This window comes from Camellia sinensis, chromosome 4, assembly GCF_055761805.1.
Source record: "Camellia sinensis isolate YWXY chromosome 4, ASM5576180v1, whole genome shotgun sequence".
Lineage (NCBI taxonomy): Eukaryota > Viridiplantae > Streptophyta > Magnoliopsida > Ericales > Theaceae > Camellia > Camellia sinensis.
In genome coordinates, this window is record NC_138964.1 from 165,790,610 (window position 1) to 165,862,698 (window position 72,089).

Consider the following 72,089-nt stretch of genomic DNA (forward strand, 5'->3'; position numbering starts at 1 on the left):
TTTCCACGTCATCACTGGGTGATTGAGAGGGAAGCATTCATGATTGCTCCGCAAGATGATAAAGAGCCTAGGATAATGCCTAAGGCTCTAGTCCCCTATTTTAAAAAAGTGGATCAATGTTGCGCAGTTTAAGACAAAGTCTTTGAGGATTAACCATTTTTTATAATTTGGTTGACTTTCCATTATGACGCAAAACTGTTATAAAGTTATGCGTAATTTGGATAGTCATTGTTGAGGCATAAGGCTCGCTAGATACCGAAAAGTCGCACCATTGAGGAAAGTGTAGACCATGAGAAGACTTCCTCCTGGGGAGTGAGGTTATTTTGACTTAGGCTATAATTGACATAAGTTCGGAACATTGATTTGTGGACATTGTGACCCGATTTCTCATTAGAGAATTGGATAAGTAGATCCGTAGGGATTTACCTTCTGCTTTTATGGTGAAAAGTTAGGAGCGCAAAAAGGTTGCTAGTTCCAATAAATATTTTACAGCCTAAAGCAGTTATCCAAACAGTGGTTCTTAGATTTCGTCAAGCCATGATAGGGCAACGATGATCGATGAAGACCACTGAGGCATGATCAATGGTCCAAAAGAAGTTTTTCCTTACTTAGTCATTATGAGCCAGGAATTTATAAGGTTGTCGCCACCTAGGGTGGGCAGTCCTCTATTTTAGATATGATGGGCATGGGTGATGTAATTTATATGCTCGGATGTACGATCCTTAGGGATTGTTTTAGGAAAATTCTCGGTTTGTCTTCGATGACTTACATAGAGAATATCCTAGAATGATTCTAGATGCAAAATTGCAAATCCATTGACTTACCTATCGGTAAGAGCCAGAGCCTTAGCTATTGAGTGAATCCTCGGATTGTCTTTGGGAGGACCTATATTCCTTGATTTTCTTTGTTGTGGGAGCCTAAAGTACGCTATGTGTGCATATTCGGCATGATAAGTGTTATCTTTGGTAAATGGTCAACTGAGTTGTTTAGACATTGACCTTGCTCATTAGACTGTGGATAAAATGCTTTATTAGAAGCATATTAATTTGCTCCTTGTAAAATTCAATGCGCTAGTTGGGCGCATTAAGAATGAACGCAAATTAGTCACCAAAAATATCTTTAGAGAGGTTATTGCGCAAGAGGTAGTGATCTTAAATCATTTCATGTGAGGCGCACATGGTGGATTCTGTTGTATATACTTATCGCAAGAGATGCTGATAAGGCTTATGTTTGGAATCTATAATTGCGTAAGCTGTGGTCATTTTTTAAAAATCGATCACTTATTTTGAGATGATGGGATGTTTGACACTATTATGGTTTGTGTCATAATGATTAGCAAATGATGATGTCAGCAGGCAAGATTGGCTCACTCACACGAGCAATCGCCATTGGCGCTTAGGAGCTAGCAAGGTTGAGACTAGTGGCTTATTTTTATTTGGAGCCAAGAGAGGCTTAAATAATCCACTATGCATGTCGCCTTGGTTACAACCAAGATGAGGTCGTTTTAAGGACCAAACATGGATGATAGTACCCACTTTCCATGTTGTGCCTGTTATGATTAGCCAGATGCGAGATCTCATTCGGCGCCTAGAAGGCGAGTAAATAGAGAATTCGGGTTAGGCGCTAGAAAGCGACTAGACTAATATCTGTACGGTGTATCGAGTATGACATCACTCTTTATGGAAGAGTTACTCCACCGTAGCATGTATTCATACTATATGAGCTTGGCGACCGAGTAATGAGGTGAGAGAATGGATCTCTGCTTCCTCATCGTGTGAGTCTTACGTGTCATTATTGATATGACTTTCATTTATGTACCCTTTTGTGACTTTTGACTATGTCATAAGGTAAGGGGTTGATGTTCTGCTACTTTGGTATGTTGCCTGCGGTCATGCATGATTCGGCCTTTAGGGACATCACTGGGAAAGCGGTCAATCCTAAACTAAATGGCATGAGTGCAAAGGGAAGATCATCTAGTATTACACCACTGTTGTATATTCACTGCCGGCAACTCATATCGCTCTGTATGAGAGGCGAATTGAGTGTGAATATATTGCAAGAATTGAGAGAGTCAAACATGCTCTTTTTTTTGAGGGATTAGAGATGTTTTTTGGACCGGTGTAATTAGATGGGTCTGGGGTATATGAGACACTATTTCTTTTCTTTTTGGGTTGATGTCTCTATGCTGGCTCATTTTGAGTTTCTAGTATAGAGCTCTCACATGCAGGTGTTCTCAGCAGTCGCACGGTGCAGTGGCTAGTATGAGATTGTTTATTTTTTGGGGAGATTGAGATTGAGACGTGGCAGTGTCATGCCAACTCATGTCTGAGTGGAAGATGTTAGAAATTGGGCGCTCATGTGGCATGACCCTTAGAACCTTTTGAACCTCATCCAAATGGGTTTTGAATTTGAATTCAAACCTATTTGGATAGCCACTCAAGATATATATCTATCATATCATGATATGGATAGATGATATAGATATCAAATATTATCTCATTTAACAAATGGATAAATGAGATAAATAGATTATATATCTGATATATGGGATATGGGTGATTAAGTGGAAAAACAACGTATGTTTGTTTTTTTTTTCAAGATACTGACTCTCTCCCAAAATAACGATCAAAGCCATTTGCACTGTGGTTTGTGTGGGTGATATTCAATATTGTAATATCACTTCACTGCTGGGTTGATTGACTAGATTCAGGGAGCACGTGATTTATCCAAGAGGTTTTAGATCAAAAAAGGTACGATCAAAACATTTTATTCCGCTGCATGTTTTATACTTTGATTTACAAATGTAATGTAATCAAGTAAACTATTTCAATTCATGTTATATATACACACACAGCCAAGGTGGTTCAAAATAAGACACCTCACGATCCCATTCGGGCTTTTAACAAGGTAAAACTATCTAAAAGATACACAGGTTCTTCAGCACAAAAATAGCCGAAAGCTTCAACCTCATTTCCATCGTTTAGCATTCTTCAACCCTTTTGATTTTGCTTTTGCATTTTGAAATGCCTGCATCTTTTGTTTCTTCCGAGCATCCCTCTCAGCCTGTTAGTAATTAAATAAATGTACAAGTCTTTGATCAGATCCACCAAATTAATGGATTACACATAAGTTTGCCAATTCCTTTTTCAGTTGTTGGTGTAATAACTACTGCAAGGGTAACATTACCTTCGACATTTTTGATTTGGCTTTTGCTTTAGGGGACTTCTCGTCAACATCTGCCTCACGTTCAAGCTCTCTCTCCCTTGCTTCAATGTTCTTCTCTAGATAATACTGTAATTTTGATTTGTCTTGTCAGATTATCAGAAACCACTATTGACTATTGTACTCAGAAAACTTAGCAATTCTATCTCATAAGCATTTGGGTTGAAATTCAAGTTTGAACAACCCTTCTGAATGCAGTTCATGCATACACCATACCAGGGATACAAGAGGTATGCTCAAATTCTTACAGTTTAACCGGCAACTCAATGCATGAACCTAAGGGGTAAGCTCACAAAAAGTTATATATATATATATATATATCTACATAAATTACATGTATCATCTTGTAATAAGTACACCAAAAATTTTGTAGACAGTTTGAAGATGAAAAGATGTATATGCATATAAAGATGCCTTGTTGTTATAGATTGCCATATGGTAATCTCACCAAGTAATGGAGATTATGAAAGAGAATTGCCATCCAGCAGTAACAACTTGGACAACAAAAACAACAGTAAAGGACGTGAATTGCCATAGAACGACTGGATTCAGTATGTCAAACTCAATCATTTGAATGGCATTAGCAATCGGCGGAGCATGGTTAAATCTGGTGTTGCTTGACAAAACATGTGGCATGTGCCTGGTTACAACACTTTGGAAACCACAGTCTATCTCTGAGCCAGTCTTAAAAAATAAATAAATAAATAAATCTGACATGAAATTTGTAATAAAATAGAAGCAAATACAAAATAAGCAAGTTAGATTTGCAAGAAATTCCAAGTCCAACTAATAACTATGATACAAACTTACATTGTAATCACCAGCATAATCTTGTAAACTTCCATCCTTGACTTCCAATACCCGATTAACTATTTGTTTTATAAAGTATCGATCATGAGAAACAGTAATGACAGTGCCCTTGTACTCTGTTATTGCCTCCTAATAAGAACAATAGAGTCAAAGAAACAGCAAGGGTTATGATACATGTGATATATAAAAATATTTAAGCGAAAAAAAAAAAAAAAAAGGGAACATAAAACAAACCTCAAGCATCTCTTTCGAAGGTATATCCAAGTGATTGGTCGGTTCATCCAAAACTAGCAAAGTTGATGGTTTTACCATGAACTTGCAAAAGGCAAGACGTGCCTAAATTAAACAGGTAAATATAAGATCAATAGTTCATCCCTCATAACAAGGGAAAGACCAAAATAGCAAACACCATCTGTAAGACCTCCTGAAGCTAACAGAACATATTTAAGTCATTAAAAGTAACTATTAGTTGTTCAAAACTCTTGTCAAATAAACCATGTTGAAAAACCCTATTTGAAGCAGGAAGCACACATGTTATTACAACGTTTAATAGTGCGCGTTGCACCTTCTACATTTTACTACATGCTGATTATTATGATCATCACATTAGACTAATGTATAGTTCACTTGACTGGCAAATGTCCTTTTTCTTTTTCTTCTTCTTATTCTTTTTTATTTTTTTATTTTTTTTTAAACACAAAATATGATAAGATTAACTTTCCAAGAATGAGTATGGTTCAAAAACAAAAGGCAAACCAAATGGCTATGCTGATCAAAGAAGAGATCAGAGAAATAAAAAACTAAGCCAATGAGACTAATGAATTCCTGCCATGCCAACAAAGGAATAAAATTTCATCACAGGGCATAATAAACATTCAATTATGGGACTTAAGGCTTGTTTCGGTTCGGTTCAGTTCAGTTTGGTTTGGTTTGGCATAATAAACATTCAATCAATTAAATCACTTGCATATCCATAAACATGTCAATCTATTTTTGCATTAGTGAAATGTTAGTGTTAGGCCTACCATTTGGTTGGCAGTTACATGACTAGTATGTACAACCTTAGGTAGAAACAAGGCCACTACCATGAGGAGAGCACATTAGACTACCTACGACACGTGGGAGCCTTAAGTGTTATGGCAGATCTTCATCGGCATCACAGGAGTGCTATGGAAGAGCTTTATTGGGATGATGAAGGTTTCAGAGAAGGTGAGAACCAGGTTACAGCAAGCAAGGACTACCATCATGGAGTCATAGTTATCATTCCTAGGCTAGCAACTTAAACCCTTTCACCTCCTCCAAGCTATCTGTCACACTTAAGACTTCCAAGACCAACTCTGAAGCAATATGCTGTGTAAACAAACAGAGACACTCTTTGGCCTTTTGACTTCCCAAGCTGACATGTCAACTTTCAATGAACATATGCACAGCCTGTTAAACTTCCAAGAGCATTATTACAAAACAATACATTAGCACCAAACACATACAGCTCCCAATACCACAATAAATCATTAATTATTATTTTATATATTTTTCTATAGACAGAAAAACCCAACAATTCGCTCGGTTCCTTGATTACGTCACCGAGTCCGCCGAGTCCCCTAGCACCAAAGCTCAATGAATAACTGGCTTGGTTGCCTAGCTTGCCAGCAAGCCCACCAAGCCCCATCTCCACATCATAAACAAGTTGGTTCTATGATCACCTGGGCTGGGAGTAGGGCCCAGATACATGCTTGAGAACGTCAGAGGACTTGTGGATTGAAGGCTATCATTCAAGGTTTGTCCAAGCACTTGCCAATGCCAAATCCTCCCCGCCAAGACCAGACTTAGAGAGAGGGGTTTCAACCAAGACCTGACACATTGGAAGTTGTATCATACCTACCTCTGCGCTGCCTGACACACCAAGAAAGGGATGCATCATACCCAACCTCTGACCCATATAATACACCCCTCAATTGCAGATGCGCCATGTGTGCTCAACTACGCTGGCTGGCTCTCTCTCTCTCTCTCTCTAAATAAAGCAAAGGCTGGTGCCTATGGTTTTTTAGTCTACACATAGTTGGACCATCCCTTCTTCAGATTCTTCCTCTCCTTCCTTTTCTTTTGGGCATCTCTGTTGGAATGCAAAGCATTCTTTTCGATCTAAGATACACTTAAGAGGGAGATTTGTGGTGATTTTTTAATCTTTTCTACCAGGCAATCTAGAATCCTTATGCATGAAGATAACCAATTCAGTCGTTGTGGTCGGACTTTAATATGGATTTCTGACCACATTCTCCATAGGGCTGTGTAGGAAGTGGCCGGTGACTTTGTTGCTTTGGTTTTGAACTTGGTCGATGAATCTTGAACTTTTTCCCCTTGCAAGTTGGAGGGATTGACCCAAAGATAGGAGTGAGCAGGATTGCATGTTAGAGAAAGGAGCCGTGGCAAAGCAGCATATCTGTTTAAGCATAGTCACTCATCTAAGGTCTCGGGACAAGAAGAGAGGCATTTTTGAGTGCTCATGTGCCAATTTCAGGTGAAGTGATACTAATTGATCCTCCGTAGTTGATGGAACTATGAAGCAAAGTCTCACATCACCTAAGTACTGAAGTACATTAAGCATATAAGCGTGAGGGCACCCTCATCTCAATAGCTTTTGAGGTTGAGTTCTACGAATCATGTAACATGGTATCAGAGTCGGAGTACTCAAGAATGAGTAGGGTGTGCGTCCCTGGCCTATACGACGCAGGTGCTGCTGAGTGAGCACACTGGGCGTAAGGGAGGGTGTGAAACAAAGTCCCACATCGCCTGAGTACAAAAGTAATGTTTAGCAAATAAGCATGAGGGCACTCTCACCTCAATAGCTAGCTTTTGGGGTTGAGTTCTACCCAATACCATGCAACATGGTATCAGAGCTAAAATACTCATAGATGGATAGGGTGCGCGTCCTTAGCTTGCCCGCCGCAGGTGCTGCCAAGTGAAAACGTTGGGCGTGAAGGAAGGTGGGAAGTGAAGTCCCGCATTGCCCAACTACTAAAGTAATGTTAAGCATATAAGCATGAAAGCACCCTCACCTCTGTAGCTAGCTTTCAGGGTTGAGTTCTACCAAAGACTGTGTAACAGGAACCTCTTTCAAAGTCTCTCTCTGTGTCTCTTAGGCGCTACCGAGTGAAAACGCTGAGCGTAAAGGAAGGTGTGAAGCGAAGTCCCACATCGCCCAACTACTAAAGTAATGTTAAGCATATAAGCATGAAAGCACGAAAGCACCCTCACCTCTGTAGCTAGCTTTTGGAGTTGAGTTCTACCAAAGAGTGTGTAACAGGAACCTCTTTCAAAGTCTCTCTCTGTCTCTCAGGCTGTCCTTGGTTCTCTCTCCCACATTAATTGTTCTACAGCCATATCAGTGCCACATTTTTAATAGTATTTCAACGTACAAACTCATCATTGCGTGAATGGATGAGGGGTTAAGCAATAGAGTGTGCCCTCTAGGAAGATGGACTTATTCAAATGCAAGGGGACATTTGAGCAGGCCCTTAGACTTAATAAAAAAAACCCTTGCTGGTTTAAGTGCAGTACTTGTGTCTATGTCTCAAATAAAGACCAGCAAAAATGCTTCAATCAAACTCCCCAAAAATTTTCTGCAAATAAGGTTCACAAAATCTTCACCCAAATGATCACCAGGTATTTTTATTTTACACTGGTCTAGACATGTAGCCAGCTCCAAATAGTTAAGTCATGGGCCCACGACCTCCTAGTGTCAATACCAATTCTAGTCCAATAAGCTCACCATCAACCAGATGCAGAATACTATAGTAGTGCTTTATAATTAAAGCCAACAAATGATTCTGAAAAAAATATAATTAAAAAAAAAAATAGTTATTACGTAACCAAAAAATAACAATGAGACTTCAGTAAAAGGGAAACACACCGAAATACATGGAGAAAAACACAATAGCTGTTTCCAACAAAAGATTCAGCTTATGAAACCAGAAAGGTGAAGAAAGTGCTCAATGAAACAAAGACATACAAAAGTGCATGTGTACTTGCCTTCTCACCACCACTCAAGAGGGAGACCTTCCTATCAAGCATATCAGCTTTGAAATTACAACGCCCAAGGAGTCCCTTTATATCATCAATTCTCCAGTCATCCGCAACTTCCGCTACAGTCTCAAGCACTGTTTTATTCAAATCAAGTGCTTCAGCCTGAAAATAGAATAAATTACCCTCGGTGAAAAATACCAATGGATGTACATGGAACTGGAACTGGCAGTGAAAACTAATATCACTGTGATCATAAGACAAAACAAAATTATAACAGCACTGGTGATCACAGGAATATACCTGATTCTGCTCAAAATAATTTGGCAGAACATTATGTTCCCCAAGCAGAACTTCACCTCGACTTGGCTTCTCTAAACCCATAATAAGTTTAAGCAAAGTACTCTTCCCACAACCATTTGGGCCAATAATAGCAATTTTCTCACCTTTTTCAATTGTAATATTAGCCTTCTTAAACAACACCTGACAAAGAATGTAACAAGAATACAAAATAATCAGAGACAGAAAGCAACATTGTTAGCCTTTGTCCACATTTAGTTCATGATGGCAATTACCTTATCCCCATATCCAAATTCCAGATTCTTAATTGTTACAACAGATCTTCCGCTTCTTCCACGCTCAGGGAATCTGATTTTCATTTGTTTCCGTATAAAGGGCTTATCAATTTGCTCCTCTTCCTGAAGTTTTTCAAGTTTCTATTTAAACAAAAAAAAAGGGGGGGTTAATAATGATTCCAGTAATAATGCAGATGTTGAGTTAAAGAACAGCCTAGCCAGGAAATGAAATGTACAGAGCATGCAAAAAACAATCATATAATCAAGTTCTGTATAAAATGGATTTTGGTGCAGGACCTTGAATCAGATCTGAGTTGGCAATTGTTAAAAGGTAAAACCATGTACATAAAGCCTTGTTCAACAAAAAAAAATTATGAAAATAAAAAACAAAAAGGGGTCATAGGGGCCCCACTATACAAGTGAAGCATCTTCCCACCATGATTGCAGCCTGTAACAGGATAAGGTACAAAGACACTGTAGCAAGCCACTGTGCTGTAAAGACCACCAGCTAGAACACTGATTTCAGGAAAAATGGAACATACTTGGCCATGATTTCAATCTATGATACATGACCACTAGTTTTAAGAGCATCACAATCAAACATTTTTATGACCAGAAAGGTTCCAAGAAATAAAAGCAAAAGCACATATTAGGCATGAATCTCTCACCAAGTAAGATTTTGTGGAGATCAGCGCCAACTTATTTTCTTTTTATGGAGATCACCAATTAATGGACCTTGTGCAGAAAAAGGAAAATATAACATAAAGAAAACCACTGTTCTTTATTTGATTACCACGTAAAACACGAGAAAAAAGAAAAAAAATATTTAGTTCAAAATTTCATTTCTCATTCTCTTTTATCCATGATCTCTTGCCATTTTCAAAAAAAATATTTTTTACTCTCAACATTTTTCTTAAGTAGAAGGGAAAACACAAAAAAATGGTTTTCCTTCTCACCATCCTTTCATGTTCCTTTTCCTCACCAATTCTAAGCTCCAAACAAAATCAAACCAAACTAAGCCTTGTCTCTCAATCAGATGGAGTTAGTTACATGAATGTTTTCCGTTATTCCACTTTGTCAAAGGCAATATGCTCAGTCAAATTAAATAAAATCACATAATTCTTACTATCACATTGCATGTTAGTTAGGTCTTATCCTTCCCATAACATTTTCATTTATGATGATCATTTCACTTTTGTTATCGTTGTGTCTACAGGTCTTCAATGTACATGACCAAACCACCTTCGCCTATTCTCTCTCAATTTATCCTCAATTGGTACTACTCCTACCATTTCATGAATATATTAAATTCTAATTTTGTATTTCTAGTCTTACCACACATCCATTTGAAGTATCCTCACCTCGACTACATTTATTTTATGAATATGTTTGTTCTGAGTTCCGTAACATTCTGTCTCATAAAGCATCATTGGCCTCGCAGCTATTCTATAAATTTTTCACATAATAATCAAACCTAGGTAATGAAATTGTTCATTCTTTATTTTCTCTTGGTTTTCAATCTTCACTTCACTATTTTTACTTAAAATAGTAAATTTTTATTCAAAAAAATGGACCAAGGGGGGTGCACTACCTTTACACAAAGAAAGATCTATCTCAAATACATCAAAAACCTATTCAAAAGTCGACAACATTCAAAAATTAGTTAAACTACTATACAAGAAGGAGAAAATGAGACTTTTGATCTTAACAACGGGTCTGTCTACGCCATCAGAAGATCTTTTATTCCTCTCAACCCAGAGTAACCACTAGCTAACCAACAACACCAACATCCATGCCTTCCTCCTCCTCCTCCTCACTTGACCTCCACACCAAGAAAAAAGAAACTCCATCGGAAACACCCAAACGACATCAAACAAAGGAGGACCAATGTCAACAACTCGTGAGCCACCTTGCAATGAAGAAGCAAATAATCAACTCTGCATGCTAGCACATTCAACACTAATCGACATGCACCTTCTTCTTTTGAATCAAGTTATCAATAGTAAGAATTTTATCATGAGCCGTACATGAAGCCAACAAAAAAAAAAAAAAAAAAACCACCTCCTGTGAGGACTTGGTACCAAAATTACATTATATATATTCAATTTTGGTCTATCTTTAGTTTTTTAAACCCTTTTGATATAAGTGCTTCCCTCCATCCGGATTTCTAATTTTACATTAATTTCTCCCTTAGTTTCATCCATTAGAATAATATCATTTGTGAAGAACATAAACCATGGGACATTATCTTGATGTGTTTATTTAATTCATCTATAATTTAGTAAGAACTCAAAGTTGGCCCTCAGTGCAATCCTACAGTTATTAAAAAAATCACTAGTTTCTCCTGCGGAAGATCTAATTGTAATCGCAGCCCTATCATACATGTCCATTATCACATTAATATACCCATTTGTCAAGCCTTTTTTATCTAACACTCACCATATTATATCACTTGGCACCCTATAATAAACTTTATTATATATAAAAACCACATGAAAATCTTTCCTATTCTCTTTGTAATTTTCTATTAATCTTCATAGCAAATATATAGGTTCCATAGTTGATCTATCGGGCATAAATTCAAACAAATTCTCTCTAACACTGTTGTTGCAACTATTATGCAATGCTCCATCTTCATTGCATGAAGAATCAATTTACTGCCTCGATAATTGTTACAAGTTTAGATATCTCTAATTTATTTATAGATACTATAATATTTTTTCTCTACTAGTCAGACAATTTCTTAATCATTAGAATCTTATTAAAAAGTTTTGTTAACCAAGGCACCCCTTCCTTACCTAAGCATTTCCAACCCTCAATAAGGATACAATCTTGTTCTAATGTCTTCCCTGCTTTCATCTTTTTCAATGCAAATTCAAACTCAAACTCGGCTATAAAACTTGTATTCTCTAACTCCATCAAAGCTATCATATTCCGCTTCTAAGAATTCTAAATATTACTCATTCAACAATTTCTCAAAATAACTCGTTCACTTTTCTTTAATCTCATCATCATTAACCAACACCCTCATATACTCACTCTTTATGCACTTCGCTTGTTTAAATTATGTTATTTTTCTTTCTCTCAATTTAGCAACTTCATAAATTCCTTTTTACAATCATTAATGTCTAATATAATTTCCTTTGGTTTTTGTTGTTGTTACTTGTATCTCATCATTCCTCCATCAAGTATCTTTAGATATATGACACTTTCCCTTTGATTTTCCAAGAACTTCTTTTGATATTCTTTTAATACATTTTGCCTTCATATTCCACATATTATAAATATCATCTTCCAAATTCTACGTTGCTTCTTTAAACTTATATCTTTAAAAAATTCAATTTCTCACCTTTCAGATTTCACAATCTACTTCATGGTTTTTTAATACCCTTTTTGCTTTGATAATGTGTTGGTGCCATATTCACACCAACCAGTCACAGAATGACGTGTGGCAGCCAGTAATGGGTTCAAATCAAGCCAATCAAGAAAAGAACACGTGGCATGCCTTAGAACTGAACAAATGGCGGAATTACGTGAATGCCATGTGGTGATCTTCAATTGACTTGATGTTGTGACTAAAGTAGCAGGAAGATGAAAGGGATTAACCGCCCTTCAAAAGGTGTAAGGCAGGAACAGATGGCTTAGCTCTGGCATTTGAATTCAAAAACTAAGGAGGGAAAAGCCCATGAATATAGCTAGAGTGGGGGAGATCGTGGGTGTAAGCTTCGACAGTTGCTGCGGATTAGAAGGACTCCTTATGTTCACTTATCAATTTCTTGTTTTTCTATTTTGCTCTTTTCTTTACTTTCTTTAGGAGTGGTTCTAACTTAGAAGCTTTGTATTTTCCTTTTGACGTTTCTCTCTCCCATTCTATACTTAATACAGTTCTCTCAATCATTAATTGGTTCTCACTTTAACACAAGCATTAAAGTTCTCTTCTTTGAGGCAAAAAGAACCTTTCACAATCACCTGGTAAGTAATTTGGCTTATCTAATATATGTAAGGATTATTCAATCCTTACTGGCAAGCTCGAATTTACATTTTTAACCTTCGAATTGCCAAAAAGCCGACATAGTGTTAGGTAGTTTGATAACTAGCAAATAAAACACCCTGTTGGATCCCTTATGAACACGAATCCAAGTTCCAAACCAAGTGCACATAAATGTCTCAGGTTTTCGTGAAACTTCTAACAATGTTTAAACTTTCACAGAACACAAATTCAGCATCATGAAGGAGTATTCCACACTACGCTCTTAAAATAGTCACATTTCAGGAAACAGGTGAATTCAGCACCTCCACAAAAATAATGCTAACTAAGCAGTAAACACATTGAGATTTTTTTTTTTTTTGATAAATAAAGTAAACACATTGAGATTTAAGAATCAATTAGTTTGTATAGTCAAAATCGTGCAACACCGCAGATAAAACTTGGCAGGAGGACCTGGGAAACCACATTGGGTCTTTCTTTCTGTTATTTCTAGGCATTGATAGGAAGTTTCTACCAGATGAAGTAAAAGGATGGATTTTGCAGGTGTCTTTTAACTGTTTAATAAATATTAGCTTAGGATTATGAAGTATCATTATAACTTCAAGCTTTATGACAAAAGAGTGCCCTACCGCTATCTTAAGATGAATAAGAAATGTGTATTCACTGCATTGAATTACTCAATAAACTAGTAGATTTCTGTACACCTTTTCAGCAGTAGATGCACGGCCAGCATTTGCTCCTGCACTTAATCTGTTTATTAAGTCCTTTGTGTGCTCAATTTCCTTTTGGTGCTTTTCCCATGCTGCATACTGAGCTTCAATCCAGGCTGCCTTTGCAAGAACATACTCGGAGTAATTGCCCACATATGTCCTGGATACACCCATGTCAGTTTCCACAATTTTTGTACAGAGCTGGTCAAGGAAAGCCCTGTCATGAGATATGATGACCATGGGCACATCTTGCTTATTAAGATATCCTTCCAGCCACTCAATTGTGTCAAGATCAAGATGATTAGTGGGCTCATCCAATAGTAACAAATCTGGGTCCTGCAGATGATCACAACTGTCAACAATCAATCACAAACACCTTGAGTTCTAACAAACAGTAAATTTAATCAACCACTAAAACCTTTTAAGTAGCCAAGGAAAGTATACAGGAACATAAGTATAAAACCCTTTCATAATACACCTCAAAGAGTCAGACAATTTGGGTTTAAATATTCAGCCATATCCAAATTCTAAATGCTACTAATAACTCTGCCACATAAAGTAGTTTATCACTTGGAACCTTGTACATTAACTTACAACAAGCATGTATAATTTGGTGGGTATGATATGGCGGAAGGAGCAGTTCCTTGAAGTAAAGATACAGATCAAGGATATGTATACCACACAAGAACTTCTAAAACATTAGGATGTAGATATGCCAAGAACACCGCGAGACATATATATAGTATATGCATGTGTGTGTATATAACTAAAGAATAACCTACTATAGACTTATGCAACAAAATCTTTCTTTATGAATCTTTCAAACATTCTAAAATTTCTAACTTGTAATACAAAATTCACAAAAGCAAATTGAGAGTAATGTTTTGTGGACATGATCTAGGGACCAAAGATGTGTTTTAATCTCATTATCCTAATGTTTCTTCACTGAGAAGTCATCAAAGTTCAGAAACTCTTATTATGTTTCCTAAGAACACTATAATGCTATACTAGAAATGTCACACATCTCATAATTTGCTTTTGCAATATCAGACAATTAATTATCACAACATATCATCGGCAGTAAAGTACGACCCCATAAAACAAACACAAATAAGGACTTGCATCCCAGGAAGTTAACATTAAAAACTTATCAATCCAAATGCACTGATACCTGGAGTAGAATCTTCCCAAGGGACATCCTCATCTGCCACCCACCACTAAATGAAGCCACCAACCTATCTGAATCCTCCACAGCAAACCCAAGTTCCGGCATCAACTTACTAATCTTCATATCCACCTGATCCAAATCCACTGCCTGTCCCCGCCTCTGAAGCAAATCAAACTCGTCCAAGAGCCTCCCCATCAACTCCAAATCATCCACTGAACCTTCAATTGCCTTCTGTACCTTCTCCAACCTCCCCACAATCTCCATCTCCTCCTTAAACGCACTCAGTAGCTCTTCCTTTACAGTTTTACTCAATGAAACCTCGAATTCTTGACTCAAAAAAGCAATTTTCATATTGTGTTTGGCCTTGATTACATTCCCTGAATCGGGTTCCTCTAGCCCGGAAATAATTCTCAACTGGGTGGTCTTCCCGGCACCATTAACACCCACCAAACCCACTTTCTCGCCTTTCTTCACTTCCCAACTCACATCTTTCAATACAGTCACGCCCTTGTAGCTCTTACTCACATTCTCTAACCTAACACCAGACGAAATACTCGATGCGCCACTATTAGATTGCTTATTTACACGTTTGTGATCAACTTCATCCACAGAATTGTTCGAAAACAGAGATTCAATATCGTCTTCAACACTGGTCTCAGCGACCGATGTTTCAACAGCGATCGCTGACAATTTAGCTGAAATTCTAGGGTTTATTGGTTTTCTAGAGATAAAGAAAGTAGTGTTTTTTATTGAATGATTGGAACCTGTGAAAGAGTGAGTGGCTATTGGGGATGAAATTGGGCGGAGGCGTTGTCGGAGAAAAGGCGCTGAACCAGTGAGGAACGTTGAGCGGAGGTCCATGAATTGGAATTTTGTTGCTAAGTCCATGCTTGGCTGGTAAGAAAGTAATGGAAAATATGGAGAGAAAGCTATGAAAATTAAGGGTTTTGTGAAAAAAGCAAAAGGAAAAAAAGAGACAGGTAATCTCAGAAGAGAGTGTAAGCGAAACTCTCTCTCTCTCTCTCTCTCTCAACCTCGGCCTTGGGCACTCTCTCAGTCCATGGAAGAAGAAGAGGAAGAAGAAGAAGACTATCACTATGTTCTTTTGGACGCCTGTGGCATTGATTATTATCGGAATTTACGTTAAAAAAAAAAAATTTTAATTTTTTTAAAAAAATAAATAAATTGAAATCAATCCATGTAATATGCACTTTTGGTTATAATTTTTGTTATAATTGGTTATGAGTTATTGGAGGATTAATCATAATTTATTGTACTGTTAGTTAGAGCGGTGTTTTAAAAGTTGGTAAAAATTTAAATTGTGTTTGGTACAGCTCTGGAACTAGCATTTTAGCGCTTAATTTGAACACAACGTTTGTTTACGAATTTCAAAACTTAATTCCATGCTCACTTTTGAAAACGCGGTCGAAAGCGGAAAAATTTAGACTAATCGGATGTCCCATCGGTCGTCCGGCTGGTTGACCGGAACAATACAATTTTTTTTTTTTTTTTTTGCAATTGACATATGTTAATTTTTATATATTCAAAAAAAATATTTTCTGAATTTTTAAATTTTTTTTATGTGTTTTAATATAATTTTGAGTTGTATGTTTGGTTATGAGTTGTAAGTTTTTGTATCAAATATCATATGTTACATCAAAAATTCCCCACTCAATTCAAAACTCTTTTCAAAATTCTTTCACCAACAAATTTTTCACACTCAAATCATAATTTCAAAACTCACAAACTCAAAATACAAGTCCTACTCAGAAAGCTCTACCAAACGCAACCTTGGTTTTTTTAGTTTTTTGTGTGACTTTTTTGACAAAAAAAATTGGTTTCTTTGGCCAAAAAGCTAAAAAACTAAAAAATTGATTTTTTTAGCTTCTTCCCGAAGTGCCCCAGAGTATCTTTAACAGTGTATCAATTTTTTCACAAAATCTGGTTAAATTTTTTTTTTAATATCAAGTGTTCCAACAGAGGATTTTGTACATTCATCAAACGACCGATCGACCGGGTGGACGACCGGTCAGTGTAATTTTTTCTCAAATTTTTGTCTTGAGGTAGTCATTCGGGGGACAACCGGGAGAACATCCAGGAGGACATCTAGTGGTGAAAATCTAACGGCAATGAACAATGATTTAATGAAAGGCACATTGATCCTTAATTTGATAAAAGAAAAATAAAATCCTAGATATGATACGTATTTGATGAAACCGTTGAAAATATTTTGAAGCTATATTTTATTATAGTTTTGAATAACCATTGGAGATGGTCTTATTACATTATTTTTGTTATAATTTCAGGACTCTTCAGTTATATGTTAAGTACTGTTTTGTTATAATTTTTTTTATATAAAATTATTAATTAGGTGATTCCTTAAATTGGAAACAAATTTTACAATTTTTTTTCTTTTTTTTTTTTTTTTGGATTTTATCGAATAAGAAATATTGAAGGCAGTAGTAATGTTGGGACAGTGAGATTGATTCCGAATTAATCGATACAATGAGCCTGAATAATAATAATAATAATAATAATAATAATAATAATAATAATAATAAAATGTTATTTTTGCAAGTAAAATGGGATTTTATGATTTTATGTTCTCCTATGTTTACAACCTCATATTTTGTGGCTAGCAAAATAGAGGTGGAGTGGATTTGTGGTGGCTAGTCTGCTTCTCAAACTCCAGTAAATGATTCCATCCTCTCATTTGGTGCCACGTGTGATATAATTGCAAGATTGTTGCACTATCCACGCTTTCAAAGATTGAAAGAAGACAATCTGTCATCGCCATGGTATTGTTGAAACGTACACAAACTTCTCCACAACCATACGAATGGTGAAAACGAAACAAAAAGAAAATAATGGCAATTGTATGGGTGGTATTATCACATAAATGACAAATAAATTATTATTAATTATTAAAAAAAAATTATTTTAATTTTGAGTTTTTAAAAATAATTATTGGATTTTTAATTCATTTTTTGGTATTTTTTTAATATTTTAAATTTTTTTACAATGCATATAATCTAAATTTATTTAAAAAAATAAAATATTTTAAAAAATTAATAAATACCAAAAAAAATATGTAAATATACTGATTTTTTATATACGCATTAGTATTTAGTGGATTTTTTAAATATATTTTTCACAAATTTTATGTTTTTTTAAATATATTTAGATTAAACATATTTAAAAATTAAAGTATTTAAAAAATTCACTAAAAATAAAAGGGCAAATTACAGATACATCCCTAACTAAGATTTGTTTAAAATATAATTTTTTTCCTTTAGTTTTGAAAATTATATCTCGCCTCTCGAAATTTTTAATTTCATAACAAATAGTTTCTTTTATCAATAAATTAACAAATCAATTAACAATTAATGATTTAAATAATTTTATCACTGTATAGAAAAGCAACTATAAAAAAAAATTTCAATCAATTCTGTTAAATATTTTTTTTTATAATAAGGTATTTTTAATTTTTAAACCGACGAAGAACAATATATATTAAAAATAAAACTCAAGTGTTATATTTAAAATTTATCCAAAATAAAAATATAAATTCAAAATTCCAAATACGTGGGCCAACATGGGTTAACATAGCAATAAAATATAAAATAAGTTTAAATAATTAATAAGATAAAAAGGGATTTAGGGTGGCTACTATACGGGGGTGCATAGCAGCCACAGTTGTGCAGCTAAATGGACCTATTTCGAGGTCTATTCCGATAATTCGAACTGTTCATATTTTAAAATACATCAAGTAGAACATACGTGTAAAAAATCAAGTTAATTGAATATCGTTTATCCATTCATCCACTCACATTTGTATCGACAAAAATAAATAACAATTATGATTTAAAGTATTAAAATGAATATAAATGTGAGTGGATGAAAGGGTAAACGATATCCGATTAACTTGATTTTTTGCAGATATGTTCTATTTGATGTATTCTAAAATGTGAACCGTTCGGATTATCAAAATAGGCCAATTTGACTGCATAACAGTGGCTTTTGTGCACCCCCGCATATCAGCCACCCCAACTCTGAAACAAAGTCATATTCAAATCATAATCATTTTTTTTTCCTCTCACAATCATTAAAATCAACTACAAAAAAAAACAAAACAAAAAAACACACACACACGACTATCATCCTAAATATAACTTTTTTAGTCAAAATAAAATAGTTAAAAAATAAACTAAAATAGTTAAATTCTCAAATCATGTTGTTTGGGCTTGTCGATTCTTTATGAATCCCATATTGATAATCTGAAAATAGATTACTGATATTATAAATGATTATCAAGGCAAACCAAAAAAAAAAAAAAAAAAAAGATATTTTGAATTTAGATAGTATTAAGAACAGTTGTGCTACGTAACTCGAAAGAGAGATTCCTTGAATCCCCCGAATTCAAAACGGCGTCGTTTTGTCATTTTGAATTTTTTTTTTTTTTTCAATAACTGGTAGAAGGAAAATCAGAAAATAAGAAGAAAGAGTAGCAGACAAAGAGATCATCAACTACCCATCATCATCATCATCAACCACCCAACACATCATCACATCATCACAAATCGAGGCCGGGCTACGACGATCGGAGGCGGAGGCAGAGGCGGCAGTGATCGACTCTCTCTCTCTCTCTCTCTCTCTTTCTCCATTCCCTATTCCCCTCTCTTCTCTTTCTCTCTTTCTCTTTCCCTTTCTCTTATTCACTCTTCTATCTATTTCAGACGTAAGAAATGAATGAAGGGAAAAAAAAAACCTGAAACGACGTTTTGGGCAGTCGAGGGATTCAGGGGAGAGGGATTCGAGCTACGAAGGATTATTCTATTAAGAAATGGTAGAAAAATAATTTTAGTAACAATTAGGATGGGCATTTGTCGAGTCGGACCGAATTTGGGCCTGTAGACACTACATAATAAGGGATTTTATATCTGCCTAAATATGGCATCACCCTAATATCGGGCCTCTACATTTATCCAAGTCTGGTCAAAAAAATAATTATAAATCTCAAGCTCACCTATTAGACTATATGTTTAAAAAAAAATTAAAATATTTCGTAATTAAATTCAATCACAAATTAAATTTCTTAAATAAATATACTGACATCATTATAAATTGAAGAATTTTTTAAATAAATTTAGGCACACATTACCACAAATGCAAGTTTCATTAAAATAACAAAGATAAAGTATATGTCCCAAAAAATATATATATTTTAATACATTATAATTAATTAATTAATTTAATAGTGGGCCGAGTCAAGTTAAGTTGAAAGTATAAATATCAAATCTAACCCATTAATGTATCGGGATGAAAATATTAGTTTAATTCTACCTTATGAGCTAAACAACCTTTTTCACATCCTAAAAAATTAGGGTTCGGTTAGGCAAGTTGGACGGGCTAGTCATGCATGCGAGCCTGACGAAAGCTTCCTCTCAAGAGCGCTAGCCCTTGACAACAAGTCTGGATCCTCTCCAGCTCTCCTCTCAAGCTTTTCCTCCGGTCAACGGCCAGAATTTGGCCACGTCACTCCTAACCAAATCCACGGCTCAGATCAAATTAGCTAACCCAAAAAAAAAAAAAAAAATTATTCAACACAACAAAGCAAAACAGGTCTTCCTCCCATATCTTGAGCTCTGGCGACTCCATCTCCTGACATCGACAGCGGCGAATCCAAGTCGGCCGCCACCATACAACCATATCTCCACTACAACACAGCCACAGTCCATGTTTTTCTTGCGAACGGACATTGAATTATGACTCACAAATTAGACCCACAAGGCTAGTCTTAGATTAAACCCACAAGGCTAGTCTTAGATTAAACCCACAAGGCTACTCTGTAACTCCTCTCCTACACAATAACTTTTGAGAGAGGGCATTTGCGGTTTGTCTAAAAGAAGGTGTTTTTGGGATTGCTCAATTTCTATGTATTGAGAGAGAGAGAGAGAATGAACAAAACAAAGAAATTATATGAACATATATATATATATATATATGAGATGAGAAGGAATGGAGGAGGTGGATAATTGGAGGGCAAGAATTTCAAGGATTGCGCTGTTTGTTCTTTAATGAATATACGTTGCAAAATATATGTATTGTTGAGATAGATAAATAGAGGGAGAGACCCGAGAAGGAGCTGTCGATGTTCGCTGCGATGGTGCTTTGTTTGTCGATGTTCGTTCGTTCATCGAGCCGTCGCCATCGATGTTCCTTCGCCTTTGAACACAATTTTCAGGAAGCTCTGCTTTGCTTTGCTGTGTTGAATGAAATTCAATTTTTTTTTTTTTTTTTTTTTTTTTGTGTTAGTTAATCTGATCTGAGCCATAGACCCTGGTTAGGGGTGACGTGGCCAAATCTTGGCCGTTGACCAAAGAAAGGGTTAGAAAGGAGGGCTGGAGAGGATCTGAACTCCTTGATAACTACTCCTGAATAGGAGATATTTAAGTTAATGCTAGCGTGATCGTGGGAGAGACCCCAAACTCACCAAGGGCTTGGAAGGTTTAAGAGATTAAAACGAACAACCGAATGGTTAGGATACACACTTCGAGAGCTAGCACACCTCCTACCGAAATTGATTTGTTAGATTTGAACCTAACAACTTAGAATTAGCAAAGCTTTTTTTTTCTCCCTTCTTTTTTAGGATAAAATTCACAAAAAAAAAAATGCTAAAACAATGAATAAGACAAAATATCACATCAAATTAGGGGTGAGTAGTAATGTATGATGATGAACGAACGGTTGCGGATTGATTTTTTTCCAATCCACCTAATTTTGGACGAATGGAGGATTTAAGGTTCATTTGGCCGTAATCGAACCGTCAAATGGCGAGCACCCTAGTAATTTGTAAGACTTTACGTTTTCAATTTGTTTAGATATTCTGTTTGTATTTTCAATTAAAAAAAAGTTTAGATATTCTATTATTTTTTCAATTTGAAAATCCTTTTATCAAATGGCAAGGGTTGATATTTGGTATTTTTGTGTGAAAAATATAGGATTTAATTTTATCATTTTTAAAAAAAACCAAATTAAATAGTTTTTGAATAGAAAAAAGTAATGAAATAGTTTTGATAATGCATGATTTTTTTATATATATTTATTATTGGTGTTTTGACAATTTACTTGATAATCTTTTAGTTATGTTGAGTTGAATTATTATTTAAAAAAAATTGTTGAAAATTTGTTGTATTATGTTCAAAATTCGTAAAAGTTTAAACTGCTAAATCGATTGACACCCATTTGTCAATTCGCATCCGTCAATTCGATGGACAGATGTGAACTGATTTTTTTAATCCGCCCATCTGGCAGATGGATAGCAAATTAAAGGTTCTCTGGGCACAACTGAACCACGAACACCTCTATATCAAACACATAATCATTTTAATTTTTTCTCACAAACACAACATTCAACTATAAAAAAATCAAACTATCTTTCAAACACAAATATTTTAATATACTAAAATAGTCAAAAATTAAAATAATCTACTAAAATAATTCACAATATATAATTAATATTTTATTTTATTTATATTTATTTAAATTGCACATGTTGTGTGCAAATTGTTAATATACCTATGGCTTTGTTTGGGAAGAAGGGTTGAGTTGAGTTCGAAACTATTTTAGTCACAAAAAATTAAAATAAATTTTTTAATTTAATAAAACAAAATATCCCATATAACTTTTTTTTTTTTTCAAATAAGAATGTTTAACTCCAAACTAAAATACCCATAAACAAATCAAAAAGCGAACCCATTTTCCAAACCATTGTCTAAAAAATCTAAAAACTCTCCTATAGTATTTATCACCGCCAAAATTGTTAAAAATTTAATTGTAGTGGAAGTCGAAGATCTCATCGCATGGAAGACCGCAAGGAGGTAATATAAATCCTTTTCTCTCTCGCTCTCTCTGCTGATCTCCCCTGTTAATGTACACCTCCTACACCACTAAAACCTACCACTACCACTACACACCTCCACTACTCCTCACCCACTCCACCTACCACCTCCACTATACCTACTACCACCACCCACTCTACACCTACTACTCCCAAAACCTCTCTATATATAGGACTTGTAATATACAGATAAAAATATCAATATACACAACAATCTTGTAAATCAATATATCAATCAAAAATATATATCCATTTATTTTAACATGGTATCAGAGCAAGGTTAAGACCTTAATATTTCTCGCATCACTGGCGGGCGGCAACCTCGCCTTGGCCGCCCGCCGGACCTCAACCTAGTCCACTCTTTCCATCATTCACCTGAACAGGTATATTTCCACCGCCACCACCCTTGGCTTGAGCCAGCGCATTCATAAGCTGTGGATGCTGCTGGCCATTCATCATCATCATCCAAATCATCATCATCATCAACGTGAAGGGCAGTTTCATGCTGACTCCTCACCATTAAAAGCCAGTCATCATTTTCCCGTGTTCATCATTAGTGTGATGTTGTCCCCTTTGAGAAGGATCCTCCCCGAAGCCTTTCTAGTCTTCTTCTTTACATTGCCTTCCTCAGCATCATCCAAAACCAAATTCATATACTCATCAAACCCAATAATGCGGCCTTCAATCCTCGAGTCCTTTTGCTCGAAAAGCCATATCTGGATGCGAGCTTTACTTTGAAGAAACCTGAAAATGAGATTGATAGGCTGGTTCATGATCCTCTGGACTTTGGTGGTCGCCATGGCCAACTCACTCCGATCACTGCCAATAACCACCACAAGAGCAGCCGCAGAAGCACCGCGCCGCTGCCACCAGTGTGCCACCGTAATCTCCAGCTCCATCAGCCTCGAGCTGTACTTCTCCGTCACCGCTCTCCACTCCTCTGGCTTGTCTGGCCACCGCGAGAAGTCCCTTGCTCGGATCGGGTCTCCACTCCAGCGTCTTCTCATGCGGCAGATTTTTTTATGAGGAACACTTTTTAATATTTTTACATCAACCCCTCTTATCTTTCCACTTTCTTTTTATTTTTTTTTTATATTTATTCTACTCCATTTTTTTTTAAAAGCCACCGACACCTCAACTGGTTTCCACACCCCAACTTTCTTTTTTTATATTTTATTTTCTCTTTCTTTTTCTTAAAACAGAACCACAACCAGTCCCCTTCTTTTCTTATTTATTTATCATTCCCACTGCCGACACCGCCCCAACTTTCTTTTTCTTTATTTTATTTTCTCTTTCTTTTTCTTCAAACAGCACCACAACCAGTCCCCTTCTTTTCTTATTTCTTTATCATTCCCACTGCCGACACGCACATCCATAAAGAGCCATATTATACAGATTTGCACACCAAACTTTCTCTTATTTTATTCATGTCGGGCTCACCCCGATCACCATTTTACATCAAAAAAAAAAAAAAAAAAAAAAATCTTTTAAAATATTCTCCACTCCAAAACAATCATCATTCCACCACCCACTCCATACCTATTTTTTATTTTTATTCTTATTATTATTCTTCTTCTTATTAAAACAAAAAAAAAAAAAAAAAAATACCAAACACCATTGCAAACCATTTACAAATTTGCACCACCAATCATATTTTATTCATGACCGGGTCCAACCTCGATCGCAATTTTACACAAAAAAAAAAAAAAAAAAAAAAAAAACAACAACAACAACAACAAAACCAAACCACCACAAATCGCCACAGTGGGATTTCCCTTCTCTACTCTGCCGCCGGTCTCTTCTTCTTGCCTCCGTCTTGGCCAGTCCTTGACGGTGCTGCCCCTGTGTTTTCCACGCCGCCCAGCACGTTCACTCTCCCAAAGTCTTCCACTGCAGCATATGGCGGCCCTCCGAATCGGAACATCACGGTGGCCTTCCGCTTCAGCTCCTTGTTTTCTGCCCTTAGCACGCTTATCTCTGCTCGCGCATCCTTATACATGCGTTGGAGCAGAGCCAGCTGGGAGTTTAATTGCTGCACCTCATTTGTCCTACTCTGCAGCCGGTGCGACAAATTTGTGACCGCCGTCATGCTTTCCACACATGCCTTCAAAGTATACTGATTCGCCTCCACATCCGTTTGCACCGCCATTTTTTGCTCCACAGACCGCATCGGAAAGTTCAGCGGAGCAAACCCAGCGGTGTTTGGTTGAGGTTCACTGGCCACCGCACCAGTTCTCTCTCCTGTGGACTCGTTGAGATCGGGAAAGAGAGTGAGCAGCCCACGGGACGACGAAGCCATTTTCTGGGCAACAGCAACAGAGTGTTACAGCCTATCTCTCTCAGCAAAATGACCTCTCTTTCTCAGCAAAATGAAGAAGTTTTCAGAGGTTTCTCTCAGTTTTTCTGTCTCAGTTTCTGCCTCCTCCGCTTCGGTTTATAACGACCATGACACCGAGACAGCCACGCGCATCGCGCGCCTTTTGACACCGACAACCTGGCACGCCTTTTCATGGCACACCTTTTCATGACTCGGGCACGTCTTTTGATGACACGCCTTTTGATGGCACACCTTTTGAGGGCACGACTTTTGAGGGCTCGATATCTACATCCATGTATATTTTTTGGGCAGCCTATATACACCCTCATACAGTGTCTTTTACACCGGCCAGCTTTATCAATCCCTTTGTTTCAACCTCAAATAGGTTTCTATCTTCACACCTATTTGAGTTTGAGGGGGGGTTATACACAGTATCATGTATAAGTCACTCATGGCGCACTCCCTAAGTCGCCCCCTTGGTACACCACCACAACATTCTACACCGGTCCGACATGACCCCGTAAACTGTCTTCTACAACGGTCCGACATGACCCCATAAACTGTCTTCTACAACGGTCTGACACGACCACACAGTGTCTGCTACAACGGTCCGACATGACCCCGTAAACTGTCTTCTACAACGGTCCGACATGACCCCGTAAACTGTCCTGCTACATCGGTCCGACATGACCCCGTAAACTGTCTTCTACATCGGTCCGACATGACCCCATAAACTGTCTTCTACAACGGTCCGACATGACCCCGTAAACTGTCTTCTACATCAGTCTGACACGACCACACAGTGTCTGCTATAACGGTCCGACATGACCCCGTAAACTGTCTTCTACACCGGTCCGGCATGACCTCGTAAACTGTCCTGCTACAACGGTCCAACATGACCCCATAAACTGTCTTCTACAACGGTCCGACATGACCCCATAAACTGTCTTCTACATCGGTCTGACACGACCACACAGTGTCTGCTACAACGGTCCGACATGACCCCGTAAACTGTCTGCTACAACGGTCCAACATGACCCCATAAACTGTCTGCTACATCGGTCTGACACGACCATACTGTGTCTCCTATCCTGTTTTATTTTTCAGTTTATTTTTCTGTTTTGTGACTCTCTTCAAACTCAAGTTGGTTAGTTCCTATCCTCCTTGAGTTTGAGGGGGGCTGTTAATGTACACCTCCTACACCACTAAAACCTACCACTACCACTACACACCTCCACTACTCCTCACCCACTCCACCTACCACCTCCACTATACTTACTACCACCACCCACTCTACACCTACTACTCCCAAAACCTCTCTATATATAGGACTTGTAATATACAGATAAAAATATCAATATACACAACAATCTTGTAAATCAATATATCAATCAAAAATATATATCCATTTATTTTAACATCCCCCTTGTAAATAATTTATTTATAGTTTCAGTTCATACATATATATATATATACATCTGCATGTTTTTGTTTTATGTTCTTCCTCTAATTTGACTCTGTAATCGAATTTTTGAACTTCCAATTTCCATTTTTAGAGTTTCCTACAATTTTTTGCTAGTCTGGTAGTTCTGTGCTTTTAATCCTCCAATTTGTATACTTTTTTTTATTTATTTATTACTGTTTTTGATTTCCTTCAAAATAAAATTAAAATGGGTCTACAAGGTGGTTGGGAAGTTTTTATTTTTCTCTTTTGAGAAATTAATGTTGATTTGGTGAATAACACCCTCCTTGGACGACCCAAGAATTTAGCCTGGTGGATGAGGCATGCGACTTGTGGGTTTGCTTCCTCTTAAATCGTCAGGTTTAACACTTTACGCTATCAAAAACTATTGGGCACGGACTGCAAGGAATAAATATGTTTTTATTTAAGCTCTCTTAGGCCCCATTTGGGGACTTATTATTTTAGTTAAAAAGTTAAAAAGTTACATTTTTAGCCAAAAAGTCAACAATTCATATAAAAAAGTCAAAGATTCTTTTTTCTCTTTACTTTTTGCACATCTTTTCGTAATTAGCTAAAAAGTCATCCCAAACATATAAAAATTTTTTACTTACTTTTTTTAGCCAAATAACCAAAAAGTTACTAAATTAACCTGTTCCCAAACGAGAACTAATCTGATAATCTGATAGATAGATGTAAATTGGCCTAAACTACCCTACATATAATATAAAAAAACACTCCTTTGACCTTTTCTCTTAAATAGTGAATATGTCAAAGTTGTGACCTTACTTCTTTGTTTTAGTTATATATTTTAATTTTGTTGGTGGAGTGGGGGATTTGAAATTATAAGTGAATGTCATGATCAGCTTCTTTTTACCTTATCAGTTCTCTTTCCTTTTAAAATCTACACATGAAAAAAAAAAAAAATGTTGGAGTTTGACAATGCTACTAACATGATTTGAAAATTCAAACAAGAAAAAGAGATAGCTGGAAGTGAGATAATTTTGATATAATTGTTCCCCATATATGACATTTTTCATGCTCTATATTGGAACCCCCCGCCCCCCCCCCCCACCCAAAAAAAAAGGAAAGAAGGATGCAAATTCTGTTGGCCAAGAACACAGGAATTTTGAGACATGATTATCTATGTGATTGAGAGTGCATTGGATACATTTTGGATACATAGAAACATGAATTTTAGGTCTAGAGAATCCCATCCCGTGTCCTGTTACTGAGGAGGATGCATTATTATTTGTCAATTTTATCTTGTTGAAATGGTTCTTGGAAACAATGGTGTCCCTTAATGGAAATTGTATATTGGGCATTGGAAGAATCCTTTATCCTTTTGGTGTACTAAAAAAGTGACTTTATTTTATTGGATTTTGTATAGAACAACACACCATGGCTATCGGTTCCCCAGTTTGGTGACTGGGATCAAAAGGGTGTATTGCCAGACTACTCTCTGGATTTCTCAAAAATCAGAGAAATGAGGAAACAAAACAAGAGGGATGTGTCAAGAGCCAGTCTTGGAAATGAAGAAGAGCTTATCTCCTCAGCCACCACCACCACTACTACAGACACCAGCCACAGAGATCATCACCATCACCATCAAAACCACTCTCCAACTGTAATAATCCTTGACTTTCTTTCTTTCTTTTTTTGTTGTTGTTGTTGGTGGTGGTAAAGGGCTGTTCTCGATAGAATTGAATACAATAATGAACAAAGCTATACAGGTAGCCGTTGTTAGTTTATTAGGGTTTTAATACACTACATAATACATACATATGGACAGTAGTTGAAGTTGGGCATAAGAAAGAGTATTGATGAGGGTGGGGATGACAGGACTCACTAAAATAATATGATAAAGACAACTTATGTGAGTAAAATTTATCAGTTTCCATAGCATTATCATGGTAGCAAGTAGAATCTATGTGTTAGTTTCTAAATAAACTTGTATATTCAATGCTATTTAAAATATAAGAATACATTTGTTTATATATCAATCTAACCCTAGAACTGAAAAAAGGAAACAAAATTCCTAATATATACAGAGTATATAAACTACCATATATACATGAAACGTAATATTCTTGCACCCCTGCTTAGACTCAAGGGGTTTTACCAGAAAATACTAAGGCTGTGTTTGTAAAGATTTTCAAATCATAATTCTACTCACACATTCTAATATCATGTTTGGATAGAGTTTTCAAACTATATTTTCACAACAAACAGAAAACTCTGTGTCAAGCGTGATTTTCAATTTTTTTTTTTTTTGAAATTTGGCCTAACCGGACGTCCTACCGGTTGACCGGAACAGTGCAATTTTTTTTTTTTTGTTGTTGTTGCAATTGACACATGTTAATTTTTATATATTCAAAAAAAATATTTTTCGAATTTTAAAATTTTTTTATGAGATTTAGTAGAATTTTGAGTTGTGTGTTTGATTTTGAGTTAAAAGTTTTTGTATCAAACATCATATGTCACATAAAAAATTTCTCACTCAATTCAAAACTCTTTTCAAAACTCATTCACCAAACAAATTTTTCACACTCAAATCATAATTTCAAAACTCAACTCCTATTCTCAAATCATATTTAGAAACTCTACCAAACGTAACCTAAGAGTTTGCTAAGAAGAAACTAAAACCGAGCAGTGGTGTGAGTATTGGTAAAGAAGTTAGCAAATTGCAAAGCCGAAGAGACGAAAGGAAACAAGACAGAGTCAGACGGCAAATGGTGACGGACAAAGTGACAATCAATCTCAATGTGCTTTGTCCGCTCATGGAAGACAGTGTTATGGACAATCTGAAGAGCATTATGGTTGTCACAGTAGAGGGAGATCGGAGAAGATTGAGGGACACCAAAATCAGATAAGAGACAACGAAGCTAAACAATCTTAGCAATAGCATGAGCCATAGCATGGTACTCAGCTTCGGCAGTAGAGCGAGTAATAACAGTTTATTTCTTGCTTTTCCAAGAGAGTAAGGAATCACCAAGAAACATATAGAAACCAGACGTAGATTTGCGATCAGTAACATCACTAACTCAATCAGAATCAGTATAGGCCACCAAATCTAGAGAAGAAACAGAGGACAATAGTAAACCTTGAAATATAGTATCTTAGAGATAGCGAAGAATTCGAACCAATGCAACCCAATGTGTGGAGTAAGGAGCATAAACAAACTGGCTAACCACATGAACAACATAGACAAGATTAGGACGAGTAATCGTCGGATAGACTGAGTAACCCACAAGCTCGCGATATAAAGTGAGATCATCCAGAGAGACACTATCAATAGAGTTGAGCTACACATTAAACTTAATAGGTGTATCAGAAACCTTAGTATCAGTAAGACCAGCACAGTGAATGACCTCATTAGCATACTTAGCCTGAGACAGAAAATAGCCCTTTGGAGAAGAAGCAACTTTAATACCAAGAAAATACCGCAATGGACTCAGATTCTTCATTTCGAAAGTGCGGAAGAGATGCTGCTTGACTTCAGAGATAGCAAAAGAGTCAGAGCCAGTGATGATTATATTATCCATATATAGTAAGAGAGCAACAAAGCCAGCCGAGGTATGTCTCAGAAACAAAGCAGAGTCGGAAGCAAAATGATGAAACCCAAGCTCAGTAACAGCAATCTGAAAGGAATCATATGAAACACAAAGAGAATGCTTCAAACCATATAGAGCACGCCGAAGACGACAAACCTGCCCAAAAGAGTGGGAAAAGCCAAGAGGTGGACGCATATAGACCTCCTCAGTGAGATGAGCATTAAGAAAAGTATTCTTAACGTCCATTTGATAGAGAGGCCAATGTCAAATAGCAGCAACAAAAATCAAGGTACAGATAGTATCCATATTGGCAACAGGGGCAAAGGTCTCCTCATAATTAATATCATACTCCTACGAGAAACCCTTAGCAACCAGATGAGCTTTGTATAACTTGAGAGAACCATTAGAATGAGTTTTGACTTTATAGACCCATTTGTAACCAACTAGATTCTTGCCAGTAGGCAACTGGACTAACGCCCTAGTGTTAGTCTTCTGCAAGGCAAACAATTCATCCTCCATAGCTCAAACCCAATTGGAATCCTAACAGGCCTCCTTGTAAGACTGAGGTTCTAAAAAAGAATGAATAGCAAACGAAAAAGTGCGATAGGAAGCAGAAAAATATGTATTAGACTAACCCAACCTGTTTGGAGGATGACGCTCTCGAGTAGGATATCAGTGTGCAGTAGAATCAGAGTCGTCAGAAGCAGGAGGATCAACAGTAGGGGTAGAGACAACCGGTGGAGAGAGAGCTTGGCGATGAGAATAAACTAACAACGGAGGAGGAGAAAGAGTGGGCTGGGGAAAATGAGGAGAAAAATGGAGCAAATTCATGGAGTTCAATGGAGAAAGACTCAGCAAGAGGGGTGATAGGTGGAGAAAAGGGAACAAGTTCAGGGGGAATAATAGAGATGTGCTCATCAGGAGGGACCTCAGAAGGAAATGGATCAATATGAACCAAATCCTCTTTGGAAACCGAAGTAATGATAAGAGGAAGCTAAAAGTAAGGTAGACGTTCGAGAAAAGAAACATGACGGGAGACATAAAGACGACGGAAAACAGGATCGTAACACCGATAGCTTTTCTGAGTAGGACTATAACCCCAAAAGACACAGAGGATTGACCGAGCACTAAGTTTGGTCCGATCTTTGAGGGAAAGAAGGACAAAACAAGCAGACCCAAACACACGAAGGAGGGAGTAATTAAGAATTTGGGAGAACAAAGCCTCATAAGAAGACCAACCAGAAAGAAGGGGAATAGGCATACAGTTGAAAAGAAAGCAGTAGTAAGAACTGTTTTCCCCCAAAACGAAGCCGGAACTAAGGCAGAGAGAAGAAGAGACCTAGTTGTCTCAAGGAGATGACGGTGCTTATGCTCGGCTCGACTATTTTGGACAGCTGTATCTGTATAGGAAGTTTGGTGAATGGTACCCAAATTGGCCAAATATTCACAGAACTCATTTTTTAAATATTTCTTCACCCAAGTCAAATCGTAACACTTTAATTGTAGACCCAAACTAAGTAGTAATCATAAACTGAAATGTACGGTATATCTAATAGAAATCAGACTTATGAGTCATAAGATAAACCCAATTATAACGGGTGTAGTCGTCAACAAATGATACATAGTATGCAGAATTCCCTTTAGTGAGAACAGGAGAAGGGTCCCAAATATCAGTATGAACTAAAGAAAACGGTATATCAGATATAGAAGTACTTTTACGAAAAGGTAAGGCTGTTATTTTGGCAAGTTTACACCCCCGACATTCAGTAAGTTCATTAGGAGAAACTTTACCCAATATACTTGATTGAGCTAAAGACCGTAAGCGGTCAGCAGACAAATGCTGTAATCTAGAATGCCACAAGTAAAAAGGATTGGACAGAGAATCTAATTGAAAAAAGGAAAAGACAGTCGGAGAGGTTGTTATAGGCAGATGCAAGCTCTTCACCACATAGAGGTTTCCAACTCTACAGTCAGTCCCAATCTGCTGCTTGAACATTCAATCCTGCACAAAACAGATAGAAGAAGAAAAGATAATATCAAAACTGGAGGCATTAAGTTGACTGATAGATAATAAATTGACAGATAACCGAGGAACATAAAGATAGATGGAATAGAGAAAGCAAACATAGTAAATGGTAAGACAGACCTAACAGATATAACAGACATACCAGACCTATTAGCAGCATTAACAGTAATAGGAAAGGGAGGGGGAGTGCAATTTTGAAGTAAGAAAAGATGGGGAGTCATATGATGAGAGGCACCAGAGTAAAAAATCCACACAGACAAAAAGATACCTGAAGAAGATCCAAGCAAACCTAAATGAAGAGAGGAAACAATAGAGGTAGACGGGGATAGCTGGGAGGTAGACAATATATGCTAAAGCTAACTAATCTGAGCACTCAAGGAAGCCAAGTCAGGATCAGGAGCTGGAGAAGATGTAGTAGAACCGGCGAGAGGCCAAATGGTACTTAGAGGAGGGGTGCAGAACTGGATCGAAAATTGCTGAGAAGACGAGGCAGACACAGACGAAGCAGACAAACATCTCTTTTTGGGACAATGATACTTCCAATGGCTTTTCTGATGGCAGAAAGCATACTTATTTGATGCCAACGGCCTATTTTTAGGCCTAGTAATCTTAGCATTGAACATTGGTATGAACTAGAGACAAAGAAGAGGACTAATGGGGCAAAGGATAATACCTAGAAAACTTCGGGGGGTTTTAGTGTAACAAACTAGGAATAGGATGTTAAATGTAATACCTAAGCAACGTCTGAGAACAGTACTAAGAACTATCGAACAAATCGAGAACCACAGACAGAAGGAGACTAAAGCTGAGAGAGACAGGACCAGAATCCAAAGTCGAAGTCAAAATCGAGTAAACCAGAGACAGACACCTCTTCGATCATCGAAGTCTAGGTAGAGAGGGAGATGGTCCTTGCAAACTGAAGCGAAAGAGAACCGGATAGGTCGATTGCGACGATGGTGAAATCAAAACTCAGATGAGTCAAACCTTAAGGAACTGAGAGGATAAGGACCAAATGTGTCATCACTATAACTAATCACAAACTAGAAAACCAGAGGGCACAAAGCAGAGGCAGAATCGAACTCAGATGAGTCATGCGGCAGAGGTAGTTAGTCGCGAATGGTTCGCAAGATAGAGGTTGAGTGTCGCAAACAAGAGGGAACCACGAACGAAGCTTGTAGTCGAACTAGAAAAACACAGAAGGAGAAGAAGTTGTTGACTTCTAGGGTTTTGGCTCAGAGACGGCTCTGATACCATGTAAATTTCTGAATAAACTTGTATATTCAATGCTATTTAATATATAAGAATACATTGGTTTATATATCAATCTAACCCTACTGAAAAAAGGTAACAAAATCCCTAATATATACAGAATATATAAACTACCATATATACATGAAACGTAATACTCTCACACTATGATGATGAAATCTAGTCAACTTGTTGAAGCAACAGAAGTCTGGAACTCAAGTTGTTTGGCTGACTGATTTTTGAGATTTTTTTTTTTTTTTTTTTTTATAGTGAATTTTGTTGGTCCAAAGAGTTAAAATAGAAAAAAGTAATCCCCATTTGAGTGAATGTATCATGGCTCTATCTATTCATCTTCTTCAAAAATTAGAGTTCTGCATCTCTCTGGGGCTGGGTGAACAAATAGGCATAGGGAAGATGGAGAAGGGGGCTACGAGCCCTCTTCCATTGTTCCCAGACCACCCATCCCTTCTTTCCCCTCTGCCCAGCCTGGTGATGTCTGATGAGATCAGATTTCTCGAAGTGATTGGAAGAGTTACAAATTTTGTGCATTGAGGCTTTTATATATTTGCTGATGGCAGTATAGATTAAATTTATTTTAGAAAGTACAATTTGGGCATTAAGTAGAATATTACAATTTCTTTGTCACTAAGCAGGCTTAATCATGCCTTATCATGAATTAACTGTTTAATTCATGATAAATATTCATTCCAGAGGAACACAGTGAACTATTTATTAATCTTTTGGGTGGGATTACCTATCATTAAACATCCACCATCCTGGAAATGGGTTCCCAAATTAATGCACCTACCAAATTGTGTATGAGACTTGTCTAAGAATCTGAGAGACTTGGAACCCTTGAATATGCTGAATCTGCAGATAATGTTCTCATATGATTTGTATTAGGGAAAGATGGTGTGTAGGCGCTTTATAAGCATAGGATATGACCAACTTTGTAATGGCAAGCTTGGTAACAAGTTGCATGATGGTGATGTGTGCTCAAAGGAGGAGGCATAGTGTTGTATTTAGATACAACTAATTGGCAGGAGCGGACCCAAGATTCAAACAATTAGGTAGGTCAGTCAGGTGGATGGTGGGTTGGGCCAGGTTTGTTTAAAATATTATTTATTTATTTTAGGCTAATTGGCCAATAAATATAAGTGATTGTCTCAATTTAGACATCCTGCCCCTTTCTTATAACCTGATATATTTATTTGAATTTGCTCATTTGTGCTTTAAACTCATAGCGAGAGTAGACCTTATATGAATGTGGGATTTTCAAGTTTTCGGAGGGGCCTCCTGAAACCCCCTCCCTCTGTGCTTTTCATAATTAGGATGATCCTAGTTTCACGTAGGCCAAAAGCACAAGTGGTGCAAATGGAATGAATGTTATAAACCATGTAATATTGGTGACTGGTGGAAAACACTCAAATCATTTCTCTCATTATTTTCTGGTTCTGCACTGGGGTTAGGATTTTCATTTGGAGGAGGGGGGAAACAAAATACTTGATTCTTTGGTCCATTGGGGTGAAGTAGTTTATTTATTTTATTCAATTTTGTCCATATGAAACAACACAGTTATTGGGTATCTGACTGTTGTCCAAAAGAAAATAAAAATATGTATAAATGAAGAACTTCTCTAAAACATGTAATTGGCTAATACAACGTAAGACGAATATGCAAGTTATTTCATGGTTTGAATTTGAATATACAATATTCGGTCTCATTTTAAAAAAATTATTAGAAAGTTTGGAACATGAGAAGATCTTTTAGGAAAGAGATTTAATGAGTAATTAAAATAACAGATAATTTTTTGTTTGATATCTTTTTTATACCCCTTTAGCTCTCTATGTAGTTTTGTCTGATTAAATTCTGAACCATCAGTAGTCCTTTTGCTTTTTTGTTTTTTTTGGAATAATCTGGTTTTGAGTTTTGACTAGATGATGCTTTGATGATTTTCTATGACAGGCAAAGAGGGGCATTCTCAGCTACTTTAACTGTTGTGTGAAAGCCTGAGGTTTCCTGGATCAATATGACACATTTTCTTTCTTATGTAATGGATCGATCATGCATCGTGAAACTACTGATAGATAAGGAACGGTGATGCTTTTGCGAATCCGATTAGATTCTCTTTTTTCTCTTCCATCTGAACAGTTTATGGGCATGTTGGTTAGCGACTTCTGGAATTTCTTCATGGTGTTTTAGGTTGTGTTTGGTTGAGGGATTTGAAGAGGAATTTGGAAAGGGAAATGGAAAAGGTAGGTGAAATATGAATAAAACATGCCTAAATTTCACATAATTTCACACATCTTTTCCATTTCCTTTTCCAAATCCCTCCCCAAATCCTCCAACCAAACACACCTTTAAGCTGCTGATATGAAGAAATTTAATCAGTGAAACATTAGGTAAAACTAATTAGAAATTTAAAGGAAGTTCACAAAATCCGAGATAATTTTAGAAACAAGAAAAAGCAATTTGGACTCGGATCGCCTTTAGAGCGTCTCTATTGGTGTAGCAATTTTTATGCTATTTTATTGGAATAATGTAATATACACTAATTAGTGTACACGTTAGTGTATCAATAGATGATGTGATATAATTTTAAAGGTTTTGAGTATTTATAATTTGTATAATAAATAGAGTCATTAATGATATATTATAACACTAGTTAGTATACTAGTGTGTACACTAATTGATGCATGTAGCATCACCGATTTTATTGTAGCACAACACCAAACAGAAATGCATTGTATATAAATTTACTACTAAATTATCTCATCGTGTGTAATAATTAATGTGCTAATAGGAAAATGCTATAGGTTTTAAATTTTTAACTAGACAAATGTCTAAATGTTTTACATGAGTGTGGAGTTTACAAAATTGCAGATTCCACACCTATGTGAGACATTTGGTCATTTATTTGGTAGAAAATTTGATATCCCTAACATTATCTACTAAAATAACCTAAGTATAGTATTCGTTTGTGCTATTTTTTTGGGGGTGAAATATTAATAAATTTCAAAATGTGATCTTATGAACTATTTAGTCCTTTTTTTTCTTATAAACTCAAAAATTTCAATAAAATAGAAATTACACAAAATGGTAATCACTTGGTTTAATTTTTTAGAATAAAAGTGAATTTTTCCAAATATAAAATTATATATTTAGGAAATTCGTACTATAGGGCCCCGTTTGTTTTGGGTTATAGCAAGGGGATTAGGATTACTAGTACCTTGGGATTAGTATATGGGGTGTTTGTTTTGAGAGATAGCCTTGAGACTATTAATACCTTAGGACTAACTAATACCTTGGTATTATTAATACCTTGTTTGTTTTGAGAGATAGGGAGGGTATTACTAATACCTTGGTATTACTAATACCCTTGGGGAGGGGATTCATAGTGAGGAGGTAGAGATGGTATTAGAAAAATAGTGAGGGGATTAGAAATTTTTTTATTTTTTTTATTTTTTATATATTGGAATTTTTTTTTAAAATATAATTTTTAATTTTTTATATTTTTTTATTTGTTTTATTATTTTATATAAAAATAATTTAACAATTCCTCACTACTAATCCCCTCACTATCAATCCCCTCACTACTAATCCCCTCACTATCAATCCCCTCACTAACAATTCCCTCATTATTAATCCCCTCACTATCAATCCCCTCCATTCTATCTCTGAAAACAAACGACCCTCACTAACAATCCCCTCACTATTAATCCCCTCACTATCAATCCCCTCCATTCCATTTCTGGAAACAAACGGGGCCTAGAAGGTTTGAATTTTTTCTCATTTTAGAGCAAATGTCACATTATGAACAAAAACGTAATACTCTAATGAAACACATTAAAAAACTTCTTTATGTACTTTTCTCAAATGCAACACTCAAAAAAAATAAATTTAGTGTTATTTTTCCAAACGTAACACTCCAATGTAACATACAAAAAAAAAATTTAGTGTATTTTTTTCAAATGTAACACTCCAATGTAACACACACAAAAAATTCATTGGTGTAGTTTTTTCAAACGTAACCTTTTAGTCAATGTAATCCCAAACGTAATATTTCAATGTAATACACAAAAATACTAAAAAAATCATTAATGTACTTCTTCAAACGTAATACTCACAGTTTGAAATACATTTGTCCAAAACTTACTAAAGAAATTTTTGTACTCTTATTGGAATTATTTGAAGAATCTTATATCATTTTGGAATGGTTTGAAGAATCCCATATTCTTTTTTTTTAGTGTTACGTTTGGAAAAAGTACACTAACTTTTTTTTGTGTATGTTACATTGAAGTATTACACTAAGGAGTTTTTTTGGACTGTTATATTGGAGTGTAACTGTTAGTAACAATTATGTTAGGGCTAGGTTGACAACAACTAAGCAGTAACTCAAACTACACAATTTAAATAGAAGCAATCAAGCAACTGCGGCTCTAGTTTGAATACCTCAAAAGAATGATGACTTTTTGGATCAATTGATGACAACAAAGCAAACAAGGGAGAAAACCAACTTTCTTTATCAACAGATGGTAACAAGATAGATTAAATAAAAGAAAACAACTTCAAATTGTTGTATTAACAAATGGTAACAAGGTAGATTAAATAAATAGAAGCAATTTCATACTGAAATCACCTATATTCATTTAACAAGTACGAATTACAGTGAAAGAAACTATTCCTAGGTTACAATTTAAACTACTCCTAAGTCTAAAAGCTAAGTTGTTATGTTGTTGTTGATGTCCTTTATTTTCTGTGAATTCCTGGCCTTTATACCTCTTCTCTTCCATGACCCCATGATCTCCCCAATCCATAACTGCTGTTGTGTAACTGCCACAACTGCACCCCCACTTCCCTAACTTCAAAATGTATCAAGCCTTCAATTTTACCTGTCAATCTTCATTTCCCTTAAGTTAACACGTACCCCTAAATCCTTTTGACCTTTGATAGAGAGACACTTGCATTTTGCTTCATGCCTCCTCTTGAAAGGTTGCCCGCTAGCTCCATGACTGCTGCCAATAACTGCTTCATCACTTCTAGTCGACTCACATGCACAAACCCACTTTCAACTGTTGTTCTTGATCCTCTAATGCTGGACATTCCCTCTAAATTTGGCCACGTGTCTTCCACTAATTGAACCACCTGTCAACAGGACTTGGCAAAGATAGGTACAAACAGTTACATTTGAAAAAGTACACTAAGGAATTTTTTTTTTTTGGTTATATTGAAGTGTTACGTTTAAGTGTTACATTGGAGTGTTACAGTTTGAAATTTTATATTTGCTCAAAGTTTACTAATAGTTTTTGTACTCTTTTGAAATGTTTGAAGAATATTATATTTTAAGTCATTTTGGTACTCATTTTGAAATATTTTTCAAATAAAGAAGATTTTCATATAAAAATTTATCCTAAAGAGAAGGAAACATAATAGAAATATGGGTATAACTGTGAATCTAATTTTTAAATAATATATTAAATCTACCTTTCCAAAATCAATAGGACTAATTAGTCTATAAGAAAATTCTTTGGACTAAATTGATCATTATTCTTCAATATGAGATTTATAGATAAAATTTTCTTTTTTTAGAGGTTGAGATTTAATTCTGTAAGAGTTTAGGGTACAATAATACTAAATTAAGAGTATAATAGTATTGATAATCACTTTTTAAAAAAAAAATCAACTATACAAAAAATTATTTTAAGATCATTCTACAAAAGAGAACTCTATAGGATCTAAATTCGGGTAGGTTGAGCCTAGTGTCCTATCGGTTCGAACGTGAGATAGCAAGTAAACTCTTATTATATAGTATCGGTCCATTCTAAACTCAATTCAATATGAACTTATCTAACACAAGATTACCCACCCCTATATGAGAGGGATTGAGGAGTCATTTCACCATTGCGGTAAAAAGGCTAAAACTAAATGAATTGATTGAAAATAAATTAGTTAGGTTGAATTTTATATTGAATATTTGTATATGAGAATTTTGATTGTTCCATATCAAATTTAGTGAATTTGAATTCACATTTAGATGTAGATTAATGATTAATAAGATTAGATTATATCAAATTCAACCCGAATTCAACCTTTTTAATCCTTTTTAACAGGTTATTCTACCACATTTATTACCCAACATTTGTTTTTGTTATATCCTAAAATTCAATACAAAAATATTAATTTAATTTTCCCTCTATGCGAAGCGTCGATATCATGGTCTGGTAGTAGGTAACCATCAAATCCATAAGCAACCCTGAGAATCGTCTTTACCAACTCCACCATTGGCAGGTTTTTCGCCTACCATTTTAATCAAAAGTTGGTGGGTGGGAGTAGGGTAGGCTTTGGGAGCTGTTGTGTGGGATGTACAACCATCATTATTGTGTAGTTAAATGATTTTATTTTAGAATTTATTTTAATAATTTGAATTATTTGTATTTTAAAATACATCAAGTAAAATATATTTATAAAAAAATAAAGTTAATCAGATATCATTTACTGTTTCATCCACTTACATTTATATCTACAAAAATAAATAACAATTGTGATTTAAAATATTAAAATAAATATAAATGTGAGTGGATGAAAGGGTAAACGATATCCGATTAACTTGATTTTTTTACAGATATATTCTACTTGATATATTCTAAAATATGAACAATTCAGATTATCAAAATGAATATCGAAATAAGTCTATTTAACTGCAAAACAGTGTTATTGTGCACTCTGCACAGCAGCTAGCTCAAATCCAGTAGGGTAGAGCCCATAGGCAAACAATTTGATATTTTACTTATTTTAATATTATTTTTTGGAAAATAAAAAGCAACACTACGATGTACACAAAACAAAAAATCCAAGAATGAATAGGAGATATTGTATCAAAAAAAAGAATAGGAGATATAGCTCATAATAGCAGTAAGAAATAATTAATTCAGGGTTTACTTGGGAAGTAGCTTATTTTAGAGTTTATTTATTTTTTATTTTTTAGTTAAACTATGAGATAAAATAATTAAAGTTTTTGAAAATATATTTTGACTTTTTACATAAAAAAATTGTAAAAAAGTAATAAGACTGAGGAGAAATTTTTAATTTTTTTTATATAATTTTATTTATTTATTTATTATTATTTTTTAATTTGTTGACTATCTTAATTTATTGCTAAACATCCCATTACTGTGAGCACTATTTGATTTGGTTTGATTTCGAAATAAACCAAGACCAAATACTATTTACAGTTCCATAAACCAAAACCAAATCATGTTAGATATAAATCAAATCAAACTGAATCATGAAAACGTGAACACTTCTAGGTAAATGGTTAACAATTTATAAATATATACAGGGTATTAATAAGATATTTTAATATTTATCATAAATAACAAATTATATAAAAGTATATATCTAAACGATGGGGTTTGATTTCAATTTGGAATTATAAGTATAAAACTATAGACTGAATTGTGAAGTACAATTCACTTATTTTAATAATTAAGCGTTTATTTGGGATGTGAGTTAATTTTTTGACTTTTTGAATCTTTTAGCTTGGGGCTAAAAAGTTTCGTTTGTGATGAACTTTCTAGTTTTTTTGATTTTTGTGAAATAAAAAATGAAATGATTATGGCTTGGATGTAACATTTTATCTTATTGAGCTAAAAAGTCTATTTTGTTTTTTTTGACTAAAATAGCCCCAACTTCACCCAAACCCACGTATCAAACGAGCATTCAAATTGAATCATATATTGAAAATACTAAACTTAAATAGTGTGATTTTATCTAGATCAGATTAATTTACAATTTTTTCAATGTTTTTTCTCAATTGTATGACCCATGCAATAAAAAAAAATGACTTTTATTTAGAGAAATGATTAATCTTTGTTATTCATAATATTTCACCATAACCTACATCAATTGAGTTAACCTAATTGAGGGCTAGTTTGATAATTAACTATTTTAGTGATTTTTTAATTTTTTATAACAAAAAAATTATGCTGAAAAATAAAAAGAGTAATGTGATAATTTGTAATGACTTTTTTATTTTTTTGGCAAAAACTCATAATTGCCTATGAGACATTGAGAGTGTAGTTATTTTAATTATTCTTATATTTTTCATGTTTAAACAGGATCATAAAATAAATTTAAGAATATAAAAAAAATGAGAAGTAATTTCAAATTAATAGAGGAGGCAAGTTTGGCAATGCTATTTTAGCTTAAAAACTCACTATAAAAAAAAGGACAAATATTCCCTTTATTTTTACATATGTTTTTTCATAAAAAAATAAAAAAAATAAATTAAAATAATTATTTCCTAGAACAACTGTGTTTTCGGGCACATATGTGTCATTTACAGTAAGTTACTATTTTTTTTGGGCTCATTTTTGGTTCATCCAAAAGCTAGGGCTGTTTTAGGAATTAATTACTTTAATTAATTTTTTAAGAATGCTGCTATTAACACCTACCAAAATTCTTTGGATCCCCATTTCTTTGGACCTCAATCCTAAACCCTAAATTTTAATAATATTTTTTTGGACACCCCACTTATTACCAAATCTATCCATATTCACAATGAAATGCACACCCACCTGAATCCATTCCAATTCCCTCTCTTCTCTCTCTCCTCATCGGTGATGTCTCTTCTCTCTCTTTTCTCTCACTCTCTCAAAACTCCTTTTGTTCATATGAGAAAATGAAGATTTTTCTCTCTCTTCTCTCTGTTTTTTTTCTCTTTTTTTCTCTCTCTCAAAACCTTTTCAAAACCTTAGTTTTCTCTCTCTCTTCTCTCTCTAACATTAACCACATCTAAAAAGTGGTTTCTGAAAACACAATGCATTTACTTGTGAGGTTGGTGTTCTTCATCGATTAGGATTTCGACGACGTGGGTCTCTTTGGAATTTGCCATTGATTGGGAAATTCAGATGAGAAAGTGAAGATTGATGCGAATTGTAAGAATAGAAAACAATGTATATATATGGAAAACTAATCTCCATAATATTTTCAGAATAGAAAACTAATCTCCATATTTTTACAATGAAAAGCACACCCACCCAATTTGTTCACCACTGTGTAGCCGAAAAAATGTATTTTGTTTAGAACTGTTTTGTCGAACAATAATGATCCTGTCAGCACTGTATGTCCGAACAAAATTTGTTCATCACTATGTAACTTGAATCCATTCTAATTCACAACTTAAAATAACATGAATTAAATTCATTCAAAATACATAACTTAAATCCATTCCAATTCACTATTTTTCATTCTAAGTTAGTTTAATAAAGAAAATTACATAACTGACTATCTGCATTAATGTTCGAAACTTATGTATTGAACGAAATGATTATGTTCAGTATTGTGTTACCGAACATAACTGTAACAGTCAGCAAACCAGTACCGAACAGCTCGAACGAAACAAGAACGATCGAAAACGACCGAGAATGTTAATATAAGACAGATAAACGACCGAGAATGTTGTCCTCGTCCTCCATTGCTCTACATAGTGAAATAAGTGATGAAGTATACGTTATACTTGAAGCAAAACTTTCAAGTTCAATAGCGTTGATGATGGTGATGAAGATGACACATTCAGGATTTAAGATGATTATGAAAAATAATAGATTTAAGGTTTATGTTAATTGGTTATGAAAAGTAATAGGTTTAGGGTTTATAAATATGGAATACGTATAGTTGGAGTTGGAGGCAGGGGTGGGGTGTGGGTGAGTGTCCAATATTATAGAGTATTAGTTATTATTGATAAGTGGGTGTTCCATTTTATAATGTCTTTTAATGTAATTTTACTTTAAAATATAATTGTAATAAAAAAAAAATTATAAAATAGGGATCCAAAAAATTTTGGCAAGTGTTTATAGCAGCATTCTTTTTTAAAAAAAGAAGACGTAGGAAAGTAGAAAGAATAATTAACGTTTCGACAGTGACTTTTTATTTTTTTTAAAAATAAAATAGTTTATTGCCAAAGTCACCTTTAATAGATGTACAATTCTTAGACAAATTATAGTATTTTATTACAATACTACTACAAATCTAAATTTATGGACTCAGAATTTATCAAAAAAAAAAAATAAAAAAAAATAAAAAAAATCATTAATAGTTACAATTTATTTTAGGGAGACTTATTTATAAGTCATTTTTCAGACACTTATGGTGGTTTAAGTCCTGTGTAATTTCTTATAGAGTCTCAAGTCCTATTTAGATATGAATGTATTCCACAAGATCTTACATAAACGTAACGTGACGTGACACTTACATAAATGTAACGTAACATGACACCTATATAAACGTAACATAACGTGATACCTATATAGACGTAACGTAACGTGTCACGTTATGTTTCGCAAACTTAATGAGTTTTTATTTTTTTAAATTGAATGTGAAAATGTTGCTAATTTATGTTGGTGTCACGTTACGTTTCATATAAATATGATTTGTGGCAACATTCAATTTCCTATATAGGAAATTTAATATTGCCATAGATCATAGGTGTTACGTTATGTTTATGTAAGTGCCACGTTACACTATGTTTATATAGGAAATTGAATGTTGCCATAAATCATAAGCGTCACGTTACGTTTATGTAGGTGTCACATTACGTTACGTTTATATAGGAAATTACATGTTACCATAGATCATAGGTGTCACGTTACGTTTATACAGGTGTCACGTTACGTTACGTTTATATATATATGATCTATGATAACATTCAATTTTCTATATATGGTTTTACTATTATTTATGATATTAACAACTAATATTGAGGGTAAATGTGTCAACAAAGTTCCCGCAAGACTTATAAGAACATAAATTTTTTAGTAGGACCATATGTAGCATAAGTCTCCCTAATAAAACTTATAAATAATTTTCCTTTTATTGTACTCATTAACCCCATACATCACTAATTGCTCCACATAAACACATTCAAGATAAAATTTAGGTAGATAAGGGTGGGGTTTATATAATTTTTAATTGAATAAGTTTAAGAACATAATTCTCAACGAAGTGATGGATGTTAAAATTATGCTTTGTAAGATCCATAGGTAAAATAAATCTGAATCTTATGTTGATATTTCTAGATAAATTTTGGATTTATAATATTATTGTTTTTAATTTTGGGGGTGTTTGAGAAGTTAGGTTAGATGCTAAAATAGCCAATAAAGATAAAATATGTTAAAATAATTAATAAGATAAAATATTAAATCTAAATCATAATAATTTTATTTTTTTTCTTTCAATTATTAAATTAACTATAAAAAAAAAATCAACTAACATTCTAAATACAATTTTTTTTTAACTAAACTAAAATAACCCAAAAAAAAAAAAAAAAAAAACAACTAAAATAATCTATTATGGATTTGTTAGGTTTAAAGATACAGATACCAGCATCACCATGTGTCTCTCTCACTCTCACAGCGGTGTGTCCGGATTCTGAAATAGCCGGGAGTATTGTACCGAGGGAGTGTGAAACGGAAGGAAAACAAACAACAACATCACAAGGTTTTCCTAGATCAGGGGGAGGAGGAGGAGGAAGAGCAGGAGGAGATCAACCCAGAAAGTAATTATTTACACTCAGAATAGAATAGAATAGAATTGAAAGCCCAAATAAATGTAATATACTTGTATTCAAATGTGATTTATTCTGCCATTTGTTTCATTTTTTCAAGATTTTATTTAATTATCATGTCAATAGCTCAAGTAAAACAATTAGATCAAATCTTTGGTTATTGAATTAGCATTTATCAATCTTAGATTACTCATGCAACTTTGTGAATTCAAAATATACAGTTGTGTGTTTTACTTGAGCTGATTGGTCTATATGCTTTGGAATCAAATACAATAGGAGGAAACAATTCTAGATTATTATTTTTATTTATATACAAGCAAAGATTTATTTTTTAATGTTTACCTTGAGTTTGCTTCTATTCTGATATACCTTTATGTGATCATTGCTTGTTATCTGATTGTGGAGAGGGGGGTAGGTAGGAAGGCAAGAGAAATTCATTTTGCATGTAATTTAGTCAATTTTATTAGCTTGGGAGCTACAATAATTAAAAAATAAGAAAGTGTATTAGAGCATAATATAATGTGTTGATTGAATTGGCTGAATTGTTTGTCTTTTCAAAATCAATGCAATAGGAAGCAAAACATTCAATTTTCTTTTTGTTTGTCTTCATCTTTTGGCAATTAGACAGATGGTCAATGAAATTTATGGTTTTTGCAGAGAAATTTGGTGAAATTGATGCTTTAGTTCTTTAATTTGCGGGGACAATTAATTTGAAGATCGATCAAATTTCTGCCGCACTCAAGTTCTTTTCAGTTTTGAGACAGTGAAGCAATGGAGGCTAAACTTGCCCAGAGCTTGCAATTCTCAACAACATGTATTGATTCAGAGAAGATGGTGAGGAAACCGAGCGGTTTGTTGCTTTTTTCTCCAAGAGCTAGTGACCAAAAGAGGCTTCAGGTTCGTATTTCTAGTCATCTGCAACCAACAAGAACTGCCAGTTGGCATAAACCTGCGGCATTGAAGGTCTCGTGTTCTTATAAGAACTTTCCAGGTAGTTGCATAAAATTTAACAATTTTCCCCATTTTTTCAGTAAGTATTAACAAATTGTTACCATAGACGATGAGAACTTGTCTTCCATATTGTTTGATAACATATAAGAAAATCTAATACAGTTGTGGAACACATGATTTATCACAATAAAACCCAATTTTGGTTGGTTTTTATTGCTTTGATCAATATCACTTGGAGTGATGAATTAATTTCCTCTATTGGAAAAGAATGCTTCACTATCCCTTACAAGTACAATTCATATTATTCACTTGAGCAAATTAAGAATGAAATTTGGGTCGACCTCTGGTATAAGTTGTTTTAATTGAACTCAACCTTTTTTAACGTTCCATCTTTGCTTCGTGTTCCTCAATGGACATCAGAGCAGTGTGGGTGAAAGCATCGGGAACACTTAAGGGCAAAGCGATATTGGAGCCCAAGTGCAAAGCCGAAGCACACTTGAGATTGAAGTAAAGCACACATTTAAAAAAAATAACGTATAATGACTAAGGATTCATGATATAAAATAAATAAATTTTAGAATTTTGGCTTACCAAAAAGTTTACCAAGTATAGATAAAATGTCAAGAGCAAAGAGATAATGACCTGCACCGTTGGTTTTTTCGAAGATGGAGATTACTGGCAAGTGTCACCTTTGTAAGAAGAGAATGAGGCAGCTCCCATCTCCAATAGTTTCTATTCAGCATTGTTTTATTCATCCATTGATTTATTTACCTCATTTTTCTCTTTGTTTTGTTTTTCTTCTTACAATAAAAGGAGAATACTTTGGCATTACCCTGTTTTACAGGATGCGTGTTGCCACATGTCTTTCATCTCATGGGAAACCCACTAGGCCAAAGGCCATCAAAGTGCCGTCCAAGACTTACCCAGTTTTTATTCCGTCTTCTGGGCCCATAAAATTCAGATGTTTTTGTTTTGAACCTCTTGAACACAGTTAGTCCTCAGCAAAGACTGATTTTTTTTTTTTTGAGACATTCTAATAAATTGATGTGGTTTTAATTGTCTCTCATTAAAATCTTTGCGAAGAAGTATGGTGTATGTTATGTCATTGAATTAGTAAAATATATATATATATATATTCTTGTTCTCACTGGAGTGCTAGAGGTTGAATTCTCACTCACCTACCCACATCAAACCAAACAACCAAATAATCTACTCTGCTGTAGTGATTGCAGGCAATAAAACTCTTTTGTTACAAAGTTTAAACTGAGTTTTACTTTTGTAGATTCCATATTGAAGTCTGGAAGTTTTCCTGCCTCTTTTGATGAAGCTATGATTTTAAAGGTATGAAATGATGTCCTTTTGATCTCTCATATGTTTAATTCATGACAAGCAATGATTTTGAGGGTGCACCACCTATTTCTAATGTTTGAAACATTATGGCATTCTGCCATCCGTTAAATATTCTGCATGACATAGCCATAAAATTGAGAAGCTGCATTGATTTGATTGGCTTGTCTTAGATTGTTTCAGCATTCATCTTATTGGAAGTTATAAAATTGCAGAATAAGTCAGAAGAGATTGAACCATATTTAAATGGACGATGTATATATCTTGTTGGTCAGTTGCCTTAACAAGATCCTCTGCAATTAGTTGATCAAATACCTGAAATGGTTTCTATTTAACTATATGGTGTGCAAAATGCAGGGATGATGGGATCTGGGAAAACAACCATTGGCAGGATTTTGTCAGAAGTACTTGGTTATTCCTTTTTTGACTGGTTTGTAGTGATATTGTCAGTTTTCTTTACAAAATTATTGTAGAGTGGAGAATACTTTATTTGAGTAATTTGGAGGACTGTTATGAAATGGAGGGTTCCACAATTGCAGATAGGAGTTATTGGTTGCCATTGATACTCTGGAAACTGTTCCCACTTACCTTTAAGATTTTCCATTCAAGAAGTTCCCTTGGCACATTGTACTTCCTGCTAAATAATAATTTGATTATGTTATGTTTGTGGATGTCAGTGACACATTGATAGAGCACACAGTTGGGGGAACTTCTGTGGCTGAAATCTTTAAGCTATATGGTGAGAGTTTCTTCAGAGATAATGAGGTTAGTAAGCGTTGATTTATCTGCTCAGTTTCTTCACAGTTGGAATAATATATGGGCATTGGTTTCTCCATTTTTCTTTATTTTTCCAAAAAAAGGTGTGTTTCTAAATTGTAGTTTACTACTTTGTGCATGTGTGTAAAAGACATTAGAGGGGCTAGGGTTGGGTCATGTGGAGGGTGTTCTTCATAGCTAGAGAGGGCGTAGGGTTGGGAAAAGACATGAGAAGGCTTGGGATCTTGCGCCTTTGTGACTGATGTGTCTGATTTGGCTAGAGTGATATCAGTGGATTTTCCAAGTCCTGTGCCTCTTTTGAAGAATAGGTTTTTGGGGATTTTGTACAGTTGGGTAACTGGGAGAGTATATCTGGATTTATATTCTTTTGTGAATTTCCTAGATACTTTGAGGGCATTTGGTAGAACTTTGCAAATGACTTCCAAAACCCAAAAGCCTTTCCGTAGCAAAATTGCCTATTTGGTGAAAATGTCAAAATGAACTTTTAATGGAAGTGTAGCCTCCAAAAGTCCGTCTCATGGAAGTTAGTGGGAGTGTCTTTTGAAATCACTTCTCGCGAAGCGATTGTGGCAATTAATGTTAATAATTGAAATCACCATTTTGCCCTAATGTTTGTTATAATTACAAATCCATAACTTTATGAATTTAAATTATTGTTGGATATTTTTGGAAAACAACTTTAAAACTAAAAAAAGAAATGTAGATGAAGCACTTTTAAAATGAGCACTTGCCAAATGCAGTTTTTTGTTCCATTTTTTTTTAAAAAATTTTTATGGTAAAGTCCATTCCCAAGAAGTCCTTGCTTTGTGAAGAAGTTGCGCCAAACAAGCCCTTTATATGTTTAGGTGTAGGTGTTCATTGGTGATGGGTGTATTTGTTGGCATCATCTGGTACAGATTAGCAGATGTACTTAATCAACTAGATATACCTTCTCCTCGGCTCTAGAACTAGTAGTTTGGGAATTTAAAGTATAGTAGAAAATTCTACCAATTCCACTACCTGAAATGTTTGGTAGATATATCTGCAATATCTCTCAGCTCTAGAACTAATCGTCAGAGAATTTAAAGATTAAAAAGCAAATTCTACAATCTCCACTACCACTAATCTTCAGTAGATATGCCCTCAGTCTAAGCAAATGTGTGGATTATTTTTAGTAGACACACCTGCAGTATCCCTCAGCTCTAGAAATAATGAGTGCTTGGATATTTTGAAGAATAGAAGCAAATCCCAAGTTTAATTTTATTTTCCCTCCTCCAATTATAGGAACCTAAAAGTCAGTAATTAACTTCTTCCTTGCAGACAGAGGTATTGCAGAAGCTGTCTTTGATGCACCGGCTAGTTGTTTCCACTGGTGGAGGTGCAGTTATTCGGCCCATCAACTGGTACAACATTGGACATATTGATAAAATCATTGCCAATTAGTTTCTCATACATTTATATAGAGCTATTTTTTGCTTTCAGGAAATACATGCAAAAGGGGATTAGTGTCTGGTTAGATGTACCATTGGAAGCCTTGGCAAGGAGAATTGCAGCTATAGGAACAGAATCTCGCCCCCTTTTGCATCATGACTCAGGTGATGCTTATGCAAAGGTAGGAATTTCATCCATCATATTGGACACACTAAGATGACTTTTCTTCTGCTTTCCGTCCTATTTGCATTCGATATCATGTATATTAATTAAATTTGATGTTCTCTCTTTTGGTTCCTTTTTGACACTTTTGGGATATTCTGTCTTCTGGTTCCTTTGACACTTTTGGGGTTTGAACTGTAGGCTTTCAATCGTTTATCTACTCTTCTGGAAGAGAGGGGTGAAGCGTATGCAAATGCCAATGCTAGGGTTTCGTTGGAAAGTATGATTGCTTTAACTATGTATCATTTTTATCAGTTTGTGGCACCATGTCTTGTTTGGACTGTCTTGTTTACTTTTGGAAATTAGCACCAAATTGATTAAGCTTTATTCGTTTTGGACTCAATCCCAAGGCACTTGAGCCTTTGCAAATGAGAATATGGCAAGATGGGGTCGGATAGCAGTCCTCTCTTTTACTCCCATAGTCATGCCTCGTGCACAGCAACACCCATACTATTGAAATGGTTCGTCAGTAGAGATTTTTCCATTCCCACTGCATATGACAAAGGTAAGGGTGTGGGATATGTGTCCGACACCCTTACCCAATTTAGAAATTTGGATCCTCTAATTATGTACGATATTGGAAGAATAAGATGCTAACATTTGTTAGTAAAGAAGGATTTCTAGATTCTTGACACGAATGGGAGATATAAATTCTATATTTTTCTCAAATTTGATTTAGTTTAAAGTATATTTCTAAATAATTTAAAACATCTTATCTAAGAATATTATATAATATGTAATATATAAGTGCTTAAGATGTGTCCCTGTACCCATATCCTAAGATTTTGGCTTAAAAGATCTGACGCTTACAAACGCACCCCCACCCGATACTGAGATACTAGAGTCCATTACAAAGTTTTTGGGCTAGAATATTTTATATGTGAATTTAAGTTTTTGAACACTTCCTAATGGTAATGCACACCCTTGCTATATTCTGATTGTCTACTTTATATAAGTTGAAAGTTGAAGGTTAAAGGGAAGATGGAAGCAAAGAGTAAGCAAGGGAGGAAAGAGAGTAAAAATAAAACAAAGTTTAGGTGTAAGATACTATCTCCAGTAGCAGAACCCACTGTTGAAGGCGGGCCCTATATACCCATTTAATATTTTACAACAGTACCTCTATTTCTAAAATAACAATAAACACTCCTTCTCAAAAGTTAGTGCATAAATATTTCTCATACCCAACTTGCATACAAGAGAATGAAAAGACCTACTAAGATCTTAACTAAGAACACCTGTAAGCTAGTATCGCACAAATAAAATCTCAATTTGACTTTTGGTTAATGAAATAATAATAATCTCAACAGGTTTTGTCCTGTTATGTTAATATGGGTTGTGAGCAATGTAGCTAACAGCCTTATTGTCTCAAAATACAAATTCATAGGACATCAGAAACTAATCCAAGCCTGCCAATTGTTAACAAATCTAAAGCAACGAAAGTTAATGAATCCCTTGTGCCATGGCTCTATATTCATCTTCTGCACTAGAATGATCAACAATAACCAGTTTTTGTTTCTCCATGTAACAAGATTCGCTCAAACAAAGATATAATAGCCAAAGGAAGGTCATTTATCATTTATAGATCATGCCTAATCTATAAACCTTTAAATGTCCGCGATAAAATAATATTCATTTTTCCTTGAGGTGTCTCAAAATTTGGAAAACAACCTCTAGTATAGTAGTACAAGGATTATTGATGAATTTACTTACAACACTCACTGTATAGGCAATATCTGGACGTGTGTAAGAAAGATAGATAAGGTTTCTCGGCAATCTATGATATTTATTTCTATCTGTTGGATCACCTTCTTCACCTTTTAAGTCCGTGGTTGATCTCAATAAGAGTAGCCGTTATCCACATCCTAACATTCTTTGTTCAGGAGGTCAATAACATTCTTCCACTGAGATAGAAATATGCCCTTTTCAGATGTAGCAACTTCTATAATAAGAAAGTAACGAAGCTGACCATATCCTTAGTTTCAAATTCTCTGGCTGTATATCTCTTCCACATTGTCACCGATCATTATTATATCATCGACATAGATGATGAGAATTGCAATCTTCCCATTAACACATTTGATAAACGTGTGATCTGCATGAGCTTGTACATGCCCAACCTTACTAAATTTTCGTATGAAATCTACAATTTCATGTCCTAGGTGATTGCTTCAAGATGTAAAAAGCCTTCTTCAACTCGCACACTTTCCCTTTAGTTTTCTAAGACAAAAAACTTTCCCTTCAGTTTTCTAAGACATAAAAACCTATAGGAAATAAATATAGGAAATAAATAAATAAATTGGGGCCCACATATTTTCTTTCTACAGGACACAAAGGTACTAGGGCCCACATTAATAAGTAAACATAAACTTTGTGTAATAAATACATTTGGGTTGGACAACCTTCGTCTAGTGGGAAGAAATTTGTTTGTATAGCATTCTTGTAAGAACAACTGCGAATGATAATAATGGCATCACCTATATAATGCATGTTTACAATGACAATGGTGATTTCAATTGTGTTTATCTATAATTTTTATCATTAAATGTAGCTTTTAATTTGTTATTATTTTTAAATATTTGTATTTATTCCATGTGCTACCTTGTATTTATTTCATACGTACCATTGCTTTTGGAATTTTTGCGTTCAGGAAGTTATTGTTCTAGTAAGTTCTGATCTGGGTAAATGTTTGTATTATGCAGATATTGCATCCAAACTAGGTTACATAGATGTATGCAATCTCACACCAACAGTTATTGCAATTGAGGTCTCTTTCCCTCACTAGTTCTTCTGAAATTCTAAATATATATATATATATTTTTTTTCTTCGGTAACTGATATCAAATTATTCCTTTCTTTGGTTCCATCGATTCATAAATTCATTTCTAGGAACACCCTTCAAAAAATGCCTCTTAGGATCTCATGTACTGGTGGACTATATATTTTCATTGCCTTTTTACCCCACTGGAAGTGTAGAAGTACATTAGAATGACTCTTCTTGTTCTTCCTAGCTTACTTGATTTTACATTTTGCAGGCACTTGAACAAATTGAAAGCTTTCTGAAGAAATAGGGAATTGGCTATTCCAAGGACCTAATTTGCTTGGCCTTCTCATGTCAAATAGTTGGGTATTAAACCCCACCTAAGCCGGAACAAATTTTTTTTTTTAAATATATTTTTTAAGAATTAGTTACGTTAGTCCTATGTTTTTATTTTTTAGTAGGGAGGCATGGCATGTGTTGTGTGTGACAAAAACATTGGAGGTTTCTATTAATGATTCTTAAAGAATCATTAGTTGTAAATATGGCTGAAACAGTTCTACCTGTAAAATCTCATTTATTTGTTCCTTATAATAGTATACAACAAAAGCTGGTAATTAGCCGTTGCATTTTGTTTGCTAATTCTGGTATGTAATTTACAGCTCTGAGGTGATTGTTCTTTTTTAGTACTACTAATTAGGAGAGAGATGACGGAGTTAGATGTGATTAGCATTCTTAAGATTGCTAATTTTGAAATTATTAATCTTTTTGGATGGTGTATCATATCCTTATGATTGGCTTGCCCTAGGATTAGGAGGGATTCCTAAAATTTTATCTTTATTTTGTCATTCAATTAATCTAAATCTCTCCCTAGACCCCTCATTTTGTATCTCATCTGTTTCTTGGAATTCAAGGTCATGTTTGATTCACAAGATTAATAGTGAAGTATTAATAGTCCTAGTAAATTAGTGTGGTATTCACTATCCAATTGGATTAATATCCATTGGATTAATAATCCCACCCCTACCCCATTACTAATATTCTTACAAATTTGTTGGATTAATTATCCATTGGATTAATAATCCTAAACCAAAATCTTAAAACAAACATAAGATAATTGGGCTCACGAATTAATAATCCCAATCCCACGTTCTAATCCACCCAATCAAACATGCTCCACAGTACGGGAATACCATATCAGGTAGATTATTAAATCGGACCCTAATTTTCTTAATAAAACTTGAGATATGTACTTTATCAAATTATTAATTTAATCCCAAAATTATATCTGCCTAAAGAAACCACTACCCTGTAATTGCTTATGGGACAGGTTGGAAAGAAATAGTTCCAGCAAAATATTGTTCCTGAGTGCTTCTTCAACCTTTCATCAGATCGTTTATCAAATTTAAATTTGATAAAAAATTGTTGGAAATGGTGCTCTAATGTTTTCATAAGTTTGGTATCAAATTGAGGATGTCTTAAACTTTTCATCAAATTAGGGATGGCTGGAGCCTTTCATTAAATTACTATAGATAACTATTAGTGCAAGAGCACCGGACGACCAGTCAGTTGTTCAGCTAGTTGTCTCCTCGAACATCCACTTCTTTGCAATGTATACTGGCTAGTCGATCGGCTGGACATCTTCTCAGTTGTCCTCTTGGTTGTTCGGCTAGTTGTTTTTGTATATATTGTTAAACAAGGAATGCTGTACAAACAAAAATATTGCACAAAAGTAGTGCTATACAAACGAAACAACTAGTGCTATGGGAACTAATTAACATGTTTGTCACTGCGACATCATTTTGAAAGTAAATTCTGTAAGAAAATTTTGGCGATATATCATTTTCCTTGTAAAAAATGTTACGTTAGTTTGGGCCTAAACATTTAAAATCTATTAAACACCAAGAGTACACACCCTTAAAAAAAAGTGCATATCTCCACTTCTAACCGTTAGAATTTAAAAAAATGAATTTGTGGCGTTTGCTCGCTTCATAACCACCACCACTATATATCATAATCTAATATCACAAAATTCATAATCAAAAGCAACCACTATGAGTGATAATCAAACACAACTATGAATTATTTTATAACCAAACATTTCTAATTTGACAAATTATGGTGGGGATTGAAAGTATTTTGGAAGGGTGGCTACCTTTGCAATTACGAAAGAAAAAACCAAAACACAACATAGTAATACAATTTTGCCGGACAGGTTATCGAGGACTAGTATGGGAGGGATTGGGTAATTGGTCTAATAGAATAGTTATTGGGGGCCTTTTGGGATGGGTCTGTGGAAAGGAATCATGAGGTGTTGATTTTGCTTAGAGGATTTTCTTTAAGATGGGTGGTGGGAGAAGAGTGAGGTTCTGGTTAGATCCACAGTGTGGTCACAGACTTCTTTAGGAGGTGTTTCTTGGTTTGAATCAGTTAACCACTGACCTTCATGTGAATGTGGGGGATTATTTAGAGGTGACATTGTGTGGAATCCACAGTTTCAGAGGGCTTTCAAGGGCTGGGCACTCCAATCTACAAAGACCTATAATTCAGAGATTTAGAGTAGTGGTCAAGATCTTTTGGCTTGGAGAGTTTCTAAACAAGTTTTTTCAGTTCAGTCTTTATACTGGGGGTATGTATGGTGACTGGGATTCTTCTTTTCCTTGGAAGGGTATATAGAGGAATAAGAATCCTAAGATTGATTTCTTTGGTTGGAGAACTTCTTTTCAGGCTATTCTCATTCTCACCATTGATAACCTTCGGTAAAGATGCAAGTTGATTATTTATTATGTTACATGTGTAAGCAAGTGGTGGAATTGTTGAATCACCTTGTTCATTGTCTGGTCGCAAGTGAGTGGACCTAATTTTCTGGTTTTTGGTATAGTTTGGGTTATGCCTTAATTTTATTGATTTATGGAGCTCTAGATGCGCTAAGAGATTAGAGAGGAAGGCTTGGCAGACCACAACTTTATGTGCTTTGTGGACGATATGGACTGAGTGAAATAGGAGATCGTTTGATGGTGTCAAGCTTCCAATTTGTAGTTTGAAAGGATCTTTACTCCTTTCCTTATTTTTTATGATTGAGAGACTACCGTTTTCTGTTTTTTTGTTTTTTTATTAGCAAACGTCAGATGTTAGTAGTTAGAATAGTACCTATGAGAGTTAGTCTCAACACCTTGCTAAGCACAAAGTGCTTGCCTCCTAATTCAACTCCCTCTTAGGGAGAGTTGAATCCATGGCCTCCCCCTTAGTACTAAGCTCTTAGGAGAGTCATGGTGACCAACTATGTTAGGCCTCGTTGGTTGACTGCCCTTTTCTGTTGACTTTATTGTGCTGAGTTCGTAGGTGATTTGTGCATGCCATTTGATGTATATCCTATAGGTTTTGGCTGTTGAGTGTTGAGTGTATGAGGCTCTTCCCCTCTAGGTGGCTCACTTTTGGGTTAATAAAATTTTTCTTATCAGAAAATAATAGTCAAAAGCACTGAAACATTACAACCACTACAAGAAAAAGCACTATTGGCGACTAAAAAATCACATTTCGTCGCTGAAAGTATAGCATTTGGCGACTAAAAATGCATTAGTAGCCAAAAGCAAGGCCTTTTGGCGACTAAAAAAATTTAGTAGCCAAAAGTATAGGTTTTGGCGACTAAAAATCTGTTTGGTCGTTGATATATGGCTTTTAGCGACTAAAAAAATTTTAGTAGCCAAAAGTAAGGCCTTTTGGCGACTAAAAAAAATTTAGTAGCCAAAAGTGAAGCATTCAGCGACTAAAAATCTGTTTGGTCGCCAAAAGTGAGGCTTTTACCGACTAAAAAAATTTTAGTAACCAAAAGTAAGGTCATTTGGCGACTAAAAAAAAATTAGTAGCCAAAAGTGAAGCATTCGGTGACTAAAAACATGTTTAGTAGCCGAAAGTGAGGCTTTTTGGCGACTAAAAAGAAGTTTAGTCACCAAAAGTGGTAGTTTTAGTGCGGGAATTTTTTTTTAACGACTAAAAAATAATTAGTAGCCAAAAGTATAGAATTCGCGACTGAAATTATGTTTAGTCGCCAAAAGTGGTGTCCTTTTTTTTTTTTTCTACTAAATAATTTATTTTTACATAAATTATGTTCAATAAAAAATAATTATGTTTATATATATACTTTGATATTAATACGGGTTTGAGTACTATATAAATAATATATGTTGCATATATAATCATATGATGTTATGGAGGCGTAGTGGAAGGAGTGTGTTGTATAAAGTTTATGGTGTGGGAGGTTGATGGTTTGAATCTCTACAAGAGCAGGGTGTAATTTTTTATTTTTTATTTTTATTTTTTTTTTCCGGAATGAGCTTTTGGCGACTAAATCTGTTTGGTCGCCGATTCCTTGAGTATTGGCGACTAAAACATTAGTCGGTAAATGTATAATTTAAAAAATATAAGGGTGATGATTGAGACCCCCTCCAATAACCACCCCCACCACCCCCACACACACGTGGCGGGTGGTGATTGGAGGAGAAGGGGAAAAAAAAAAGAAGTGACCAATCAAGTGAAGAGGGGCTAAAGGGGGTGGGAAAAAAAGGGGGTCTAAGTCATTATTGAAAATATAATTGACTATTGGCGACCAAAGTTTTGGTCGGTAAAGACTTGCTTTTTGGCGACTAAAAGTTTTTTCAATACCTTTTCGACTGTTTTCCAGCGACCAAACCGGGGACTAAAAAAATTTAGTCGGGGAAACTTAGAAACCGACTTTTGGTGACTAAAAATTTAGTCGCCAAATGTGTTTTTTCTTATAGTGAACATCAGTTGAACCAGTTTTAGATGGATAAATATTTATTGCATTCGTATTTTTTCTAGTTATATTGAGTCCTTTGCACTATTGGTAGTGGTTTGCTAATATCAATTAGTTTGTGCAAGTCTAGAATTCGGTGATTACAGTGGTTTACAAATGTGATGGCTTACGTTGGACATTTATTCTTCTATTTTTTTAAACATTCGTTTTCTCACATCTATCAGTTTGAGTAAGATATTACCGAAAGCAAAAGAGATGCTTCCTGTTTTTGTTTTTTTGTTTTTTTTTGTACTTAAAACTTCTTTGCTCGAAAATAAAGAGATATTAAACACCGAAAGACATGCTTAAGGTTCTACCAAGTGCACAAGGCCTTCCTATGGACCTCTAGAACAAGCTATGGGAAAATTATATGTTGCCTCCTGATGATGAAAGACGGGCATTGACTAACTGTTGGTAAGTGGCTCCGGCATTTTTCAACCCAAATGGCATGATACGGTAATGGTAGATTCCCCGGTCGGTGCTGAAAGAGGTGTGTTCCTGGTTAGACGGGTGCATCAGAATTTGGTTATACCCAGAGAAGGTATCCATGAAGTTAAGCATTTGATGGCCGGCCGTGGCGTCAACAAGCAGATTTATGCGAGGAAGGGGATAACTGTCCTTGGGGCAAGCTCAGTTGAGGTCGGAGTAGTCGACACAGAGTCGCCATTTACCGTTGTTCTTACGGATCAGGAATACGTTTGACAACCATCTGGGGTAATTCACGTTGTTTATAAATTGTGCCTCAAGGAGCTTATCTACTTCAGCAGCGATAAGAGTATTGCGCTCCAGATGAAAGATGCGCTACTTCTGGCGGAAAGGTCAGAAATGGGGTTCGATGCTGAGACGATGGGTGATGAAAGAGGGGTCAATACCCGGCATATTGGAGTGGGTCCAGGCAAATACATCGTTGTGCTCAATCAAGAGGGTGGTGAGGTCGGCCTTGGCCTAGGAGAATAGTTGGCTGCCAATCTTGGCAGTTTTTGCCGGGTTAGTGGGATCGATGAGGACCTCGACAAGCTCTTCCACTGGTTCCCCTTTGACCAGCTCATCCTCGTCTCTGACGTCGAGTCCTTCAATGATCATAGCCTCCTTGAGCTTGACCTTTTTAAGTGAGGCGACATAATATTATCTGGCTGCGGTCTGCTCTCCCCTTACTGTGTCGACCCCGAGATTGGTGGGGAACTTGATGGCAAGATGAAAAGTGGATATGATAACTTGGAAGGCATTTAGGGTGGTGCGACCAAGGATGATGTTGTAAGTAGAGGGGCAGTCGACAACAAGGAAGGTGAGTAATTTTATAGTCTGCCGCGGGTATTCGCCGATTGTGATGGGAAGGTCGATGGAGCCGATGGAGGTCACCTGGTCTCCAGTGAAATCGACAAATGAGGTTTGGAGAGGAGACAGACTTTCCTCCCCGATCTTGAGCTGGCAAAAGGCATTTAGGAAGATAATGTCGGAAGAACTGCCATTGTCGACGAGAACTCGTTTGACTTTGTAGTTGGAGATGAGGGCAGAGATGAAGAGAGGGTCGTCATGGAGGTAACGGATGCCTATGCAGTCGGCCTCCGTGAAGGCGATGGGCTCCATCCACTGTTTGGGCTGTTTGGAAGGACGGTCTAGTGTGGCAACTTCTTTGTCTGAGCCTTGTCTTATTTTTCTGAGTTCTGCCCGTTGGGTTGAGCGGGATGGTCCCCCACAAGCAAGCCCGCCAGCAATAACTCTGATTTCTCCAACAGGTGGGGTGGGGTTACCTTGTGCTCGGGGTTGCTGTGGAGGGCGATCATGACCTTGGTTAGGTTGTGCTGGTTGCCGTGGAGGGGTGCGCCGGATGTTGTTTCTGATGGGTTCAGTTCTTTGTCTCTGTTGGGGGCGAGCTTCCATGAATCGACTGAGACGTCCCTGACGGATCAGGCCCTCGACCTGGTTTTTGAGGTTAACACACTCTTCGATGTTATGGCCATGGTCTTGGTGGAAGCGGCAATATTTGGAACCATGACGGTTGGGGCCATTTGAGGGGATAATCTCGCTGGATCTGGTTCAAGACTTGTTCCATGGGGGAGTTGAGGGGTATGTACCTTTCGAACCGGCCGGGCAGTCGGGTTGACGCCGACCGGTCAGCTCGGGGTGGTCGGTCGGTATACTGAGGTGTTTGGTGAGTATACTGGGTGTTTCTGGTTTCTGAGTCCTTTCTCTTGTCTCTGGGGGTTGGGTTTTTGGCTATAGGATCTTGTCGGGCGGCTAGAGAGTCTTCGGCGTTCATGTATTTTTGGGCTTTGGAGAGTAGGGTTGCCATGGAGGTCGGGGGGTTTTTAGAGAAAGAGAAAAGGAAGTCAGATGACCGTAGACAGGCCATGAAAGCCGTAAGGATGACCTTGTCATCGTTTTTTGCTACTTGCAAGGCTTCGATGTTGAAGCGGGTAACGAAACTGCGTAGCGACTCCCCCTCGATCTGACGGATATTGAGGAGTTGGGTACCGGACGTCGCTGGTGCTGGGCTCCAATGAAATAACAAAGGAAGGAGTCACTGAGATGCTGGAAAGTGGAGACAGAGTTTGCTGGCAGTTGACTAAACCAAAGTCGAGTCGATCCCTTGTGTGTTACGGGAAAATCCCAACACATGATTTCATCAGGGAATGCATGGAGATCATGAGGGTAAGGTAGGTCTCCAAGTGATCGACTGGGTCTGTTGTATCGTCAGAAGAGTCGATGGTGGGCATTTTGAACTTAGGCGGTAGATGTTTGTCCCGGATGGAGGCAACGAATGGTGAGTTGGTCGTGGTTGATGGTTTATTCGGTATGTTTTGCATGACTCCTTGGAGCTGGAGCTTTATGGCTCGGAGTTCTGCATCTCAGAAAAGGGACGTTGTCATCACCGGAAGGGAATGGGGGCTGGACGCTACTAGCCTCTCCCTCGGGGATGGGTGCCTGGATCGATGGATGTGGGGCCCCGGGGGGGTAGGTTCATATCTGGGGGAGGTGGTCGCAAGCCCTCCAAGTTGGCGGATGGGGCTGCTGGATAGTGTGGCTCGGGGCTCGTTCTTGGTTAGGTGGGATATCCGGAGGTGGTGGAGGAGGCATAGGAGGGTTTCTTTGGAGTAGAGTGTTAATCAAGGCTTGCTTTTGCTCGGCCAGGCGGTTAATGTGGTTGGTGAGCTCGGTGAAATATTGTGGTGGGTTGTTTGGATTGGGAGGGTCGGCTTGGTGGTTGGAAACACTGTGGTGAGAAGCCATGGATCTAGTCGTGACCATACACTTTGGTGGGTGACAGGAAAGGGTTATTGGGACAGGGTCTTCGGCGACAATGAGCACAACTGGCGCGCGGAGCAAAACGTTCCCACAGACGGCACCAACTGATGATGAAAGACGGCATTGACCAACCGTTGGTAAATGGCTCCGGCATTTTTCAACCCAAATGGCATGATACGGTAATGGTAGGTTCCCCGGTCAGTGATGAAGTAGGTGTGTTCCTGGTCAGACGGGTGCATCAGAATTTGGTTATACCCAGAGAAGGCATCCATGAAGCTAAGCATTTGATGGCCGGCCGTGGCGTTAACAAGAAGATCTATGCGAGGAAGGGGATAACTGTTCTTGGGGCAAGCTCGGTTGAGGTCGGAGTAGTCGATACAGAGTCGTCATTTACCGTTGTTCTTACGGACCAGGACTACGTTTGACAACCATCTGGGGTAATCTACGTTTTTCAAAAAATTTGCCAAAACTGTCTTCTCAACACCCTATATTGACCTATTGCTTCATTTCTTGCTCAACGCCTAGCCTTTCCCATCATGGGATTCCGCCACGTGTATGCCCACGATCCACTGCCCCTTTCCCCTACCCTGTCTTTTCCACTTCAAATCACCACATGCCCTGCCATCCCTTGAGCCCCACGCACCGCCACTTGGTCACCCTTCGAGGTCGGCCCTCCTCATGGTCAGCCCTCCACGAGGTCGGCCCCTCCATTCGATCACCCATCGTGGTCGGCCCTCCTCATGGTCGGCCCCTTCGCCTCGTCGGTCTTTAGCAACCATCATTCTATTCATTATTCCCTTCGTTGGACTAAAGCTGCACTTGGGAATGGGGGACTACTGACATGGGTAGGCCCATAAAGGCTATAGTCCACTATGAACAACCCAAGCCCACCACTTAGGGCCCAATACATAATTCAACTGATGAGGTCCAACATGACTGGAAGTCAACATGATATTAAGAACCAATGACACTCAGATCCTGCAAAGTTATTGCACTGCACATCAGCCATTAATGAAGCCCCTTACAGCATTTATTGCAATAAGCTTTCCCCGTCGAGACAGAACGGCCTCACCATGAACAAGGCTAGCTAGAGCATAGAGTTTCGGCCATGGCGACAGGTCGGAAGGGACAACGAAATGATTACCAGAGGATATAAGCAAACGTCGAAGACAAGAAGAAGGTTAAGCTTTCTATCTCTAATCTATCTCTACATTCCACTTTTCTTTCTAACTTGCTCGTCGGAGGGTTCGCTGGGGGACTCCCCGTTCCCCGTTGAACTCTTGTGCAGGTCTTCTGGTGGGCTTGGTCACTCGGACACTGGTTTGAGAAATGTGGATCAGTCCGACCCGTTCCATCTGGAACCCGAAGTATCATCACCTCCGATGACAGTGCATAGAAGTTTTACTAAAGTAACTCTATGATTTGCTGCAGAAAGACAGTGATGCTGTCAAAGAGGCACTTGATCCGCTGAGTGAGGTTGGTTGTGCAAACAAATGGAGTTCTCAACCGTATGTATCACGTCATATGGTCAGTGTCCATGAATAGTCTGAAGTTCTGGGAAAGTGCTACTCAAACATTAGCCACATCTACAAATCTATGCATAAATGTACATAAATAATGTACATCTGTTTACTGCTTTGAAAACTTTATTAATTAATGTACTTGGTATCAAAATAAAGTAATGCTAGGAATCATGAAAAAAATATCATGAAGATGATTATGAAAGATTCTTCACCTTTGAATTACATATACAATAAAACACCACACACTAATCAAAAGATGAAAAATTTTCATGATGCATTTCATGATCCCTAGTATTATTCATCAAAATATGTAGTTTAACTGTTTCAAATTTATGCGGCAGACCTCTCTTCAGGAGCTGACAACTCTTGAAATTTAAAAGCGGAGAACCTTGCAATCCCAAGTGTTAGAAATGATGTAAGTTGCACTGCACTAAATATTTTGTTCAACCTGTAACAATAGAAGAACATGCAAACCGTTGCATAGATTTCAATGGGGCTAATTAGTTTCTAAGAAAATTCTTAGGACTAAATGAATCGTCATTCTTCAATATGAGATTTATAGATAAATTTTTCTTTTTCTAGAGGTTGAGATTTAATTCTATAAAAGTTGAGGGTACTAAATTAAGATTATAATAGTATTGATAATCACTTTTAAAAAAATATCAACTACACAAAAAAATCATTTTAAGATCATTCTACGAAAAAGAACTCTATGGTAATTTGGGTAGATTAGGCCTAGCGTCTTGTCGGTTCAGACTTGAGATGACAAATGAACTCTTACTAATATAGTATCGGTCCGTTCCAAATCCAATTCAATCTGCACTCAATCCAACATGATGATTGCCCACCCCCGCATGAGAGGGATTACGGAGTCATTTCACCATTGCAGGAAAAAGACTCAAAATAAACGAATTGATTGAAAATAAATCAGTTTACATATTGAATATTTGTATATGAGAATTTTAATTGATCGTTATCAAATTTAGTGAATTTGAATTCACATTTAGATTTAGATTAATGATTAATAAGATTGGATTATATCAAATCTAACCCTTTTAATCCTTTTAACGGGTTATTCACCCCATTTATTACCTAACATTTGTTTTTGGTTATATCCCAAAATTCAATACAAAAATATTAATTTAATTTTCCCTCCATGCGAAGCGTCGATATCGTGGTCTGATAGGTAACCATCAAGCAAGAGTCCGGATCCTCGGCCGCACAAGCCTGCGGCCCTCCCTGCGGCACCCCCAAAACGACGTCGTTTTGGGGGAAATTTCGATTTAACAAAAAAAAAAAAAAAAAACTGAAACCAGAGGGGGGAAACCAAGATCTCTCTCTGTTCCGGGGGTAGAAACCAAGATGAGAAATTCTGGGTATCTCTCAAATGAAGAAAATCTGAAGATTTAACACCCCCCCCCAAATTACAGGTAATTTCATTCAAATCTCCCAACATTTTGAACCTCAAAATCTCTCACTCTCTTTCTTTTCTTTTTTGTTTTTGTTTTTGTGGGTTTGTCACTCACTTTTTCAAAGTAGAATATCGATTTGGGTCATGAAAGTCGAATAAATTTCAACTTTAGCTGAGTTTCAGAGATGAAGATCTGTTATTTGCTTTTATTTGTTTGAAATTGTGTCTGGAATTACTGTTGGTGCTATGGCTGTTTGGAGATGGGTTTTGATTTTCTTGAAATTTTTGATTGAAATTTTGGGTAGGTAAGGGCGATGAACACAGGAGGAAATTTCACAGGAGGAAATTTTTGGTTTGAACACAGGATGAAATTTTGGGTTTGAAATTTTTGATTGAAATTTTTTGGGTAGAAAATGGGTTTGATTCTGTTCGTAGCTTTCTTTCTCTCCCTCTCCTTCGTTTTTTTCTTTCTTTTTTTTTTCTGGTCTTCATCTCTCTGTTTCCTCTTGATTCTGTGTTTATGGGTGTAGCATTAGCATCCACAAGTCCAAATCAAAAGAAAAAGCACAGTTCTCATGTTCATCATCAAAAGAAAAAGCACCATCATCATCAAAGCACAGTTCAAAAACCATAGATCACCATCTTCATCTTCATCAACAATTGAATCTACACCAACAAACCCATGTGCTCTGCAACTCAAAGGACTTCCACTTTCGTAGAACCCATGTGCTTTGTTCAGCTTCTTCTTCTTCCTTTTTTGTTTTTTTTTTTTGTTAAATCGAAATTTCCCCCAAAACGACGTCGTTTTGGGGGTGCCGCAGGGAGGGCCGCAGGCTTGTGCGGCCGAGGATCCGGACTCATCAAGCAAACCTAAGAATGGTCTTTACCAACGAATCCGGATCCTCGGCCGCCCTACCCGGCGGCCCTACCCGGCAGCCCCCCAAAACGACGTCGTTTTGGGGTTTTTTTTTTTTTTTTTTTTTTCTTTTCTTCTTCTTCGTTCTCGTTTTCTCTCTCTTCGAACGGAAACCAGAGGGAGGGGAGGGGAGAGGGAGAAGAGGGAGGAAGGAGGAGGGAGGAGGCTGCGCAGCCGTCCGATCGTCGTCTCGCCTCGCCGGCCGTCACAGCCGTCCGATCGTCGTCTCGCCTCGCCATCGAAGCTCGTCGCAGCTCGTCGCCGGCCGTCGCAGCTCGTCGCCTCCTCCTCCTCCTCCTCCTCCCCCACTGGTTATGGCCCCCTCCAGTCCTCCCTCCCCCTTCCTCCCTCTTCTCCCTCCCTCCCCCTTCCTCCCTCTTCTCCCTCCTTCCTCCCTCTCTTCCTCTGCGTTTTTTTTTTTTTTGAAAATTTGCCCCCAAAACGACGTCGTTTTGGGGGCTGCTGGGTTTGGCTGCCGGGTAGGGCGGCCGTGAATCCGCGCTCCTTTACCAACCCCACCATTGGTAAGTTTTGTCACCTACCATTTTGATCAAAAGTTGGTGGGTGGGAGTAGGGTAGAGACAATAGGCAAACAATTTGATATTTTACTTATTTTAATATTATTTTTTGGAAAATAAAAAGCAACACTGCGATGTACGCAAAACAAAAAATCCAAGAATGAGTAGGATATGTAGCTCGTAATAGTAGTAAGAAATAATTAATTCAGGATTTATTTAGGAAGTAGCTTATTTTAGAGTTTATTTATTTTTTATTTTTTAGTTAAACTATGAGATAAAATAATTAAAGTTTTTGAAAATATATTTTGATTTTTTACATAAAAATATGTAAAAAAGTAATAAGATTGAGGAGAAATTTTTTATTTTTTATATATTTATTTATTTATTTGATTTTTTTAGTATTTTTTCAATTTGTTGACTATTTTAGTCTATTACTAAACAACTCATCATGGTGAGCATGATTTGATTTGGTTTGATTTTGAAATAAATCAAGACCAAATACTATTTACAGTTCCATAAACCAAACCAAATCATGCTGTATATAAATCAAACCAAACCAAACCAAACCGAATCATGAAAACGTGAACACTTCTAGGTAAAGGGTTAACAACTTATGAATATATATAGAATATTAATAAGATAACAAGTTATATAAATGTATGTATCTAAACGGTCTGGTTCAATTTCTATTTGGAATCATAACTATAAAATTATAGACTGAATTGTATAGTACGGTTCAGTTATTTTAATAATTAAGGATTCATCTGAGATGTGGGTTGGCTTTTTGAAATTTTTAGCTTGGGGCTAAAAAAGTGTCGTTTGGAATGAGTATTTTGGTTTTTTTGATTTTTATGAGAGAAAAAATCAAATGATTATGATTTGGATGTGACATTTTGTCTTATTAGACAAAAAAGTCTATTTTATTTTTTTGTAACTAAAATAGCTCCAACCTCACTCAAACTCACATGCCAAATGAGCACTAAAATTGAATCATGTATTGAGAATACTAAACTTAAATAGTGCGATTTTACCTAGATCGGATTAGTTTACTATTTTTTCAATGTTTTTTCTCAGTTCTGTGACCCATACAATAAAAAATTGTCTATAATATAGAGAAATGATTAATCTTTGTTATTCATAATATTTGACCCTAAAACCTACATCAATTGAATTAACCTAATTGAGGGCTGGTTTGATAATTAACTATCTTAGTGATTTTTTGATTTTTTATAATAAAAAAATTATGCAGAAAAATAAAAAGAGTAATGTAACAATTTGTAGTGACTTTTCACTTTTTGGTAAAAACTCATACTTGCCAAGGGTCTGTTTGGTAACGTTTACGTTTTCAGTTTATATTTACAAAAATTTTATAAACTGGTTTTTATTTATTTTTTGTTTATTTTTAGAAAAACATAAACTACAAACGTGTTTGGTAATTGACAATATGTTTAAAAAATTTTAAAATATAAAAAAGAGTGAAAAATGACAAGTGGTGGCAAGTGGCGGCGAAATACGGTGGTGGGAAGTGGTGATGGTGGGTGGTAGGTAGCTGGTGGTGGTGGGTGGGTGGTGATGGTGGGGGTGGGTGGGTGGGTGATGGTGGCGGGTGGTAGCGAGTGGGTGGTGGTGGTGGTGGTGGTGGTGGTGGGTGGTGGTGGCAGGTGGGTGGTGGATGGCAGGTGGTGGCGGTGGGTGGGTGGGTGACAGTGGCGGGTGGTGGGTGGTAGCGAGTAGGTGGTGATGGCAGGTGGTGGGTAGTGGTGGCAGGTGGGTGGCGGATAGCGGGTGGTGGCGGGTGGGTGGTGGATGGTGATGGTAGGTGGCTGGGTGGGTGACGGTGGCGGGTAGTGGGTGGTAGCGAGTGGGTGGTGGCAGTGGCGGGTGGTGGTGATAGGTGGGTGGCGGATGGCGGGTGGTGGTGGGTGGTGGCGAGAGGGTGGTAGGCAGTGATGGTGGGTAGGTGGGTGACGGTGGTAAGTGGTGGGTGGTAGCGAGTGGGTGGTGGCGGTGGTGGTGGCGTATGGTAGGTGGTAGTGGCAGGTGGGTGGGGAATAGCGGGTGATGGTGGGTGGTGGCAGGTAGGTGGCGGGTAGTGGTGGTGGTGGATGGGTGGGTGACGGTGGCGAGTGGTAGGTGGTAGCGAGTGGGTGGTGGTGGTGATGGTGGTGGGTGGCGGGCGGTGGTGGCAGGTGGGTGGCGGGTGATGGTGGTGGTAGTGGTAGTGGGTGGTGGTGGCAGTGGGTGGTAGTGGCGGGTGAGTGGCAGATGGCTGGTGGTGGATGGTGGTGGTAGGTGGGTGGGTGAGTGGTGGTGGCAAGTAGGTGGCGGGTGGTGGTGGCGAGTGGGTGGCAGGTGGGTGGTGTGTGGTGGTGACAAGTAGGGGTGGGTGGTGGTGGCAGAACACGGTGGTGGAAAATGGTAGCGGGTGGTGGCTAGTGTTAGGTGGTAAAAAAAAAAAAACTGAAAACTCAAAATGGAAACACATTTTTTGTGTTTTCATTTTTTGGCCAAATTTATAAACTGAGATCACTAATTTGTAAATCAAAAATTTTATCAAACAAGTTTTTATTTGAGAATTTTGTAAATATAAACAGAAAACTGAAAACGTAAGTGTTACCAAACGGCACCCAAATGAGACATTGAGAGTGTAGTTTACCTGAAATATTTTAATTATTCTTATATTTTTTATTTTTAAACACAATCATAAAATAAATGTCAGAATATATAAAAAAAAAATGAGAAGTAATTTCAAATTAATAGAGAAGGAGGCAAGTTTGGCAATGCTATTTTAGCTTAAAAAAAATCAAAAAATAACTATAAAAAAAGACAAATATTCCCTTTATTTTTTACATGTATTTTTCGTAAAAAAATAAAAAAGTTAATCAAAATAGTTAATTTCTAAAACAACTGTGTTTTCGGGCACATATATGTCATTTACAGTATGTTACTATTTTTTTGGGCTCATTTTTGGTTCATCCAAAAGCTGGGGCTGTTTTAGGAATTAATTACTTTAATTAATTTTTAATTTTTTATAAGAAGAAGACATATAAAAGTAAAAAGAATAATTAACATTTTGATAGTGACTTTTTAATTTTTTAAAAAAAATTAAAATAGTCTATTGTCAAAGTTGCCTTCAATAAATGAACAATTCTTGGACAAATTATAGTATTTTTTTATAACAACACTACAAATCCAAACTTATAAACTCATAATTTACCAAAAAAATAATCAATAGTTAAAATTTATTTTATTCATAGGCCCCACACTTCACTAATTTCTCCACATAAACACATTTAAGATAAATTTTAGGTAAGATAAGGGTGGGGTTTATATCATTTTTAATATAACAAGTCTAGGAATACATATTCAAGATCCTGAATCAGAATAGGTTGTGTGATGGAGATGAGATTAAAATTATTTTATTGTAAGATCTATATGTAAAATGAGTCTGAGCTCTAGGTTGATATTTCTAGATAAATTCTGGATATATTATTCTGGATTTATAGTGTTATTGTTTTTAATTTTGGGGGTGTTTGGAAAGTTAGGTTGGAGGTTAAAATAGTCAATAAAGATAAAATAAGCTAAAATAGTTAATAAGATAAAATATCAATCATCTTACCTTCTCTCTCATCATTATTAAATCAACTATAAAAAAAAAAATCAACTATCATTTTAAATACAACTTTTTAAACCAAACTAAAATAACAAAAAAAAAAAAAAAAATAATCAATTTAGGATTTGTTGAGTCCAACTACAGTATAGAAAAATGATTTTCTTGTACCACACATAAAAGTGGAATACCACTCTCAACACACTTTATCCACCGGAAATCACCGGTTTTGTTTTGCAGGTGGTGATTTTTTATTTTTATTTTTTTATGCAATGGGAAGATACAGTAAAAAAGAAAAAGAAAAAGAAAAAGAAAAAGAAAAAAGAAAGAGGTACACTAATTTTTTTTAAGGATTTAAAAAATAAATCAGTTTTATAAAATTTGACATAATTAATTGCATTAGACTTCTTTTAAAGTTTAATTTACATAATATTTAATTCATTGATTTATAACATTTTGTTAGTTGTATGAATAAAAAAATTGATACTATTTCTTTAACATTGAAATATTATTTTATCTTTTTTTATTCTTGTGTTTACATACAATCTGTATTTGTTACAATTGTTTTAACTTTCTTAAATGAGAGACCATTGTAATTATATTAAACTTACGAGATGTATTTTACTTAGTAACAAATAGACTTACATCAAATGGTAAGTAGAGTAACATTAAGTTTTAAGTTATTAAGGGCGAGTATAGTTCAATTTGGTTCATTTAAGAGTAAACCAATGACTAAACGATCAAATTGCTACGGATTCATGAAATTTGAAATCAAATCATAAAAATCTTAAAATCAAATCAAATTGAACTAATAAAATGAAGTTCGATCCGGTTTGAAATCACATTTTTCACAGCATAATCACAAAATATTACTCACAATATATTTGAATATATATGTCGGTATTTTGCAAACAAAAGTATTTTAGATGATTGTTTAGAACTAATTTAACTACTATATAAAATCACACTTGTAAACATATAGGATTAACAACTTATGTACAAAAATTTAAATCTAATCAAGTGAGTGTATATAGTAAATAATAAATTATATATATACATACATAAACAAATCAATTTAGTTCCAAATCATAATTGTAACTATAAAATTATGGACCAAATCATGAAGTATGGTTCACCAATTTTAAAAATTAAGACCAAATCAAGTATTAAAAAAATAAATCAAACCATGCGGTTTAGTTTAAGATTGAATGTTACTGACTATTCACTGAACAAACTTTTAAAGTTGTGTAATCTAATTTTAAATTAATTTTCAGTTATACAATACTAAGTTGTTTTATTGATAAAGTTGTGTCTTGTTACAAGAAGTGACAAGTAGATTAGTAACAAATAGTAAATATATAAGAATTGTAAATATAATGAAATATTAAGTGGTAAGTAAAGTCACAATGCGTGGTAAGTAGAATCAAAACAAATGATAAGTATTGTTGTAACAACCCGACCTATGATTAGCTGATAAATCATGATTAATTATGCTTAATGAGTAATTAAGATAAAATTCTGAATTATTTGCATGTGTTGCATTATTTGTATTTCTATCTGTTTATCGTAGGAATATCTGTTTGAGATTTTGTTAAATGTTGCGAATTGAAGGCCTTATCAACATTTGATCACGAAATTAACTTGATTTTTGAGTTATTGGGAATGTTTAGAAAGTTATAGTAGGTTTAATTGAAATTCAATTTAAAACGAATTAATTAGAATTAATAATACCCATATGCTTTGGTTAAGCCAAGTGCAATTAATCCTTCTTAATTGAGCCTATATAAGGCATATGAGACTTCAAGACTACACGTTACATTCTCATTTTCTTCCTCCTTGAGCTTCCAACGTGAGTGAGAGAGAGAGAGAGAGAAAGAGAGAGAGACTTAGGAAATTAAGTTCAAACACTTGAATGTTGTAGAGACTTGGAAGTTTTGGCTTGGAGACTCAATAATTAGCCAACTAGAGCTCAACTAGACATCTAAGGTATGGAATCAAGCCTCTAAATTTGAAATTTAGTTGGTTAAGGCATGAAATCAAGTGAGATATGGAAATCAACTTGAGAATTGAACTAGAAATTAAGAGATTGAGGCCATACCATGCATACATGCACATTATCTTGCATTTTGAGTTTAACTGCTAAGAATTCTCATATGCATGTCTCAATTCTCCCTTAGTTTTGAGAGTTTATCATGTTTTCCATCAATTGATCTCATTTAATCATGTTTAAAAAGTTTTGAAGTCAAGAATTGTATGCATGTCATGGTTTGAACATTTTAAGTTTGAGTTTGAGTAATTCACATGCTTTTGGGGCTTTGTTTTTGCAAAATTGTTTTCAATTCATGAAGTTTTATGAGTTTATATATGTTTCTTCAAGTTTTGGGCCCAAAAAGATATGAATTGTAGCTTTGAATTTGAGTTTTGGGACTTGGGAGTGTAATCTGGAAATTTCATAATTTGTCTTATCCGCTTGAGTGACGGATCGTGCGCTCGAGCGACTATCTTTGTCTTTGCATCCCCGCTCGAGTAACCAAAAATTGGCTCGAGTATAAATTTCATGCTCTCAGAAGTTTACACATTTTGCAGACCGCTTGAGAGACAAGAGTTGCGCTTAAGCGAGGACCTCAGCTTTACGCTCGAGCGACCGTCGAGTGTGTGTCGAGCGAAAAAATTAAGTAACCAGTACTTTTGCAGAGTTTACAGACTGTTCGAGCGACCTCTTATATTTTTGAATGCCCACTCGAGCGACAGAAGTTGCGCTCGAGCGAGACCCCTATTTTTAGCAAGTTTTGTTAAGTGTTTTCAAGTGTATTTTAGCATCCTCATTGCATCCTAGGCATTCCTAGACCAATGTTAAGATATAGGAATGAGGATAAAGGCTAGAAAACACTAAAAAATACGTGACATAAGTTAAGAATTATCCGAGTGTGTGTTTCAAGTATGTATTTGTTATGTTTGTATAGGTCATGCGCCATAAGCTATTTCATTGCGTGCCTTGTCTGACAATTTTGGAGCCATCTATGAATAATAACTTAGTAAAACTATATTCAACTTTATTTATTTTCTGTATATAGAATAAGATCTGTTTTATAACATGTTATATATTTTGTACAATGAATGATTGTCCAATTTCTGACAAGTATTTGTGGCAAAAATTTTGTGGCTCAAGTAAGTTATCTATTTTTTGTCAGGAGGTTCCTTTATGGAACTGACAAGTTATCCGTACCCGGTTAGAGGTTCTTTTATGGAATTAACAAGTTATCCGTTCCCGGTTCGGAGGTTCCTTTATGGAACTGACAAGTTATCCGTACCCGGCCGAAGGTTCTTATATGGAACTGACAAGTATGACCTTTGTTGCTCTGTATGTGATCTGTTAGCGCTAATGGATGTACTATGTAAGGTTAAACACGAACTCTGATTTCTGTTTATGACTCGAACAAGAATGTGCATATGAATTTGTTTCTGTTTATTGAATTAGTTAACGGACATCATTCATTTCACTCTTTACTCTGTTATTATTCACTGGGCTTCTGCTTACTATTTATATTATCTTTTTATGGGAATGATGTATGACTAGTGTCTTTTTATGACGTCACAAATGTGTCTATGAAGCTTTAAATTATTTGTCCCACGTATGTCAGCACAACTCAATGGACTATGTAAGTTTTATATTTACTTTTGCAGCCCTTTATATTTTGTAGTGCTGTTCGGAGGCCTTTGGTAATCTAAGGATTACTGGCTGGTTACGACATTAACCCTTTAGGGGTGGGTTTGGGTTATGACAATTTTACTTATAAATGGTAAGTATTTAATGATATTTTACTTATTACTCAATTAGATCTCTGTACGGGGAGCAAATATTCCGGCGTGCCCATATTCCTTTCTTCCGAGCTCCGTCGATATCCGATCACCTGCGAGCAAATAACGGTGAGCTACCCGGCGGTGTGTGGCCGGAAACACCCTCCGACGGTCAAATTAGCACACACCTTAGAGGGAATAGAGAGAAGGGAGAGAGTGTTTGAGTGTAAGA

At 36.0% G+C, this 72,089-nt stretch overlaps 3 protein-coding genes and 1 pseudogene across 10 annotated transcripts; 2 read left to right on the plus strand and 2 right to left on the minus strand.

Annotated features, from left to right (window-relative positions):
- Window positions 1-2,721: 2,721 nt before the first annotated feature.
- LOC114293564 (ABC transporter F family member 5) lies at window positions 2,722-15,671 on the minus strand. The gene is made up of 9 exons (XM_082922577.1): window positions 14,497-15,671; window positions 13,320-13,661; window positions 8,628-8,768; window positions 8,356-8,535; window positions 8,062-8,217; window positions 4,267-4,368; window positions 4,033-4,161; window positions 3,187-3,291; window positions 2,722-3,063 (listed from the first exon to the last, which is right to left on the minus strand). Exons 1-9 carry the CDS (start codon window positions 15,379-15,381, stop codon window positions 2,968-2,970), a joined length of 2,136 nt encoding a protein of 711 aa, XP_082778703.1. The 5' UTR covers window positions 15,382-15,671; the 3' UTR covers window positions 2,722-2,967.
- A 6,557-nt stretch (window positions 15,672-22,228) lies between these two features.
- LOC114301837 (uncharacterized) lies at window positions 22,229-35,188 on the plus strand. The gene is made up of 3 exons (XM_028246797.2): window positions 22,229-22,373; window positions 27,560-27,796; window positions 34,963-35,188. Exons 1-3 carry the CDS (start codon window positions 22,356-22,358, stop codon window positions 35,008-35,010), a joined length of 303 nt encoding a protein of 100 aa, XP_028102598.1. The 5' UTR covers window positions 22,229-22,355; the 3' UTR covers window positions 35,011-35,188.
- Window positions 22,698-23,415, minus strand: LOC145823180 (uncharacterized; annotated as a pseudogene). Its single transcript, XR_014365427.1, has one exon. The product of XR_014365427.1 is annotated as an uncharacterized LOC145823180 (transcript).
- A 9,126-nt stretch (window positions 35,189-44,314) lies between the features above and the next one.
- On the plus strand, window positions 44,315-52,664 carry LOC114301835 (shikimate kinase, chloroplastic). 7 transcript variants are annotated; one of them, XM_028246793.2, is made up of 11 exons: window positions 44,363-44,551; window positions 45,218-45,551; window positions 46,794-46,852; window positions 47,032-47,128; window positions 47,216-47,288; window positions 47,536-47,623; window positions 48,935-49,017; window positions 49,097-49,226; window positions 49,409-49,487; window positions 51,967-52,031; window positions 52,300-52,664. In XM_028246793.2, the coding sequence occupies exons 2-11, from the start codon at window positions 45,332-45,334 to the stop codon at window positions 52,333-52,335; spliced, it is 930 nt and encodes a 309-aa protein (XP_028102594.2). In that variant the 5' UTR covers window positions 44,363-44,551; window positions 45,218-45,331; the 3' UTR covers window positions 52,336-52,664. The 7 variants fall into 7 exon arrangements, with proteins under 7 accessions (XP_028102597.2, XP_028102594.2, XP_028102596.2 ...); XM_028246795.2 differs by having other exon boundaries at window positions 47,074-47,128; XM_082866811.1 differs by having other exon boundaries at window positions 44,375-44,604; window positions 47,074-47,128.
- Window positions 52,665-72,089: the final 19,425 nt, after the last annotated feature.

Excerpts from the sequence above, each read along its gene's own strand:
- LOC114293564 (XM_082922577.1), bottom strand. The coding sequence starts at position 15,381 with ATGGACTTAGCAACAAAATTCCAATTCATGGACCTCCGCTCAACGTTC. Across the intron at positions 8,769-13,319 it reads GTGCATCTACTGCTGAAAAG|AAACTTGAAAAACTTCAGGA; the intron begins GTGTACAGAAAT and ends TTGTTTAAATAG. Across the intron at positions 8,536-8,627 it reads AATTTGGATATGGGGATAAG|GTGTTGTTTAAGAAGGCTAA; the intron begins GTAATTGCCATC and ends ATTCTTTGTCAG.
- LOC114301837 (XM_028246797.2), top strand. Across the intron at positions 27,797-34,962 it reads ATCAAAACCACTCTCCAACT|GCAAAGAGGGGCATTCTCAG; the intron begins GTAATAATCCTT and ends TTTCTATGACAG.
- LOC114301835 (XM_028246793.2), top strand. The coding sequence starts at position 45,332 with ATGGAGGCTAAACTTGCCCAGAGCTTGCAATTCTCAACAACATGTATT. Across the intron at positions 45,552-46,793 it reads TTCTTATAAGAACTTTCCAG|ATTCCATATTGAAGTCTGGA; the intron begins GTAGTTGCATAA and ends TTACTTTTGTAG. Across the intron at positions 52,032-52,299 it reads CAACAGTTATTGCAATTGAG|GCACTTGAACAAATTGAAAG; the intron begins GTCTCTTTCCCT and ends TACATTTTGCAG.